At 42.6% G+C, this 72,089-nt stretch overlaps 1 long non-coding RNA gene and 1 gene segment (V, D, J or C); one reads left to right on the top strand and one right to left on the bottom strand.

Annotated features, from left to right (window-relative positions):
* Positions 1-14,318: 14,318 nt before the first annotated feature.
* Positions 14,319-58,316, bottom strand: LOC452780 (T cell receptor delta constant-like). The segment is given in 7 exon segments: positions 14,319-15,366; positions 16,576-16,695; positions 17,002-17,067; positions 17,631-17,909; positions 24,104-24,169; positions 57,795-58,091; positions 58,244-58,316. Coding segments are annotated over 6 exon segments (873 nt in total).
* On the top strand, positions 48,096-70,367 carry LOC104001968 (uncharacterized). 3 transcript variants are annotated; one of them, XR_673966.5, is made up of 5 exons: positions 48,096-48,189; positions 50,594-50,741; positions 51,760-51,931; positions 53,036-53,168; positions 61,899-70,367. It is a non-coding gene; the product is annotated as an uncharacterized LOC104001968 (long non-coding RNA). The 3 variants fall into 3 exon arrangements; XR_673968.5 differs by lacking the exon at positions 50,594-50,741; XR_001709023.4 differs by lacking the exons at positions 50,594-50,741; positions 51,760-51,931.
* Positions 70,368-72,089: the final 1,722 nt, after the last annotated feature.

Raw genomic sequence — 72,089 nt, 5'->3', positions numbered from 1 at the left:
GGGAAAGATGGGAATTATAAGTAAAAGTAGAATTGTGTGTGCTTTTCCTGATTATCATTTTTAGTATCTGCAGGACTGTAAATGTCCAGTCCAGTTTGGAAACGGAGCAGCTGACTCACCTGCTCTTTAGACTTTTGTTAACCAGTGAACACACAGGTTAGCGTGGAAATGCTTTTCTCTCTTATGCTGTTTTAGGCATAAGAAACTTTAGGAAGGTCGCATGGGGTTCACATAATACATACTAGGACATTCTGATTCTAGCCTTTCTAATGGGGACAATAATTTAGTCATGAAAGTAGTTTTATTTTAAGATACTCATTGAATAGTTGGTATCTTTTGGGAATTATGAGCAAAAGTTAAATCCCAAACAATAGTTTGAAATGAGCTTGCATTATCATAGAAAGCAGAGATTCCCTCATGGAACAAAATTTCAGCTACATTCAAGTTAATTGAAATTAGGTTTGTTTTGAGAATGGTGGAGCAATACTCAAAATATTCCCCCGAGTATTGCATTTGGATTAGGGAATCCTTCTCTAAGCTTAGTTGCCACCTTTTCAATGAGGGACTCAGAAGTGAGTGGGTATCTAAAGGGGCTTCTCTGGTGCAGAAAGCTCAGACAAGGCAGAGATGAAAATGTTCCATGAGGACCCAATTAGAAATGCAGCAGTTAACAGCACCCTGGGGCTTGTTTTCAGAAGTTCATGGTCTTTCTGACTAATTTGAATATTTGCTGTCAATCTTAACTTTTCCCTAAATATCAGCTTGTAGTCAGTGTCAGTACCAGAAAATCTTACACGGCTTTACCCAATTTAGCTTGGCTCCAAGATGTTGAGTTATGGGGATTAGACAATTCTTTTCCTAATTGCACCAACATGGAAGCTTTGGGAAGACAAGTCAGCTGACACGGAGTGCTGGCTCAGTTGTTTAATCAGCAGGCTACATCTCACTGTTTCCCTTTGGATTAGGTTGCATTGCATACTCCCAGCCATTGGTATGTATTTTAGTCTAATCTGTCCTTTTGTCCTTTCTAAATGCTTTCTGCCCCTACACACTAAAACTTCAATTCAGATTCCATTTGTCAGACACATATCTCCAACATTAACAAAAACACACTCAACATTCCCAAGTACTTAAAGGTGTTAAAGAAACAGTCCCAAAGGGGCTGCAGTCAGGGGCTGCCCACATTGTCATTTTCTCCAGAAAGACCCATGGTGAAAGATGCTAATAACTGGGCAGGAGATTCGGTTATCTTTCACTGAATTTCTAAGGATGGTGGCTTATGTTTGGAAACAAATAACATTCATTAAAACATACCTGGTCTAACACTCACAGTTATTCCTTTTCCAAATGTCAGCTTATTATTGGCTCCAGTATAACACAATGACACGAGGATCTACAAAAACTCAGTTGCCGAAACTCCCTTTGATATTTACTTAAGTGCTTACTTGTCATCCAAGAATCCCCCTGATAAAACCAGCTGTTTATAGTGTGGGACTGGTGGAAGAGTTTACGGACCACCTGGGGCCTTCCTTTCTCTTCACACTCATTGTCCCCTTATTGGAAATGTACCAACATCCCCTCACAGCACGCCGGCTGTGGTAAAATGGGAACAGGAACTGCCTCCCCCATTCTACAGAGGAGGAAAATAGAGGCTCAGAGAGTTAATCGATTTTCTCTTAGTCCCATGGAAAATCTCACCAATTATAATGAAGAATGAAGCCTTTGAACAGTCTGACTCCTTAACTCAGTGCTCCATTGGTACTGTCATTCTCAGCTATTAGATAAAATAGCACATGAGGGCAAACAGCAGAGACCTGCGTGTAGTAGGAATACACCAGCAGTTGTTTTGCACTGGAATCCATTAATGGGACTGCTGTGGTTTGGACCTGGGTTATAAAACAGAATGGAAAATTTGGAAATCAGGGTTCCAGGGAGAAATTTGGAAGCATTATTCAGACTTACATGGGTTTACTGTCAGTTTCGTTCCCTTTCCAAAGACCAGCTTTTCAGATCCACCCTGAGTTACACCCCCACAGACTGCTTTACAAATACTGCCAAGACCCTTCCACCACAGGCTGGGAGCCAGGGCTCCACCCACTCTCCCAGGGGAAGCATAAAATTATACAATTGTATAGCTATTCCCGAAAAGGGAGGGGACCTATAGAACAAATCTGATTACTTTTTTTACCTTACAGCCTGTTAGGTTGTTATCTTATTAATTAAGTAATTAGTTAATCTAACTGGTCAGCAGTTGCAGTTAATTTAAAAGAGCTCAGGCTTTGGGGCAGGTAGGCTTGAGTTTAAAACTCAGGACAAGTTTCCTAACTTGCTACACCTCAGTTTCCTCACTTTTAAAGTGGGGAAAACAGCAACTGCTTGATGATGTTGTAAGGATTAAGAATATGTAACTGGGTCACCGTGGTCCTGTTGATCAACCCCTGGCTTTACTTGCTGAGAGCGCAGTTCTTTAGCGATTATCTTAGCAACCTTAGAGACTAGAGCATCAGGGGCATTCCCTCTAGACATAATCCCCTCACTGAAAAGCTTTTAGCTCTGGAATCTGAGTGCCAAGAATTAAACTCCAGGTTCTCTTTCTTACTTCATCGGCTTGAACAAGTTATTCAACATCTCTGTGCTTCTATAGAAATATAAAATATAAATATATCTCTTCTATAAAATGAGGATAATAATAGCACCTAACTCACAGACCTGGTATAAGGATTAAATGTGATAAGAGAAAGAATGCAGCACATCAACTAGCATATAGAAACCAATGAGTAAATCATCATTATTATTTTCCTCCCAAGCAGGCAAACACATCACCAACGTTCCTCTTTTCACAATGACCTAAAAATGAGAAAGCCCTTGGGCACTTGTCTTCCTCTAACTGCTAAACTAGAAGGGCTGTGAAGGCACAGAAGAGCCACCAAGCAGTTTGGTGAAGGGGTTGCGTGATTTTGTGAGAGGTTAGAAAAAGCTGCATCCCACTGCACACGTGCACATCCATGAGCATTGTTTAGCCAAACAGGACTTGAATGTGGCAGAGATGGGGCAAGAAGCCATATCTCAATTCATTGGCATAAAATGGATACATTCAGGCAGAGGATTCGATGCTCCCCTCCACTTACCAGGATTCACTGTGAGCTGTGTTCCTTCCCCAAAGGTCAACCTAGAGCCACTGGTTTCTTAAACACTGTGCTGAGGGGCTTTGCAAAAACCTGTGGCATCAGCTTAACCAACCCAGCTTTGCAGAGCTTCCCAAGAACTAGAATTTTTCTCCAACTTCTAAGCTTTAGAGGAAGGATAAGTCATGGTATCTTTCTTTCCAGTAGCCTAGGGCTTCAGGCCTGACAGATATGTCCAGAGATATGATTTTCACTTCAAGACACCAGAAGGCTCAACAAGCCAATTGTGTATACGTATTCTATGGTCCAAAACAATCACACCGCTGATGCAATCTATCATAGAATATCAACCCCACTGGGAAAGAAATTAGCTCTACAGAACTTATAGGTAGTGTTCTATGGTCATAATCATTGTCTGAACACAAGACTAGCATTTTCATTTTGTTTTTTTCACCCCTCTCTCAGTCTGCAGATGGCTGCACCTTTCCCCTAATATCAAGTTCAATTATTGTTCCACTTTAGCTTGCTTGTTTTTTCAACAGGCGCAGAATGATTTTATCTCCCTTTGGAACTCAGGATTTCTTTTTGAGTTCATTAAGGCTTGGGTAAAGAATGTTTGGGATGCAAATGATGCTGCCGTGGCCAAGGACTATGATGTTTTTTTCTCCCTTGGGTCTGGGCTGGTGAGAACTATGAGCTGTCTTGGCTTTGCCCTGGACCTTGATATCAGGATCAGTTGTGTGACCTTGAGCAAGTTCACAACCTCTCTGAGTTTCACTGTCTTCATTTGCAAAATTAAAGAGGTGGGTGAGGAGATCTTTAATTACTTTCTGAGCTGAGAGTCTTTGATTTGATTATTTGGATCTAATTTATCCAGAAATGCTGTGCAAATGTCCCTGCCCTCCCCACTCACCACCAGGGCATCTAATCCTCTTATTTCCTAAACAAAATAAAATGAGCAAACAAAAGAAAAGTAGTTCTCTACTTTTTACATAGAGAAATAGAGTTTTCCAAGCCTACTATCTGATTTAACATTTCATCTTTTTAGAAGTTTGAAGTCAGAATTTTGCAATCGAATCCTCAGGGAGAAGTGTTCTTTCTTTGGAACTTCCAGATAATTAAAAAACCAAACCAAATAACCTGACACCTTTGGTTTAAAGATAGCTTCACTCTCACTCGCGTCCCCATTCCAAATGTAAATTTCCTGTTTCCTTCCTTCCCACAGGAGCTGCTGCCTTTACATAAACTACAGACTCTTGCTTACCCATAGGAAAGGTGATTTGATCTTTACAGCCTTTTCCCACCGGATAAGAGAATTCATTATCTGGCCAAGTGTTTCAGCCCTCTGATTGCCAGGTGTTAGGTATAAAGGGGTTCTGCTAAAGCTACCTCTGGAGTTGAAGTACTCACCCAGACTCACAATTAACTCAGTCCCCTTCCCAAAGTTGAGCATCTAGGTGATCTTCACACAGTGCCCAGGCCCTTTACCAAAAGACCCTGTTGGTGCTGTGCTGTAACTTCCTCCTCTCAGACCCTGGTCATGTCTCTAGCATGATTAGGGATGCAAGGGGGACCAGCATCGTGAACAGTCATCTGGGCTTGAACCTCTCCTATTCATACAGCCCGGGATTCAGGCTGTGAGGACAGCAGGACCAACCACGTCAGGATGGTCCCAGGTTCTCTGGCTACACAAGGAACTCATGTCCTGAAAACCTAGCAGGCTGCCTTTTGTTGTCCACCCTGCTCTACAGATTTATAAGAAGATAACGGCCTGCTGATTTATGGCTTGTTCTGACCTAGGCCAAGGAAGGAGACGCTGGTGGGCCACCAGGGATGCCAGGTTCCCTTTTTCATCACTGGAAAGACAAAAAGTACCACTTCTTTGTTGACTGCTGGGAGCCTAATTGCAGAAACATATAATTCTTAAAATACTTTTCCCCTGTAGATTTTACAGATCAGTTAAGAAAATATATAATTGGTGAGATAAACCTGCCCTACAAAAGAATAAAATACATGCTAAAGCCAATCATAAAAGAATATTTGATGGCCTGGTGTTTTAGGTTACCCATTGCTGTTGTGCACATTTTCTTCTGAAGCTAAGCTACTTACCCAGGGCTGCTGTGGTTAACCATGTCCCGGTCCCAGAGGTAAATCTGTTGTCATTTTTCATCCCATCTGTGGCCCATTGACAACCCCCCAGCTCCCTTAAGGCAACGATAATGTTTCCTCAGAAACTGACTCAGATGATCCATGGGAATAACTGTAGGCTCTTAATAAATATTTGTTAAATTGAATTGTATTAAACACTCATCTTTTGTTCCTGTTTGTTAAGGCACATTAGAATCTCTCACTGATAATTTTCAGATAGAAAAAAAAATTCTGCCAAATATTACTTGCTGAGTTTCATGATTCCTCTAGTGTTGGCTCCAAATGTCAATTTCCTATTAACCCGGTACCCACAGGAGTGAGCACCTTTACAAAAACCAGAGGTGTCAGCATGGTTGAAAGGGATGTGGCATCACCTTTGTTTACAGAGGCACCCCTCTGTTCCCCACAGGAGCCCCATTTTGCCTTGGAGAGGGCTGCCCTCTTTCTGTCTTTCAGAGCAGAGATAGGAGAGAGCAGAGTGCATTTCAGGGATGAAGATAATAAATAAGATAACAAAATGTTATCACACTAGACAGAGCCTTCTTCTTCTTCTTCTTCTTCTTTTTTTTTGGCCAAATCGATAGTGTCCCAAAGGCTGTTTTCAGCACTTTTCTCTCTCCCAGATGTAATAATAACTGGATTTCAAATGGCATATGGGCTTGGACCGCCAGGCTCTGATGAGTCACACATAGTAAACCAGGAAATTATGCTACCCCCCAATGAAGAAGCATGTTTTCCCTTTTCCTCTTGCTGGGCAATGAAGAGTTCAAGCAACATGCACAGGGGGATATGAACTAATAACTCTTGGGTCAGTTCTATAATTTTACACATTAGCATCCTAGAATGTGAGACTTGGAAGGAAATTTAACAGCTGCCTGGGCCAATGCCCTCATTTTAGAGATGAAAATGCTGAAGCTCTGCAGGATAAATTTGCTCAAGGTCATGTAGATAGGTAGAAGCAGAGCTGGGACTAGAACTCAGGACACCTGAGTTCCACTCCCGCCTTGTGTGACTCCCTTTATGTGACTCAGGAGAACAAGGACCTTCTCTGGGTGGTCTCTGTCCCCAGGGGCTCTGCTAGCTGGCTCAGGGCGTGATTATTCCTGCTAATTATACAAGGATGAGTCCACATATGAATAAATCACACCAGGGAAGTGTTTGGCCTTGACACATTGTTTATGATTTTAGAGAGAATTATAGAACCTTCTAATTTATTTAAAAATTTTATTTCTTAGGCTGCAGGCAACAGCAATTGATAGCAGGGGAAATGGTCCATGAGATCCCAGGGAAGCCATGGAAAAGACAGAAATGGAAAAATTTGCCCTTTACCAAAAGGACAATCCAATGGATAATTGGCTCTGATTATTCTTTCTCTGCAGGACTCATTTCAGGGAATGACATCGAGAGCAGGAATGGGAAATACAAAATGGTGTGGGGTTGCCTCCTGCTTCTGCTCCCGTGGTAAATATCGCTAATAGACACATCACTCTCTTCCTCTGAGTATAGATGTGGCCTCAGAATCCTTCTTACCAGCATGCTCCAGATAGTCTCTACCAATTGTTAGCTCTTGATAATGGAGATATAATCTGTTTGCCCTCCCTGCCCTGGGGAATAATAGGAGAAAAGACCCTGCAGATGGCTTTAGAAATCTGGTTAGCAAGAGTCAGGTCAGGTCCCACACAGCCCCATCATAAAAAGTATCACTGACCTGGTTGGACCAAGACTGTTCTTGCCACAGGCTGCTCCAGAGATGGCAACAACAACACCATAGAGTGTCCCTTCTTCCTCAGTTTTCCTTCAAACGCTGGCTTTGTGGAGGGCATTGGGCAAAAAACCATGGTAGGGTTCTTCACACTTGTTCTTGCCCATGGGGCTCTCAGCAAGGTCTTTCCCCAAAGCAGAGGCCCTGGGTCCCCATGGCGCTGTCCCAGCCTGGGGGTGAAGGTTGTCTGCAGGACCTTGTCCCTCCCTGGTGTGCTTCCTGCTATTCATCAGGCCAGGTCTGTCCCAGGGATCTCGGATGGAATTGCTACAGGAAGAAAGTGATGCAGAAATCCTTTCTCTAGCCCACTTACCCCCATTTCCACACGTTCAGATGTTTCTAGGCTTTTCCTTTTTAATCACATTTCTATTCTTTCATAAGAAAGAGATGCACTTGTCTCTATCCATCCAAAGAAATTTCCCTATGTCCTCTACTGTTGCATTAGGCTTTTTGTAGACAAGAAAATGTCCATTTATCCTCTTAGGGTGCTATCTCATATCCTTAAAGACAGTCCTCTTTGGGTGACTGGTGGAGGATAGTCCCTTTGGGCCAACAGAGAAGCAGCTGCCAGTCTCAGAGTTGAAAAGGGAATGGAGACAGAAGCAGCAGCTTTGACTTGAATTGTAAACAAAGAATGTTTTCCTTCCCTGATCTATCAACCTCCAGTATGACCTATTTATGGAGACGGGATAATTAGTAGCAGCAGAGGGCGCTACAAGGTCAAAAACAAAGCCGCCCACCTCAAAGGAAACAGGAGAGAAAAGTCCCTCTTCTGAGTGATATGAGTGATCAAGATCCAAGCTGTGGGACAAGGGTGACGTTCGCCAAATCTCTTGGCTCCCACCTTGTCTGAGAACCCCTCTTGAGTGGCAGTTTTGGGCTAATGAAAGGCAGCCCTGCTTCGCTGGTGGGTGGGTGGGGCCTGCAGGGCAAGTGGGGCCTGCAGCACCCTCAGCACCTTGGGAAGAGGCACAGGCTCCAGATGCCAATAGGAAGATGGGTTGGAGAAACTTAGGGCAATACGTCCTTAGTGGGCCACTGAATCTTGAGGCTTTCTCCTATTCCTCAGTGGTGGGGTCACTTGATCATGCGTTGTGGCCTCTCATGAACAAGCCTGTTACAACGTTTGGAAGACATAAGAACAAGGGGCTGGAATGCTCACTTCTCATGCTCCTAATGCTCTTAGGGACTTGGGGAGAGCACAGCTGGTTCATGTCTCAGAGGATCACAGGTCTCAGGGGATCACGGAGCTCTAGGACATGCTTGCAGCACTGAAAGCAAATTAAAGATGTCAGTCTTTTTTTTTTTTTTAACCATTGATTGATACAACATATCAACAATCTTTTGCTAGATTTTGCAACTTTAAAATTTAGATTTACTCAGCATCTTTTCCCTGAACAGCTTTGATGAGAGTAACACTCTTAGGAACTCTATTCATATGTCTATTTAATAAAAATGGCAACATTTAAATTAAATATGCAACAGCAACACCTGACATTCATAGATCATTTATCTGCTGGGTGTATTGCATGTGTGACCTCACTAAATTTTCCAGTAGTCCTGTGAGAAAAGCTATTACTATCTCCATTTTGCAGATGGAGCAATTGAGACTTGGAGAGTTAGGGCATGCTTAAGGTCACACAACTGGTAAAAGCCGGAGCTGATATGAACCCAAGCAGGCTGGCTCCAGGATCCCACTCTTAGCCGTTATACTGCACTGCTGTGCTCAGTGCCTGCCCTTCCTTGGGGGAGGGATGCCTTTCAAGGAATATTGCAAGGACACCAGGGCAAGAGAGTCTGATAATGCTACCCCAAGCAGGACTCAGGTTATGTCTGAACCTTCCATGTAAAGCATTATAGGAGAGGATGTGTCCTTCTGTGTGAAGGTCCATTAAACCCACTTCTCTGTGCTTGGGTATGGTCAGACGTGGCTGAGGTTGGGCAGTTAGAAGAGGAGGAGCAATTTAACTTGAAGATGGTTATGGTCTAGATCAGGAAGGGAGCAGTCAGCTCTCATATAAATATCAAGCCCAGACAACATCTTTAGAGCAGGGACAGACACTAAGAGACTGTGGGTGGGGAGTGAGCATAATCCTTGGACTTGGGAGAACCGGAAGCTCTGAAATGGACTTCCGCCAGCAGGGAGCTGGGTCTCGTGGACTGGACCCCTGCCGGCAGGCGGCAGTGCAGGCCTGGGCAGCCAATGCACCGGTAAGGCAGCCCCTGGGCCCTCAACATCCCTCTTCCACAGCCAGGGGCCCTGAAGGTGCTCATGGTGGGACTCTGGCCTGCCTGGTGCTTACTTTTGGTATTCTGCATGCCTAGCATTGCCAGATAAAACACAGGATGCCCAGTGGAATTTGAATTTCAGATAAACAATGAATACTTTTTTAGTATAAATGTGTTCCAAATATGGCATGTCCCAGCTACCCGTATTACTGAAATTTTTGTTGTTTATTTGAAATGCACATTTAACTGGGTGTCTTGTATTTTTATTTCCTAAATCTAGGTGAATGGTGAGTTTTTAAGTGAAGAAATTGCATTCCTTTTTTTTAACACAGATATTTACTGATTGTCTGTGATGCGGTCAACACAAGCCCAGGGGCTGGAGATATATCAGTGAAAAGATAAGCTCCCTGCCCTCATATAGTTTATATTATCGTGTGTGTGTGTGTGTGTGTGTGTGTGTGTGTGTGTGTAGGGGAGAGGGGAGAGGGGAGAGATATAAAATAAACATGTATGAATCTGATGATTTCAGATAGTGATGTGAGGGAAAATAAGAACAGAGATGTAATTGAGGTTGGTTATGGGTGGCATGGGTGACTAATTTAGTTGGAGCTGAGAACTGTGAAAAATTGGAGACAGAGTTTCAGGTAGCTAGAAAAGAGAGACATAGAAATGACGAGAAGGAAGGCCACTGCAGCTGAAGGGAAGAAAGAGAAGGAGCAGATGTGAGGTGAGGCTGGGGAGGAAGCAAGGGCCAGATCGTTTGCAGATGTTACAGGCCTGGGAAGGAGGTCCAGCTGTCATCATCTGATGTACATTTTATGAAGAACTGGAGAATGGATTGTCCAGGGACAAGAACAGAAGCAAGGGGGCCAGTTAGTGGGTTATTGAAGCAGTCCCTGTAAGAGATGATGGTGTTTATAGAAGGTGGTTGCAGTGGAGATGGAAGAAGTAGATGGATTGGAGATATATTTTCATGGTAGAACTGACAAGTCTTACTGATGAAGTGGATGTAGGGAAAAAGGGAAATGAAGGACCTTCTAGAAATACTCCTAGGAACACTCCTGCATTTTGGGGAGTTAGTCAGTGTTCTGTTTTTCACAGCAGTGCCTCCCAGCTGTTGTCATATTGATGGCTTACATGGAAAACTGTATTTGTAGGGCTCCTGACTGGGAGGGGCTGGCTCAGGGGCTCCAGCTACCCCAGGTACATGGGCACTCTGAACACTATCTCAGCAAGCTTATAACCCACTTATGGCAGTTCACCTGCCGGGAAGCTCTGTTCAGGATTTTCCAGCTGGAGCCAAGTGTGTGCTGCAGTGGGCCCAGTGAGAGATGGAAAGTCAAGCTGGTGAAGTGCAAGAAGCACTTAGGATCAGGACACTCCCTCAAGCATCTGAAATCAAAGATTTCTGGAATTCAGGTCTAGGACAGATTTTAGAAAGAATCTGGTCCAACCCCCTTTCCTTCCTCTTTATACAGAGGAGTAAGGGAGTTGTCCAAGGTACTCTTTCACTTATTCCATTTATTGAATAGAACAAAGTGTGTGGAGCCATGCTAGATGCTATGAGACAGTGTCACTCAAAGTACGACATGTGATTAATGGACTAGTACACCAGTCTGTGACCAGAGGATACAGAAATGGAGAGTGAACTACTTTTGTAGCAGTTGGATATCCAAGAACGCCATCATTAGTCTTGCAGTTTTCTTTCCTCCCTCACTTCCTCTCTCTCTCCCTTCCTTTGTTTTTCTTTTCTTTTCTTTTTTAAAAGTAATCCATTTTTCATTGTCATATGTATTAGTTCAAGATGGATTGGGGCCAAAATCATAATAGCAATAGCAGTTTCCTTGGCTGAGTGCATTTGCCTCTAGAAGTCACGGCTGAATCAGTCACATGACCGTCAGCGCTGCCAGTCTCCTCTTGTTTTCCTCCCGTCTTCTTTCATTAGAACCGTCAGATAGTCTCTGAGATCTTAGGAACCCTGTTTTGTTGTATATCCTCTGCCCTGATATGAAGAAAAGATGATTCTTACTGTGGGCTTTAGCTTTTTGTTTTTCTGTAAGTAGATTCATTTGTTTACATTCCACTTGCTCTATAACCCCATTTCTCCTTATCTGACTCTTGAAGGCTTTTTCTCTTGCACTCTTGGTTTTTGGTTATTTGCTGCCTTTGGCTTTATTTCTGTGTCCTTCTCTTGCTTCTGCTCATTGAGTTCTTCTGGGCTAGGCATGTGCTGTACTCACTGTCTGGGGGGTGCAGAATTCACTATTTCCTCATTGTCTTTTTCCCAGACAGGGGCATGCTGTGTGACAAAGTAACCCAGAGTTCCCCGGACCAGACGGTGGCGAGTGGCAGTGAGGTGGTACTGCTCTGCACTTACGACGCTGTATATTCAAATCCAGATTTATTCTGGTACCGGATAAGGCCAGATTATTCCTTTCAGTTTGTCTTTTATGGGGATAACAGCAGATCTCAAGTTGCAGATTTTACTCAAGGACGGTTTTCTGTGAAACACATTCTGACCCAGAAAGCCTTTCACTTGGTGATCTCTCCAGTAAGGACTGAAGACAGTGCCACTTACTACTGTGCCTTTAGCACTATGATGCAGGTGCCCAGGAAGTCATAACACAAACTCCTGGGGCACAGCTCAGCAGAGCTGCCTCTTAGGGCAGGTCATGTCTGGGACTTGGCATCCTTCTCTTAGCCATTTTGTGTTCCAGCCTGGCCTTTAGAAGTGACCTAAAGTGTCTTCTGAGAAATAAATGGCCTGGTCAGATCCAGGGGAGCACCCTGGCTTCAGAGAAGCAGAGTATCTCCCCACTTCTGACTCACTGGGCCCTTGCCACCTGAATGACTCCTGGTAGGCAAAGGAGAACTGCATGTTTACGGAGCACTGTCTTTGTGCCCCTGGTGCCCTGGTCGCCCCTGATACAGAATGGGGCTTGACAAGCCTGTGCTGCATTTTCTGTGAGGGTTTCAGAATGCAGGTTCAGGTACAGGTAAAGGGCCCATCTAAGGTGAGGCCGTCAGCAGTGTCTTTATTTTAGTCACCACCACCATTTATCCATTATTATGAATTGATCTGTTTTCATTTCAGAATTAAATTAGGGCCAGATGTGGTGGCTCATGCCAATAATCACAACACTTTGGGAGGCCGAGGCGGGCAGATCACTTGAGGCCAGGAGTTCAAGACCAGTTCAAGACATGGCGAAGACCCGTCTCTATAAAAATACAAGAATTAGCCGGGCGTGGTGGCTCGCGCCTGTAGTCCCAGCTACTCGGGAGGCTGAGGCACAAGAATCGCTTGAACCCAGGAGGCAGAGGTTGCAGTGAGCCGAGGTGGTGCCACTGCATTCCAGCCTGGGTGACAGAGCGAGATTCTGTCTCAAAAAAAAAAAAAAAAAAATTAAGTTAGACACAAAGTTATTTACTTAAAAGACTTTTCACCAATTTACTTTTTTTTCCCCGCATCTTTTTATATCCAGCCACCTTCTCCTTGATGTTCTTTGACACCTCCATTTTACTTATTTTATTTGGAGAACATTTTCTTTTTTTTCACTGCAGAGCACTGAGGCACTCCTGGAAAGTTGTGACTTCCAGAATTCCAGCTGCCAAGTCCCTGAGTTTGAAGCTCAGTGGTGTCTCCGGCAGAGAAAATTTCCTCTGGGGCAAACTGACTATGTGATGTTGAAATAGATACACACCCTCAGTCCCTGGGAATCAGTCCCTCCTTCCTCTTCTCTTGAATTATCTGCCTTAATAGAACTATTAGAATTATTAGATGTAATCTTAGAAATGGAAGAGGCCTTACACGTTATTTGATAGAAACTACACTGCAGTCCAGAGACATGGTGGACATTCTCAAAGTCGTATACCTGGATAATGACAGGCCCAGAGATGCAGCGTTACACTTCCAGGGCTCTCTTCTGCAGCTGTACCCTAGGTGGCTCTATCAGTGAGTGGTTTGGGCAGCAGTTTATGTGCTCTTCAGAAACAGTGGACAAGAGTAGCCACTATATGGAGCAATGGAAAGAACAGGGGATGAGGGAGCCAAAGACCTTGGGCATGTGGCTTGGCTTTCTGGGGCTTCTGTTCTAATGCCTACTGAGTGTGACACATGTCCGTCTCACAGTTCACATATCATGGCCCCAGATCAGAAGGCAGCCATAATCCCTCCTGGCTCTTGCCTTAAATCTTCTCTGGAGGATCCTTTTGGTGTGAGAAATTCATGGTCCTGTGATATGCCAGGATTTTTTTTGTTTCTGGCATAGTGGGCTAGAGGGTGGCTCATTTATATGCTAAATATGGGACAATCCTGAAGTTCATTCTAGCTGATACTCACTTTGACATCTTGTCCTCATTTGGGGATGCAGTGTGCTCTTATAGCAGGAACTTTGGGCTGAAAATCTTGAGACCTTGGTTCTGCTCCCAGCAATATCCCTGCCTCACTGAATGACTCTGGACATGATACATACTTTTTTGAGGAAAGGGCATTTTTGTTTTATCTGAAAAATGAGAATATGATCTTTTTATTCGTAACAACTTCAGAGGAAACACCCTAATATTACACAAGGTAACTCGTGAATGTTTTGGAAATCAGCATTCCTTACACATACAAGGCATAGTAGAAAAGATGGGGGAGTTTGCTGTTGGTGATGGCAAGGGGAGTTGTTGGCGACAGTCACTCTTTCACTTGTAACCTCATAAACCCCCACTTGATGCTCCCCATAGGTGCTGAGGAACCACAATAATGGGTTGCTAGGTCTCTGCACCTGAGCAGTGCTCCTGGAAAAGGCTGTGGCCCTCCTGGGTGGCAGTAGCAGAGGTCACTGGCCACACGGCAGGTGCTGCTGTTGCTCTTGCTGTAACAGCGGCATCAGCAGAGGCAGCAGGAAACCCGAGGCTGGGTCTCCAAGGCAGGGCCTCTGTAGGCTTGGGGCTCAGGAAACTGCAGTGTGATCCATAAGTTCAATTTGGCTTTTGGCTGACTAATAGTGAGCTCACAGAGCTGAGTTTCCCCCTGTGGTGATCTGCAAAGAGTAAAGCCAGAGGCGAGGTGCACACAATGCAGTTTAATAAATGCAATAGAGGCAGGGGCTGAGAAGAAAGGCAGAAAACCATCAATGCCAAAGTCCCAGGCCAGAGAATCAGTGTCCAATGGTTTCAAACACAGATTGGCAGGCAAAAGACAGTAAAAATGTTGTTTTTATAGGGAAAGATAGGGGTCTCATTTCTGTTCCTCCCTTCAAAAACACTTTCACAGTGAGTTGCTTGAAAGCAGACTTGTGTCTTCTTTGTACTCTCAGTATGGTGTCTGGAACTCAGAGGGAGCTAATTCATGCATGTTAAATCAATTAACAGAAAGCAGTGCCTTTCCTCTGTATTTTACTCTGATTTTTGCTAATAGATTGGAGAGTATTTAGATGAGATTTTGGAAACCTCATTGCCTGCTCATAAAGTATTAGCAAATTCAAATGTGTAATCTCATTTGTAAAGTACTAGGAGAGGCAGAAAGTGCTGAAACTTTGTCCTTCTCCACGCCATGCAGAATCTCTAGTGTGGCTCCTGAAGTGAACATAGAGGGTGGGACAAGCCGTGAGGACAGGAGGAAGAAGATGATGCTGGTTTGTAGCAAATCTAGTGCTCAGTTGAGCAGAGCCTTCCATGTTTAGATAAAAGGGCACCCGCTCTTCTTCTCCCAAGGCCTAGTTTCCTCATAAGAAATGAAGCTGTGAACCTGTTGGTTCTCATTTTCTACTTCAAAAGGTAAAGAAAGTCAAAAGGAACAAAACATCATTTTCAAAGTGTATCAGTTGTAGGAGTAAAAAAAGAGTCCTATATCTTTTTATATCCTTCTATCCCTTTATAAAACAGCATACAAAGCAGTTAGGACATAAACCCCCCTTCCCCAGGACTTTTGTCTTCCCATCAAGCTGGAGGATGAGCTGGGTTTGTTGTCTTTGAAGAAAAATTGGTTTGGCTGGCAGCCATTTTAACAAGGCTATGACAGGTCAACTTGAATCACAAAGAAGTCAGAAGCCAAGGAGATGCATTTTTGTAAGCCTTTGGTTTCTTCAGGAGTGTAGCTTCCTCATGCCAGTCAGCCTGCAGTGAAGAAAGTTGTTATAGAATAGACTGCCAGGGCTAGAAGGAATCGTAGGGGTCATGTAGTCTGGGGTTGGCCGGTACTTGCTGTACTGTACCATTGCAGACATCACTAATCTATTGTGGCTCACTTTCCATCTACACATGGCAATAGCTCAGCTAGTTCAGCTATCAGTGTTGGCACAAGTCATGAGACTCTTTTGTTCTCCTTTGGTTATTATTTTTTTTTAACTCATTTGTTTTGCAGATGCAAAAACCCAGGCCCAGAGAGATGAAGAAACCTGGCTAAGGTAACATGTAAGTTAGTGTCAAAATCAGGATAAAACCCAGATCTTCTGACTCTTAGTGTAGCCCTCTTTTTACCCAGCCACACTGCCTGTGTCCCTGGGACTGTTAGTAAAATAACAGGTGAGCTGGACCCCTTTTTTGAGATGACTGGGTATGTTTACTGTCTGGGTCAGATCAGTCAAGTACTCTGAGTCTAGGGTTGTTCCTAGAACAGGAGCTGGGGTTGATGAGCATTTGTGAGTATTGGAGAAGGAGTGAGGGGGAGGAGCCTCACACGCAAACCCAGGCCCTGGTTTCAATTTCGTGTATGAGATTACCTGAGAACGGAATGCAAGTAACAGGCAAATAATTGACATCTCAGACCTAACTGTGTATGCATCCTGAGTAGCTAATAGTGAGCTGTTCACTACTAATGCTGTGTGTAGGTTCATCCCAAAGACAGGCTGATCCACACATAGACAGGCTGGTCCTATGATTAAGGAGTGTGAGCTGGCATTCCCTTTATCAGGACAAAGATAGGTTCTGCTTCCTCTGGATATTCTTCAGGCAAAGCTTTACTTATGGCCTTGCAAATAACCCATGGTCTCTTGGTCAATGAACAAAATAGCAGTAAAGAGGATGAATTCTCCTTATTTATCTTCAGTTTTCTCCCTGGAGTGAAAGTGAGGGTTATTGTCTGGTATATTAGAAAAATAGTACATTATACTACCTAAGGGGTTTCAGTCTGACTCAAAATGAAAGGATAACAGGAAATGGGGTGCTGTTTTGCTGAGTAGCTGAGATAGCCTACCTTATTAATTCTAAGTATGTCTCTATTTTCCCTTTCCAATGCTTCTTGGTTTCTTACCATTTCTAAATCCCCTTTCCCCATGTGCAGCATGGTGTGGGTAGAGATAGGAATAAGAAGCAGCTAATTCTTACCTTACAAGAAAAATAACTTGGCAGTCAAGAGAAAATTGATGGCAACACTCTTTGCAAACAGCATTCGTAGCCCAAGCACTGTGAGGGACATCATGTTCACCTTCTCGGTATGAACTATGGCTGAAAAAGAGTGAAGAGGGTGGCTTCAGGGAGAAATTAAATTCCCTTCCAGAAATTGGGCCTGCAACACCGATATCAGCCTGCCCCAAGTCTGCCTAGTTCTTTCTGGCCTGCAAGCCCAGCATGGTGCCAGATAGCCGTCAGAGACCTTAGGCTGCTGCTGGCACCCAGCCACTCTGCAGAACCAACTGGGCTCAGCATGGTTTGTGTTTTCTTTTGAAATCTGATACATTTTGGTCCCAGTGGACAATTACAGAGTTTGCTTTAACCCTTGATTCTGAAGTTGGCCCTTTGATTTGAACTAACCTTTGAGTTTATGGCAGCTCTTTGAAGGTTGCTTTATGTTTTCAGTTTCCTTTGGTTTTAGGTGATCTGGAACAAACAGCAGTGGTCAGGGTTACATTGGGAATGAAGAGGCTCACAGGATTGTAGGCTTTTAAAACTGGAGGAGACTTTGGGTGAGTGAACTGAGGACCAGAGGATGTGACTTGGTGAAGGTCACATAGCTAATTATACAACATGCTTCCCATTCTAGCCTTTTTCATTGTACCATGAGGTCAACATCCAGGCACACCAATATGCAGGAAGAACTAGGATTCTTAGCCCCACGATAGGCCACATTGCCCTTTGTTGGAATTTAGCACTGGATTAGAATGCACGTGGACTTTCAATCCCAGAGTCTAGTATGAAGGGGACAGTGGTAGGTAAAGAGGAGAGATGAGGATGAAATAAGATGGGCTTTATTTTAGATTCCATCTTAGGGATGACAAGCATTTCCCTCCCCTGCCAATGGCAGGCTATAGTTGGGCCTAAGTCTTATTTCCAGCATGATGCTATACTGAGAATGATTTGTCCACAGTTACATCTCTAACTTCCCTTTCACCCAATTCTTGTTCCCCATAATCTCCAGCTCCTTGAAGCTAGAAATGGCCTACCTGTAGAATCTGTCTTCACGTCAAAGTCAGTGGAGTGCACAGTTTTCTTGTCGTGTTGAACTGAACATGTCACTGAATTTGAATCTTCGTATTTACCAAGCTTGACAGCATTGTACTTCCCACTGGGAGAGATGACAATAGCAGGATCAAACTCTGTTATCTTCTTGGATGACTCGAGATTTATTCTTATATCCTTGGGGTAGAATTCCTTCACCAGACAAGCGACATTTGTTCCATTTTTCATGACAAAAACGGATGGTGTGGTATGAGGCTGACTTCCTGCAAATATAATCAACTTATTAGGTGAGATGATTATTCACAACTTTGTGGGGGTTAAACAGTGGTGATTACCTCGATTACCCTGGAGCCAAACACTACAATCCAGACCTCCATGCATCCTGTTAGTGACCTGGGCTTATTACCACCTCTGTGAAAGGACAGGCAAGGGGAGCAGAAATGAAAGGCAGTAAGTTTGACTTCCAGTTAGGAGCTGCTAGGAGATAGGGCTGGAAGCACAGATGGAAAATGACAACTACAAAGAAGTTTCTGGATCATCTGGGTTTCGATTATCTGTGGCTTTTTTCTTTTTCTTTTTCTTTTTCTTTTTCTTTTTTTTTGAGATAGAGTTTCACTCTTGTTGCCCAGGCTGGAGTGCAATGGTGCAATCTCGGCTCACTGCAACCTCCGCCTCCCGGGTTCAAGTGATTCTCCGCCTCAGCCTCCCGAGTAGCTGGGATTACAGGCATGCACCACCATGCCCAGCTAATTTTTTGTATTTTTAGTAGAGATGGGGTTTCTCCATGTTGGTCAGGCTGGTCTCGAACTCCCGACCTCAGGTGATCCGCCCACCTTGGCCTCCCAAAGTGCTGGAATTACAGGCGTGAACCACCGCATCCAGCCGATTATCTGTGTTTTATTAATCAATCCTCTGGACAATCTAGGTCAGGCTGAATATCTCTCTGCACCAGTTGGTTTTTTGTAAATGCATGGGCCCTTGGATGGTAGATCAGGGCAGGTGCTCATACTATGCATTCTGTCACTTAAAGAATCGAGGGTCTGAGAAGGACTGCATAACTGGCTCAGAGGTTCTGAGGATGGCAGTGTTGGGGTCCCGGAAGGGCGCCATCCCTTCCAGATCTGCTGGAAAGGGTGGAAAGGGATCTGCTGAAGGTAGGTGGTACATGTTTCTGCCTTTAGGTGAATACTCATTCTTCTGTAGGGGACTGACTACTGTATAGTTTCCTTTGAGTCTTTAATCAGAGGATAACAATGATCATTTTCAGGAAGTCCTTAAAGAAATAAAACCAATTGAAGCCCGTTCATTCTTGTTTTAATCTAAGAGGAACTGTGGAATGTTGGTCCCAGGATTGGGTTCCCTCCTGGCCTTCTCTTCTTTTGTGCCTCACTTTGGACTACCACCCTGTACATGCATACTTTTCTTTCCTTAAGACCACAAGTCTTGAAGCTTTGAGAGAGGTAGTGATGATTCTTTCACACAGTGCCTCACTGAAGTTTTTGAATTGTGATAAATGTTGTGTCCATGGGGACTTAAATTCTTAGGCTATCTTCAAATAACTGTTAAAGAAAGAGCCCTGTTAATAGCTGAAATCAAGAAACACAACCAACCTGTGAATGATGATCTAGATACATTTTTCAATCCTAAATTTAATGCTGACTTTTAATATTAATTGCTCCTGTAAATTTGGCCCTTAGTATTTGGAACTTAGGTAAATTTTGCTTCTTGATATCAAATGAAAAATACGTTGAATTCCAGTGTACTTTTACCTACTATGGTCTATAATCAAGACATTAGGTGTTGCTGAACAGAAAGTTGGTAATGAATGTGTAAATGGAAAATAAGTAATTTTCCTTTTCCTTTTTTTTTTTTTTTTTTTTTTTTGAGACAGGGTCTTTTTCACCCAGGTTGGAGTGAAGTGGCCCAATATCAACTCATTGCAACCTCTGCCTCCTGGCTCAGACTCTCCTCCAGCCTCAGTCTTCCAAGTAGCTGGGACCACAGGTGCACACCACCACACCTGGCTAATTTTTTGTATAAAAATAAATAATTTTTCTAATGCTTTATCCTGAATCTGAATTTGGGCTTCAGCTGTGAGGTTCACAGCAGTAGAGCTACTGCCAGATCAACTGGTTATATCTGGTTGAGAGGGAGCGATTGCTAGTCAGGAAGTTTCTGCTGATCACAGCTTTGTAAATGGACCAAAGTTGATCATGGTTTTCCTAGAAAATCAACTATTCAGAGAAACCCCCCATCACTACCATCATCATTCTCCCCGTTTCCTCTGCTGAGAAGCTCAACTAAAAGACTGATTCTGTTTCAGTCACTCAGGGCAGGAAACTTATTCCTAAGAATCTGGTTCCTTATGTTTTTGGCTTTAGTTCTAGACAATTGAAAGGATTAGAAATTTTTCAAAGGGCTTTCTTGGAACCTGCTTTCAACCTGCTTGAGAAAACTTCCCCTGTTTGGTTTCCTTGCATAGCTGAAGCCAACTGATAACAGAAAGTGATAACTCTAGCGTTAACGGTTGGAAACCACATGCATTGCTCACTCACCTCCCTTCATAAGTGCAACACTTCTTGCTCACTATCTTGACTTTGGTTTGAGATGTATTCTGGCTGACTTTCAAGGGAGTTACAAGTTACAAAAGAAACTTGTCCATAAAATAAACACCCTATCTCCTTGTTTATTTAAGAGTATCTCTTAATCCTAGTCTGATTTAGTTGGATAATTAAGGCTTGCTAGAATTTTAAAATCTAAATTCATCAGGCAGTTGTCAAATCATCACTTTGGGCTGGGGAGATTGGGTTTGAGTAATTTGAATAATACAATATAACTGAAAAGACAGTTGTCTGAAGAAGGTCATGCACTTATGATATTGTGCTCTGACTCTATTAGTCGGCATTTCAGATAGAGCATAATACATTGATTTGATAAAACATTTTTCTGAATCCCTCTTTCTACATTAATGTTTATATTTTCAAAACGATTGTTTGAAAGAAAGTGTCTTATAGAATCCATTGTTTGGCATCTTGGTAACCAAAGAAATGGGTGTCTGACTGAATTAAACCTTTTTAAAAACTGGAATGCACTCAATATAGTTGCCATATGCATCCTAGTCTATTTTGTATTTGACTTAAACCCAAACGTGAAGCTGTATGAAATTGTAGTCCAAAATTTAGATTAAAGATTTAATCGTTTATCTTTGAAGGACTTGTAGTCTTTTTTTCTTAGTCCACAAATATAATTACATTGCAACATGTGTTTCAAGTGTTATTTCTTTGGAAAATTGCTTTATTGTCAGACTTTCTCTTTTTATGAACACCAATACATTGCTAAGTTTATGTGTTGGTAAACAATACCAAAAAAGTGTATACCATTCCTGAACAGTCTTTCTTAATTTATAAACTTAGAAGTCACCTATGTTTTAGATTCTCATAGCTAGTCCTACTGATTCCCTAAGAATTGCAACAACTGTAATAAATGTCACTCAGAATTTCAAGACTTTCTGCCAATATGGGATTTAACTTAAACCCTGAAATAAAAGTTTGTTCTACCTAATTACTCTGACCATGCTAACTACCTTTCTCCAGAATCTTCCAAGCTGTAGGACACTTGTTTTCAGTTTGCAAGGAGGCATGCATACTAGTTAGCTTAGCCAAAGGGATGTGCAGAGATGAAGCAGCTTCCTGAGGAATTGGGGCTGAAGTATCCCTCCCACTGTCTCCCTTGCACCTGAATGCTCCAACTCTTAGTGTAGTTCTTCTAGATTTCTTTGTGTTTTTTGGGCTGCTCTGAAGATTTCAGAAATAAATGGGAGCTATTGTTTTAATATAGAATATACATATTAAAATAAATAGAGTTACAGAGCTACTTAAGTGACTCAGTCTAGTGTGTTCACTCTGGCCTATTTCACATCTGTAATACTCTGTCTCCTTGTTATAATTTCATTTACTAGTTATAATTTATAATGCAAACTGGATTGCAGCCCCAGTGCCAGGACTCAAATTATCCCAGAAATATAGGAAAAAGATCAACTCACGGGGCTCCATGAAGAGTTTGATGCCAGTTCTGAAAAACATCTGTCGGGTGTCCCAGGAGCACATTATGACAGTGCCTCACAGGTAACTAGCCTGGAGCTGGCCCTGGGGCCTGAGCTGTAACATCTGTGCCCTGCCTCCCCAGCCTCAGATCTCAGCCTAGAGACCCCACAGCTCAGAGAACTACAAAGCTGCTCTTGATGAGACCAAGGGGCTGAGTACACAGAGTCTCAGTTCCCTTTGAAGCTAATAATAGTTGAACTGCTTGATAGAGATGTGAGGGTGAAATCCCCATCCAAGAGATACTAGGGCAGGGCTGAGACAGAGCAAGAGAAGAGGCTGGCAGGTGACAAATAGCTGCCTTCATGATGGAAAATCTAACTCCCAGTTTTTTGAGAGGGGCATCCAAGAAGAACACAATAGCTTGAGGGTAGGGATGGGGCACTTAACTTGACCTTTCTTACAACAAATGTTATGTTGAGGAGAGGAGGGTTATAGAAACAGTTTCCATTCTTACTATACTCTGGTTCCATTCTCTTGGGTCACAAGTACAGAATTTTGATTAGAAACCTAATTTCCCCCATCACTCAGACTGAGTCTCACAATAATAACGAACCTGCTTTCTAATTCCCTGAGCTTGGCGAAAGCCTTTCTAAGGACCTGAGGGTTGAACAAGAAATTGGTCACTGCTCGGGGAGCTCACTGGTGCTGTGTATCACGGACACCGTTCAGAGAAGCCAGTGCTTGCTTTGCATTGCTTATTTTTGTTTTATAATTTCTCCTGACTCTGGATCCAGATATAAGTTTCAGGAGTATATAGTCATGATGTGCAATGTAACGTAAAGACCATGTGAATTACTCTGCCTCATCACCAAAAATCAAGATCCTTGGGCTGGAGCCAGGCAAAAGAGAATGACAGTTGTGTAGGGCCATTATTCACTGTCAAAGCTTTAAGGACTTGGGGTTTGATTTGAAAATTTTCACATCCCCTACCTGAGCTTCACATCATCATATTACATTTCGCCACTGCAGGAGAAGAAAACCAGAGAAGCGAATGGAGTGTCATCGGGGAGCATGGTCAGCATCCTGGCAGAGGGGCTAAGCATCAGTTTCATCAATTTCCTTCTTCCCTAAGACTTCCAAAGGCACAGCCTCAAAGATTTGATTCTAACACTGCAGATAATTCCAAATTTCAAGTGGAAATGATTTTAGGGGAAAATGAAACAGTATTTTTTGCTCAGATGCAATTTGCTAAACATCAATCAGACTACAATCAGCTATGACATGATTCTGTTTCTCTCCTTTTTAGTGCTCTAGTCTGTCTCCCCTCAAAGATAAGAAAACTCACCAATTTCTACCATTTCCCTGGAGGCAACAGGCAGTGGAGAATCCCTATAAGTTTATATTATTCTCTGAGAGGCAGAGACCATGTTGACAGCACCAGTCACTTTTTGGACTTTTGGTCAGATAGCCTAGCCACATTCATGTACCATTCCCTACTTATTTATTTCCTCTGAATAAACAAAATCAGTACCTAATCATGTAAGAGGTAATGTCTCTCAATGGACTTGGCATTTTGGAAGGTGTCTGAAGGCTATTCTCTGGACTGGTCTTAGTGATTGACTGTTGGCAGCTACCCAAACTACCAGAATATAGCCCCTGGATTTCCAAACACTGGAGTAGGCTACCAGTAGACAATGTCTCCAGTAGGGGACCACGACTTCTCTATTGTCCTGGAGTTGGTGGCTGTGTTTCTACATTGGATACAGGCTCCTGAACCATTGTGCAAAGTCCCCAGTTTCAGGGCTAACAGGAGAGGTGAGCACATAACTGCTCTCAGCAGACCCAGGCCAGGATGTGACCTCGAGAACCATTTAATCTGAAACAGTTATGTTGGTTTAATGCAAGTTCTCAGAAAAAAGTGACAAGGGCAAGATTGGCTTCTTATCCAGAGAGAGAGAGAGAGAGAGAGAGAGAGAGAGAGAGAGAGAAAGATCCTCTTTTTAAAACTCCTTCTTTTGTAATACTTTTTTCTTTCTAAACTTCCCTCTTCCTACACTGTGACCATGACTTTTATCCCTCATAAATACTGGAGAGACCCTCCTCAACCACAGCTTGCCTTTTTCCTGGTTCTAGGGAGCCCAAAACTAAAAGCCTGACCTAGGGCTTTTTTTCAGTAGTTGTAAAAAACTTATGAATACCAAGCCTCAGAATGGAGTTTCCAAGCATATACGGAATATTTTCTTAAGAGAAATCTAATGCATTTGCTCCCAAATTTTACCCCTACTGTTTGCAACAAACAATGGGTTTCTAATTTGGAACTCTTTACTTCCCAAGAAGCCCCATTCATTCAGGACTACACTACAACAATCCTAAAGAAATATACACACTGAGCTGTAGTAAAATGCATAACTTACCTGGGTCCACGATGAGTTGTGTTCCCTTTCCAAAGAAGAGTTGTGCTGTCAAAGCACTACCGCAGGCATCATTACAAAAAACCTTGCTACCTATTTGCTCCCTGTCAGTCTAATTCATGTGTTTGGAAGTGGGTGGGTGGAGCAGAATGGGTGTAGCTGGAGACAGAGCTTTGCAAGGGTTTCTGAGATCTGAGCATTATATTTTGGCAGCTTTTTTGATGTCTGCTATCTTCTGAGTTTTGACACTTAGGCAAGTCCTTAGATTTTCTGCTATTATCTCCTCAACCTCCCATCTCTTACTCCCAGATCTTGCTTCAGGATAACATTTTCACATATTTTGCTGAGAATTGCCAAATGGACGTTGTAGGCAGAAACGTAACTATAAGCCTCAACTAAATCAATCACAACAAGACTGTGCCTCAGTGAGAGGTGGAAGGACACAATGGTTGGAGCAAGAGCCATTGATGCAAAAGACTTGGGGTTTATCCAAAGGACTATAATAATCACAGATGACTATGATTTGTATAAATACTTTCCTACTTAAACAGCTGGTGTTTATACTACTTCAACAAAGTTATTGAAATAAACTCTATGAGGTGATATTTTTAGATCCATCTCACAGACAAAGGCACTGTAAAGGTGGTTAAGTGAGTGGCTGAGTTGGGCTTCACTCGGTTTCCAGTTTCCAGCCCCTGAACCAGAGTAATAGATGGTAGGACCGAAAGGGGCCTCAAGGCATCATTTTTCCAAACCTCTGTGGTCACACAAGGGCTAATTAAGGGATGCATAGGGAGAGTTTTCACTCCCTTTCCAGTGCTTTTTTTTTTTTTCCATTAAATCACAGAATTCCCATTGGGTAATAGGACAGTCACACCATTGGGCTTCCTTGCTTTTCCTCCCAATTGTTCATAAGAATTGGTCTGGGGATAATCAGGATCATAGTGGGCAAGGGCTGGAAGACAGCTTGGAAATCCTTCATCTAACTATAGGGAAACTATAGTTCAGTGCAGTTAAGTCACAGAGTTTGTCAGCTAATGCATTGTCAGTTAATGCATTGGACAGATTGGAACTTGGCTTCTGATTTACTGGTTCAGCGTGCTCCTCATTTCACCTTGTGTCCACCCCCCGAAGTGCTGTCGTGTGAGTCTGATCACAGTGGTGGCCTAGATCTGTACATGGTGGATGCATAGATGTTGAGGCGGCCAGCTTTCTGGAGCCAGGTAGAGGGAATAGAAACTCTCTAGGAAGGACAATGGATCAAGACAGCTCACTGAAGCACAGATGCCATCCTGGATTTTATCGGAAACTCAGTTCCTGTTCCTCAAGCCATCCCTTGCTATATTACCTACCGGAGCACTGCTTCCTAACCTGGTGACTTAGAAAAATATTTAACAAATGTAATTGCCAAACATAGTGGTCATAAGAAGGAAAAGTACGTTACTTACGTTGTTGTACCTCCAGATAGGTTCCTTTGCCAAAGATCAGGGGTCTGGCACAGCTGACATACCTAATCCAAAAACTACCTTGCTTTTCCCTTTACGGCAACCCTAGCCCCAGTTGCCAAGTCACGTGATATTCATCCCATGCGATTTTCTGTCCCATCTGGCCTAGCCTCTTCTCCTCAGTCTTAGAGGTTGTCCTTCAGGATGGAACAAGAGGTGACTCTAGCATCAGATAGAAATCCAAGCTTTTGCCCGTATTACAATCTGACAGAATTTGTGCTCAAATAAGAGAGAATGAATATAGACTGGAAAGATGTTTTTTGGTTTGATCAAGAGGAAAGAAGGGTGGAACGTTGGTCGTAGAGTAGCGGTTCTCCACCTTTGGGCTACACTTAGGTGAGGCAGGGACCTAGCAGGTTATATATACCATGCATTCCAACCTTTTAGGGGAAATTTATTTCATATCTGAGAGTTTTGCATCATTGCCAAGTATTGTGCAGCAGCCAGACTGCTTAGTACAAAATAGAATTAAGTTTTTCTATCCATTTTAATAACACATTCATGCATATCAAATTTTAGCAAGCTTCAATGACACTTTCACACTTAGAAGTGACAGTTAAATTAATTTCTGTCATACGTGAACATCAGAATCTATGAGATTGCCTGTATGTCACCCATAAAAACCAAGGAGGGAATATGGATTTTTCGGATCAGTTTACAATCCTTAAAAGACTGTAGATGATAGTTGGAGAATCACTAACATGAAGGGTGGTTCCTAGTCGTTGTAAAGTAGAAAGATGTCAGAAGATCCAAAACCTAGTTTTGACTCTGTCCCTTTCCAAGTGTGTAATCTTGGCCAAGTTCCTTAAACTCACTGAGCTTTATCTGGCTTCTCTACGAAGTGAGGATAACATCTTCCGTATTATAGGTTATAAGATTAGATACAGCATCTGTGAACTAGAGAGACTCGATGTAATTATTAGAATGTTTATTAGGGCTAAACTCAGAGAAGATACATTTTACTTGAAGCGTGGGGAATGTAATTGCACTAAGAACAGAGCTCCCAAGCAGGAAGGATTGTTGGGACAGGTTGCTGAAAAAGAACAGAAGCTATTTTTTGGTGTTATGTGATATGAAGAGGGTGCCTACCTCTCAGGGCCGTGGGTTAGGACTGGTATTCAGGTTTCTGTCTCTCTAGATCTTTTCTCTAGGTTACGTGTGACTTCCATTCTACTCCCCAATCTTCCCTTTCGAATCCAAAAGCAGTAGTCCTTACAGTGGCCTGCAAGCCACCCTCTCCCCAACCCATCACCAATCTGACCTCATTTTCACATTCTCTCCCCATCACTCCCTCCCCCCCTCCAGCCACACACCCCAGGCAGCCCTGTGTCCCCTCTGCCTGGAAGTGTTCTCCCTCCAGAGGTCTGCATGGCTCACTTTACCACCTCCTCGGGTCTCTGCTCCACTGTCACCTTTCCAGTGAGACCTTCTGTGACTCTTCTGTTTAAAACTGCATGCTGCTCCCTCCCACTAGTCCTCTTTATTCTCCTTCCCGGCTTTTTCTTCTCAGGGCTTATTACCACCCTAACGCACTGTATATTTTATTTATTTATTTAGTTTACCATCTGTCTTTTGCCATTAGAAAATAAGCTCCAATATGGCAGAAATTCATGCCTGCTTTGTTCATGTCGATTCCCTGGCACCCAGAACAGTGCCTGGCACTTCGTGGCAGCGACCTGTGATGGGTTGCAGAGCCAGGACTCAGGCTTGGCTCTGTAAGTTACCAGCTTCCCTTCATTTTTCTTTTCTTTTGCTTTATACCATAGCTGACTTTTTCTCTGATTCATTCATTCCTTTATTTATTCATTCACTCATTCAACAAATGTTTGTTTAGTGCTTTCAGTGTACTCATAGATGCAGTAAGAAACAACTCAATGTCCTTTCTCTCACAGAGCAAGGGAAACAGACAGTAAACGAGCATATAAAGATTCAGGTAGACATGAGGGCTATAAATAAAGCAGGGAAAGGGGTCTTCAGAGTGACATGAGGTGGTAGGGAAAGGATTCACTGGAAATGACATTTGAGTGGAGACCTGGAGGAGGGGAGGGAGAAAACTGTGTGAGTCCCTGGGAGAAAATGGCTCCAGGTGGAAGGACTTGCAGGTGCAAACGCTCTGTTCTGGGAGATGCTGACTGGGAGTGAGAGGGAGTGCCAGATGCCAGGCCAAGGGCTAGTGGGCCTGGAGGAATGGGAAGGTCATCTCTTGGAATCTGGGAAACATTTTGATGAGGCCAGAATTATGTGGACTCCTTTTCTTGAGGGAAAGAGTGATGCTCTGATCATCGTCTGGACCTTTCTGTATTTAGGGACCCTGGGTCTCCAGGGGTGTAATGTGAGAGATGGGCCTCACATGGCTCCTCCTGGGGAAGGGGAATGCTGCTTTGGGTAACTGGTTTTGGCGGGGGTTCAGAAGTTCTTCCTTGGTGAGAGAAGTGATGGGGATGGCACTGGAAGGGAAGTGGCATAACTGTTGTTTCTGATTCAGCTTGAAAAGGAGCTCATTAGAGACCTGAGGCAGAGGCTGGGCCAGGCAGGAAAAACCTCCACACATGCCCTAGTCTAGCTGCAGCCCCGATGGAAGAGCAGAGTTCTTAAGAGCACAGATTCTGGCATCAAGCAGGTGATTCAAATGATGACTTTACTAAGCTGTGTGATCTTGAGGAACCCCTTTGAGATTCAGTTTCCTGATCCATAAAAGGCAAGTCATGGTACCTCAATTCCACATGATCGTAGTGAGGACTGAGTGAAATGATAATCATTAAAGGACTTAGCCCAGTGGCCTAATAAATGGTAGGCACTCAAAAAGTGGTAGTTACATAATTGTGATGTACAATAATAGATCGCATTCAAAGTCCATCATATGGCCCACTTCCACGCAGATGTTCCCAACCACCATGCCTCTTTTCCCCACTGCTGCTGTTGTTACCATAGAAGTACACGTTTACATTACTTTATTCCATGCTGTTTTGTCCTGTTTCTCTGTTCTGTTTTATGAAGCTAAGTGGTCTCTCCAGGTTTACTCTATCCAGAGGACTAAAGTGTGGGATCTACAGCTGTGGGTTTGTATAGACCTGTTCTGTTAGTTTTGTGCTACCCAGGAGCTCCGTAAGTAAGAACTTGAAAGAAGCTCCCAAGGAAAAAAAAGCATCAAAAGGCTTCTGAGAAGATAAAGGCCCTGGGTTTGCAGTGCAGTCTCTTTAATCCAATGTTGGTAGCTTAAAAATAGAAGTTGCCATTCAAAGATATTCTAGGTTGTGCCCCCTCTGGATACCCCTTACTTTTTCACTTCAAAGGCTGATGAAATGCACCAATATGAAGTTCAGCATTTCCCAAACTTCAATTAAGCACATCTCCCCCGCTTTTTTGGTCATAGTCATCTGTCATAATTTGCTTAATAATTTAAAAAAATTTACTCACTTTTTAACTTAAAATATAATTAAAAGGAAACTTGAAATCACATGGGTTTGATAGCCTAGTTGTACTATTCTGATAGCCATTAAAAGATAGATCCATGCAAATAAAAAGAACGTCTCTCCATCTGAAAATATGTGCTATGCACTCCACAGTTAGGGAAATATGGACCAAGTAAATGGGTAAACAGAGGAACTTAATTCATCCCTTACTTGGCAAACAAAGGGAAATTAGGATAATCAGTCTTTAGCTTTGTTGGAATTGTGGATAAATTTATTTTAGTGAAAATTTTAAGGAAATAAGGTCTAAAGGCAAAGGCCCAAATTAGTTAAAATTTCAAAATCTTACTAAGATTTTGATTTTTTAAAAAAGTCTGAACATCTCTGCACTGACTCTACTAGCACAACTTTGGGTGTCTTTCTCCCTGACGGCAGGGCCCCTGCCCCTTTTCTCCCTGCAGTGTGTGAGGTCTTGGGTTGCTCATGCCTGTCCTTCCCCTTCCTCAGCCTCCTTGCCTGCATATGCCTGGAACTGCTTTGTCCCCAGTTGGTCTCTGAGAAGAGCCCACCATCACCACCCTATCTCTCTAGAGCCTTCTTTTACCTTGAAAAACCTGAGCTGAGTGCCAAAGTCCCAGCCAGGGCAGGGCATGCTGTTTCTTTTCCAACAGCTGGTTGGGCAGATTTGGGACCACTGACCCCTATTGCTAGACTTCCCTAGGACCTTCGAAATGGGTTTTTGTATTGGTTTATTACATTTTCTTACTTAAGATTAATATGTACTATCTAACTGGAATCTGCTGCCAGGTGGAGACCACTGTCTTATTTTATTTTATTTTTTAGCAAGACACGGTCGAATTCAAATGTCATTGAAAGGACACCAAAGATGCCTTCTGTGTTGAGCACAATCCTTCAACAACCTTAGCATTGATTCTTGCATAACTGTTAATAAGTGACTGGTACCATATACTCTTTGCAAAAACGATGAACACTGGTGAGTGGTAGGGAACTCTCCTGGCTGTGTCCTGGAGACTTCAAAGCATTTCTTAGTTGGAAGCACTACACATTCACTTTGTCCTGCTTGGAATCTGGTCTCAGTGGGAACCAGAATGTCCCATATTTCTCACTAGTAACCTAGTTTTCATTTGCAGCTCAAACAATTAGAGACAAATATCTGAAACAGGTTATTTTCTTCTAAAGAGAAATATCTCAACACCAGGGACTACTTGCGCTCGCCTCACCCTCCATGCCCAGGAGACGGATTCAGTTCTGAGCTCTTCCAGGAGGATGTGTTTGGCATAAGGGAGGTCAGAACGTTTGGAATCACGTTGGTAAAACCACCTGGACTCAAGTCAGCTTCATTCTGTGTCCATTCTGACTCTGCTCAGGGAGTTGGGCCAATGACTCTGTGGTTTCTACAGCCTGACCCAAATTCGATGGACTGGGCAGAGTTCTCTGTTTCCTCTGAGCCAGATGGGTCCCTTCATATGCCCCAAACTCTTTTTTTACAGACACCTTCTGCTCCTCTCCTATGGAAAGGATTAACCATATTTCACCTCTTCCCAGGAGTCCTCCTAAATGCTAGCTATTTCACCCATTTCCCATTTCAGGATTATTTCTGCCTCCTTAGATGGAGGATGCCTTAACCTTAAACTTCAGATAAGTAAATGAGTTACTTACTTGGTTCCACAGTCACACGGGTTCCTTTTCCAAAGATGAGTTTATCGGTGTCACAGCACTTGAGGACGTTCCAAAAACCTCAGCGCTGCTCCCACCTACCTTCTTCCCATTAGCTTTAGGACTGGAGGATCTTTAAGGCTCAGCTCCATGAAAGATGGCATTTGTTGCTTACCCAGCCGGTTCATAGATGGTTAATCATCTGCAGGTAGGGACAGGTTTGCTTTCGGAAGGCTGTTGTCTGAGGAGTATGGAGGAGCATATTTCCTATGGCGGACCTTTCCAGCACAGTACACTTGATGCAGTGCTCTGAACTGTTGCTTTCTATTGTTTTACATTGCTCTCACTTCCTAGACCCATACTCAGCTCTCTGTGTTGGAAAGCTGGCACTGTCAAAGGGGTGGGTCTTGGCTCCATGACTACTCCAGGGTTAAGGCCTTTACAGACACCAGTGCTGCTTTAAAGGCAGATAATGTGTGGCACAGCAAGAGGAGAAAGGGTGGCATGAAGCACTGGGTGATTTACAGAGCAGTCAGCTTTAGAATGAGCAACTGTGGCTGGTGATTGCCTACAAACAAATCAATCTCTCTTCAAATCCATCCTCCCAAACTGCAAAGCAAAGCACTTGGGTAAATCTCTCTAGAGGTTTCAATTTAGAAATTCCGTATGAGGTGGCTCATATAACTCTCTTTTGCAATAGAATCAACATGAAAACAAGACAAGAATAGTTTTTAAGAAAGGTCTTTTTGTATTCCCCAAATGTGCTGTAAGAAAATGTAGAAATGCCAGTTTCACCCAAGGAAGAACAGCAGTGAGTGAGAGGTCAGCAGCTGTGGTCATCTCCCTGGTCCAGTCAACTTCCTGCTATCCCTTCCAGGCCCCAAAGCAGGGAGGGAAGCTGCTTGCTGTGTTTGTCTCCTGAGGCATGGGACCCAGGATGAGGATATCCCAGGGAAATGGCTCTTTTGCCCCTGCAGTTTTTGTACAGGTCTCTGTAGGTTTTGTAGCACTGTGCGTATCCCCCAGTCACAGTGCTACAGAGCTTTACAAAAACTTCCCCTCGGTTTCACACTATATGGCCCCTGAGAATCCCCAGAACCAGATGTTTTCTCCAAGTCAAGCTCCAGCAAGATCAAAGGGTCCTGACAGTTAGGTCAGGCCAAGCTGGCTCAGGTGCTTCTGTCTGGGGCTCTTCTGCCCCACTGGCTAGATCTGCCTTGGGGTTTCTGACTAGAACGGACTTTTAGAAATAATCACATCCATTCCCATCTGTGCTTTCTGGCCAGTCTGCCCTCAAACGGTTTCCCACTGAGGAGTTTGTCGGGTACTTAAACGTCTCATGGAGATTCTACATGCTGTGGGTTAGGCAGAAAAGGCTTGTGGTCAGTGTAATTTCTCCTGTCACCTGCTAAGCTTCAGAATCACCTCTTCCTGCTTTACGCTTGAATAGTGTTATACAGTTTACAAAGGGTTTTCATGTAAATTAAAAATTGTGTCCTCTCCATTGACCTCCTCCCAGTTGCTAAATTCAGGCCAGTAGCCCATATGGTGCTTTGTGCGATTTAGAAAAGGCAGCCCTGCTGGGTGAATGTAGAGATAGCCCCTTGGGTTCAAGCTTGGCGAACAGATTGCACTTTTGTGTGGTTTATAAAAGGCCTTCCCTTTCCGGAAGATGCAACCCCACATCAGGGCCTTGGCTGGCAGCAGAGCACGCATTGAATTTTAGCCCCACTTCTCCTCTCTGCCAGATGCCCTTGTGAAGGCACAACCTGAGCAATCAGAGGCAGCAGCTCTGGCCAAATTCAACGGATGATTTTCAGTTTTAATCTTGTTTGACTTCAGAGTTTTGACCCAGTCATTGCCTTCTCAAAACCTCTCCTCAGGGCTCACAAGACACTGGTCTTGTTTGCCTTTGATCTCTGTTCTAGTGCTGTCAAAACAAAGCAATATGATAGGTGATAGGCTCATCGAAAGTGACCTTATTCAACTTTAACCATGAAAGAAGAGTATGAATTTTGTTGTTGTTGCTATTTATCAACAGGGAGCAGGAATTTAAAAAGGTTACTCTTCACACTTTCCCTGGAGTTTTATCCAAATCCATGGTTTGATTTAATTATGACTATTTTACCTATGACCTTTGTAATGACTTTCCACCCTACATACAGCTGCATGCCTGCCCCATAATCTCCAAGGAACGTTATCTCTCTATATAAAGTCTAACATTCTTTTGCTGATTAAAAAAAAGCAAATAGGAAAAGAGAAAAATAAGAAATGTTATGGCTTCAATAACAGACGATGTAATGGGTTGGCATACAGCAAAAGGCCTCATGGGGAGAACCAGGTGAGAATAAAGAACTGTCACTTGGACTCTTGAGTGTAGCTGGCCTTAGGTACTAGTCTTTGAAATGGCAAGAGGTAGCTGATTGATGAAATAAGCTTCTGACTCACCCATATGAGACTCATTGAGCTCCTTCTAGTGCTGGTGACTTTCCCAAGAAGCAGCCGTCAGAAACTGGTGTGAATAGAATTAGTTAGAGGAAACAGAAGTTGGGAATCCTGATGAGAATGCAGCTTCCCAACTCTTCACTTCCTCCCTGTAATAGAAGTGTACCTCCAGGTTCTTTGCCATGGGACTTTGCAGGGCTTCCTACTACAGGCTCTATTGACATTGGGGCTTCATTATGTTTTGATTCATAGAATATGAGTGGAAGTGACAGTGTGCCAGTTCTAAGCTGAGGCTTCAAGACACGTCACATAATGGGTTTCCACCAGCACTCTCTTTTTTTTTTTTTTTTTTTTTTTTTGAGACGGAGTCTTGCTCTGTTGCCCAGGCTGGAATGCAGTGGTGCGATCTCATCTCACTGCAACCTTTGTCTCCCAGGTTCAAACGATTCTCCTGCCTCAGCCTCCTAAGCTAAGTTGTTGCTAATTATAAAATCTTTTTTTTTTTTTTGACAGAGTCTCACTCTGTCGCCCAGACTGGAGTGCAGTGGTGCGATCTCAGATCACTGCAACCTCTACCTCCTGGGTTCAAGTGATTCTACTGCTTCAGCCTCACAAGTAGCTGGGATTATAGCCACTCCCACCACACCCAGATAATTTTTGTATTTTTAGTAGAGACGGGGTTTCACCATGTTGGTCAGGCTGGTCTCGAACGCCCGACCTCAAGTGATCTGCCCACCTTGGCCTCCCAAAGTGCTGGGATTACAGGTATGTGCCACCGTGCCCAGCCTGCTAATTAGAAAATCTAAGCTTCCAGGAAAAATTAGAGTTTTAGGAAATTTATGTTTGTCACTGTGAAGTAGATAGCTCACCAATATTTAAAAATTTTTCCTGACTTAAAGAGACCAGTGATGATGTTAGCTACTGTAATATTTTGGTATTGAATAATAAAATGTGTGCTAACAGGTGGAAGCTGCTTAACAGCGAACCAATTTTCTCAGGTGACTAATGGATGGGTTAAGAAGCATGCATGGGTGAACGTTCTATCCAAATTTCAGGATAAACCAATGTTTTAATGTAACAGAATATGATAAGTTCACTAACATGGTATCAGATTTCACATTGCAACTAACCTTCAAAGTAACTACCTCTTGTCAAATAATTATGGTGCAATATAAAGAATATCATGTCCACAATATTTTGAACAAGCTATTAAAATACTCCTTTGTTTTCATACTACGTATCTATGTGAGGCCAGATTTTTCTCATATATTTCAACCAAACCAACATACTGCAATAGGTAGAGTGCATAAGCAGACATGAGAATCCAACTGTCTTCTGATATGCCAGCTCTTCTCTGACAGATATCTGAAGACTGTGATCACTATGATACCTCCCTTCCTTTGGTCTACAGTCTCCCATATGTTTTAGCTATTCCTCCCAGGACATGGTTTGAAGTCTGTTAAACAACCTGGTATCCTTTTTAAAACACGCCGTAGTCTGTCTACAACTCTCAAACCGTGTGTGTTAATACCAGAAGCAGGGGGTAGAGATAAATAACACTAGCTCAAAGTTCACAATCCCAAATATTCTAAGCCTGGAGGATGCCCCTGTTTAATCCCTGTTTCATTTCTTGGCTTAATATCCCATATATTTGCTCCCAAGCATGAGACCTCAACCTAGCCAGGACTGAACTGTACCACAGTCAACTCAGCCTCCAACACTGTCCCTTTCCTCTGAAAATGAGTTTGTCTGGCAAAAAGAATATGACACAGGCTCCTTCCAGGAATAGTTGAACTTCAGGATTCATCCACCTTGTGCCTGCTCTTCCCCATTCCTGCAGAAGAGCATCTCACATAACGATTAAAATCTACACAGAGAAAGAAAGGACCAGATTGCCCAGACTATCCTACGGCCACTCCAGGGAAGGGTATCCACTGAGAGGCTGAAACAGTCTCAAACCATAAATGCCAGAATGAAAGACCAAAGAAGACATTCGCCTAGTGTACCAAAAAGATCACTGCACTGGGATAGAGATACCCAATTTCTTGTAAGTTCTTTTGAAATTGGGTGACTTGGCCAAGTTGTGAAACCTCTCTGGATCTTTCTAGACTCTCTCATCTGAAAACCTAGGAGAGTGAATACATGATCTTTGAAACATCTCCCAGCTGTGGCATTCGAGGATTCCTCTCCAGAGGTGCAATTGATCTTAGTGGAAGAGAACATGACTTGAATACTCCAAATATGTAGACAATGTGAAACTCATTTCTATACGGCTTTAGAATATAGTATATGGTATGGAGTAAATCACAACAAATAAAACTTACCAACAATGTTTAACTCAGGCTAATATTAAAAACCAATGTGTTTTAAGTAGTGGTGCCATATACCACTAAACAAATGTTAAGGTAGTATTCCATAAGGCAGTCTGGTGCCAGGCACTGAGCCAGAGCCTGGGAGTTGGGAAGATCTGGCCATGGCTCTGTCACTTACTAGCTTATCTTCCCTGAACCTGAAATACCTCATCCTTAAAATGGGTTCAGAAGGCACTTTCTGAGCACTCACTGGGTCAGGCTCTGTGCTGGTACATGGTATACAGGGATGAACAAGACAGATCACTTCTCTCAAGGGTCCCAACCTAATGAAGAAGAAAGAAAAAGGGTTTTGAGTGCGAAAATAGAGATAAGTACTGGATGCTATGAAAATTCTGAAAAGGGTGAGCACTTAACCCAGATCATTGGGGTAGTCATTTAGGAATTCGCAGGGAAGCAAACAACTGAGCTAAGACCCTGAAAATGCGGAGGGGCTACGGATCAATTGGGGGATAGAAGAAGGAAAGGGCATCTCAAGCAAAGAAATATGAAAGAACACAGAGCATTCAGGAAGTAAGTAGTTCAATGCAACTGCATTTAAGGGAGCAAGTAAGCTAAGGTCTTGTGTTTTATACTGTTTTGTCCTGAGGATAATAGGAAACCACCAAAAATTTTAGGTATGCCATTTCATAATTGCTAGAGACATAGAGTTAAAAGCATATGAAGGTAGAATCCTCTCAAGACCCACCATCTGTATTAATCAGCTATTTTTGTTGTAATTGTGATCTATAACAACCCCAAAATTTCAATTGCTTACAGCAACAAACATGTATCACTTTTGCTCACTGGTCTGCAGGCCACCTGGACTTGGCTTCAAGATGTGAGTTGGATTTAGGTCTGTTTTATGTGTCTTCATTCTAGATGTCAGGGTGAAGCGGCAATGACTCCCTGGATATACACCTTTCATCTCAAAGGACAGAGGCTAAAGAGTACTGGTGGAGGCCAGGCGCAGTGTCTCATGCCTGTAATCTCAGTACTTTGGGAGGCCAAGGTGGGCAGATCACAAGGTCAGGAGTTCGAGACCAGCCTGACCAACATGGTGAACCCCTGTCTCTACTAAAAGTACAAAAATTAGCTGGGCGTGGTGGCGAGCACCTGTAATCCCAGCTACTTGAGAGGCTGAAGCAGTAGAATCACTTGAACCCGGGAGGTGGAGGTTGCAGTGATCTGAGATTGCACCACTGCACTCCCCCCTGGGTGACAGAGTGAGACTCTGTCAAAAAAAAAAAAAAAAGATTTTATAATTAGCAACAACTATAAGTTGTTTATTTTAATATGACAGGCTCTGTTCATTTGTTTTTAAGAAAATGCCTGGCAAATCTACAAGTCTGAATAACCATAGTTGCCTGTCAATTGTTCTTTCAAGCAAAAATGTGTGTTTCATGGAAAAAGTAGCTAGTTCAGCTTGCAACTCAAACAACCGCACAAGTGTTTCCTCTTAGATAACAATCATAATTTGGAATGTAACAGAAGTGCTTTATGTGTACTTATCATTTTGTCACATAGAATACTAAAAAGACATGTACTCGAAAGTTGAGATTTAATAAAATTAATAATTGTTATTGCTTTGTCAGTATTATGGGTTGAATAGTTTTCCACCAAATTCATGTTGAAACCCTAAATCCCATAACCTCAGAATGTGACTATATTTGCAGAAAGGGCCTTTTGAGAAGTTATTAAGTTAAAATGAGGTCATTAAAGTTGGCCCTAATTCAATCTGACTGATGTCCTTATAAGAGGAGGAAATTTGGACACACTGTGAGAAGAGACACCAGTGTTCCCCACACAAAGAGGAAAGACCATCCTTTCTGGAGGGCACAGCAGGAAGCCTGCTGTCTGCCTGGAGATGGAGGAGGGGTCCTTAGAAGAAACCAACTCTGCCAGCACTTTGATCTTGGACTTCTATCCTGTAGAACTATGAGAAAATAAATTTCTGTTGTTTAAGTTGCCTAGTCTGTGGTATTTTGTTATGGCAGCCCTAGCAAGGTAATACAGTCAGTATCATTTTTAAGTGAAACTAACTTTTTTCCCCTGAAAATATGTGGCAGTGAAGAATATCATGATTATTAATACAGATTTGATGCCCCCGCCTTGATTCATGCTAAGGCACCAGCAGTTTTATCCATCATTGTTTTTCCACCATCAGTGTAAATATCAACACAACGAAAAAGGCAAGTAATGTTTTGCTGTTATTATGAAAAAAATTCTGACCTCATGGACTCCCTGAAAAGATCTTGAGGTGCTCAGAAGTCCGTGGGCAATACTTTGAAAATCCTTGTCCTAATTCCATGTTGTTTGTGCTACCAAAGTTGCAATAGCAGCAGTAAATACCAAGCTCTCTCCACTGCTTCACCACTCTCTACCTGCCTACTAATGACTGGTAAATCAATTGTATCATATGCTTTGAGTGATGGATGAGTGAGTGGTTAGAAGTCATTTGGAGCAATAGCCTCCCATTTCTGTAAAAATGATTAAATGGACCCACACATTTTGGCTGGACTCTCTAGAGTCAAGGACCATGGATATGTATGTCATCTGCCTCTGATTTCTTCTTGGTGGTACTCTGGAAGTCAGATGCTGGATCTATGATGATGGTGGGAAGGCTCAGTGATGACCTGAGAGTCTGTGTATATTTTCTTCAGTACCCATACTATATTTCTGTGGCAATATGTTAGCCCTCCCATTAAAAATAATAAATGCTTACTTGTTTAAGTGACAGATACTTGAAACTGTAACCTGATGTATTTTGCAAAACCGTAAAGAAGAAGAATGGACCAACATGACTTGCAGAGTTAATGGGTCAAATAATACACTTAGCAACTGGACAAGAATTAAAAGAGACCAGGATTTTTAACTGAGATCCATATTAGGCTCTAAGAATGTATTAAACTTGGTCAGGTTACCTTATTTGAGGGGTCTGGACACACTTTGGATTTTGTCAAAACCTTCTCTTAGCTTCTCTCTGATGCCCACCCACCTGAAGGAGAAGTAACTTGAAAATCATCTGATTGGGGTTCATTGGTACAACTGTGGAAGTCTGGAACTGTCCCATCCCCACTTCTAACACAAGGGGAAGACTTGATCTTGAGTTATTATCATTATCTCAAATCTTGAAAGTCAGTGATTTTAAGATATCTCAGTTATGCCTCTGTCTTGAAAAAGAATAAAAGGAATCTAAAATGTGCACCATCATTATTAGTGGTTTTCTTGTTCATTTTACTCATATAGTTAGTGACAGAATTCATTGTTGTCTTAGAAATGTGTTATATAAATACAAGATTTTAATTTGTTCGAACGCTTACAGAACTAGGGAATTCTTCGAGCAGAGCAGTATTCCTTAAGAAAATATGCTAATTTTTAAGGAAGATATTGTATTTCATATTTTCATTGTTTAAATTTGCTGTAGACTTGTTGGCCATTTAGAAATGAAAACTTTATTATTTATTTTTTTGAGACAGGTTCTCACTCCATTATCCAGGCTGGAGTGCAGAGGCATGCTCATGGCTCACTGGGAGCCTTGACCTCCCAGGTTCAGGTGATCCTCCCACCTCAGCCTCTCTAGTAGCTGGGACTGCAGGCATGCCCACTTCGCCTGGTGACATTTTCGTATTCTTTTGTAGAGACAGAGTTTTGCTATGTTGCCCAGGCTGGTTTAGAACTCTTGGGCTCAAGCAATCACCTGCCCTGGCTCCCCAAAGTGCTGGGATTATAGGAGTGAACCACCATGCCCACCCACAAAATGAAGACTTTAAAAAAGGATTTTACTATAAAATTTTTGAAACAATCCAAAAAGAAGAGATTAATAAAATAAGTATCTATAGAATGATCACTTAGATTTAACAATTGTTAACATTTGTCATATTTTCTATTTGTTTTGCTCGAGTATTTAAAAAAATTACAGATAAAATGACAATTCACTTCAGTATATATTACAAAAAAGGATATTTTTCTACTCAACCACAATACCATTTTCCACCTAACAAGGTTAACAGAAATTCCCGAAAATAACTTAATAGCCAACCCATAGTCAAGTTTTCCTAGGTTTCCTCCAAATGCTCCAAATGTCTTTTATAGATTATTTTTTCCTTTTTCTTTCTTTCTTTCTTTTTTTTTTTTTTTTTCAGACACAGGGTCTTAAACTCCTGGGCTCAAGTGGTCCTCCAGTCTCTGCCTCCCAAAGTGCTGGGATTACAGGCGTGAGCCACCATGCCTGGCCTCTGTTACAGATTTTTTTTTTTTTTAAACAAGGATCCATTCAAAGACTGTGCATTTCATTGTTGTTAAATCTTTAAAATCTCTTTAATCTTTAATAGTTCTCCTTCCACTGCTTCCCCTCTACTGCACTTTTTTCCTGCCTTTTCATGACATTGATTATTGGTGGGACTGAACCTGTTGTCCAGTGGAATGTCTCACCTGCTGGATTTGTCTAGATGTTTCTTTGTAGAATCTTTTAATTTGCTTTTCTAGCTTCCTGTCTCCTGTTAGAACTAAAAGTTTGATTAGTTTTAGTTTATTTATTTATTTTATGTCAGAAATACTGTGTAGGTAATGTTATGCCCTGTGTATTGCATCATGTCAAGATGGACATAATGGCTTGATAAAGATAAGTGATCATTAGAATAAGATGGCTACAGACATCTTCACAAAGTTACACATTCCCATTATAGCCAGCAAGTAATATGAGACTTTAAAATGTTTTAAAACTTTTTTTTTCTTTTGGCTTGAAATTTTTTTTTTGCATGATTTCTTTGTGTGAAGCAGGAAGCTAGTCATATTTTTTCTTTCTGTAACTGTGAATGCCTACACAGTTTTGTCTGCTATGCAAAAAGAAATGTTGTAAACTCATCAATGTTGAAAAAGTAATACCTAAAGAATATTCACTTTTAGAAAGCAAGTAATCTAAGAATGTTATGTTCCATTTCTGCACTAAAAATGAGAATTTCATTCAAGGTGTTATTTCTGTGAATTGTTTCTATTCCCTGAAAATGGGCTTCTTTGATTTTATTTGATTTATTCTGTCCTTGAAGCCATAAATTCAGTTACTTTGTACAACCTAGGGATGAGGCCTAGGCATAGTTTTCTTCACCTGTGCATTGTTTTTGCTCTCCTAGACTTAAAAAGAGCAACTGGACGTGGTATGCTGATTGGTGATTGTAATTCAAGAGAAGGGACTAATCCCCATGCTCTTGAATCAAACTCATATAGGGTCAAGAGAAGAGTGAAGGAGAACACAGGCCTTCTAAGCTGTCAGATCTATGGTATTAACACTGGTTGATTTGAAGTGAACAGAAAAATGGTTTAGTTCCAAGGAGATATATTTCAAGAATACATAGTTCACTTGGGTGGAGATAGGTTATGTCTTTGCTCTGGGGTGAAGGGACTGCTTGGTGGCATTAGTTGGAGAGGGAGATTCTTTCATTCTCCATAATATTCCTAGTCGCACTAAGTCTGTCACTATCTGTAGACACCAGCTCAGGATTCATCTCCTCCAAAAGCCTTTCTCTGCTGACTTTATCCAACAAAAACTGTCCCTCCCGGCATCTGTTTACCTACTTGTGACTTTCTAGTAACTAGGGTCTTATTTGGAGGAGTGCACTTTTCATCACATCACTGGGCTATTTGGCCTATGCTACCTACTAACAACCTTCATGCCACTGCTACTCCCTTATTCGACAGTTTTCTCATCAGAACAAGGCACATGACCTGTTAGATTTGGGAATTCAACGTCAGAATTTCACCTTGGGGATCTGCTTCCAGATGGTCCTTAGACCATTGGTCTAAGGTCTTTGGTCATTGGTCTTTCTAAAGACCAGTGGTCTTTAGAAACACATTATTTTAAAAAGTTGGGACTTTGCAAGCATGCTGTATTCCAATGAAATGAATTCAATTCACAACAAACACTTTTTTGAACACTTGCTTTGTACTGGACATTAAGTTCTTTAAAGGAAGGGATTATGTAAGTTAGTTAGATTAGGGTTCAACTTCTTGGTTCATCATATAGCTAGTGTGTAGCCTACTATACAGGTACTCAGTCACAATTAGTCCCAATTCCTTTACTCTTCCATTATATTCTTTTTTACAGTGCCATGGGTATATTTAGTAAACATTGAAATGTGTGGTTGGAATTGTTCATCACTGACGTTTTTGGTGATATTTGTTTATGTTCTGAAGCTATTGCAGTAGACCAACATGGAGTAAACAGAAAATAATTGGGACACAGGGGCAATAAAACTCATATATTATTTTCCCATGACACTCAGAGGACTCTTCCCAATGCTGAGACATACATAGCGGGTCACAGCCGGGTGTTTTTGGACAAAGGCTTAATGCACTCCAACCTGTGTGGTAGGAAGGCACAATGAAACACATCAGTATAAAAACCCTCTTCTTCCTTTTTCCCTTTCCTTGGCACTTTGCCATCACCACCCGCTGCCATCCACAATACCCCTGAAACTCCTTTCACCAATGCTGTTTTTGTGGTTAAATGCTGTAAAACTCAGGCACAAAATTATTATAATCACACAAGTCAATAAGTAAAACACCATCAACCTAAAAAACAGATGGGTGAAGGACAAATGAAGAAAGTTAATCATTGATTATCAGACTTGAAAAAGGGTTTTAACCCTCTAGTAATAAAACCGGAAAGTATTAACAAACCATTTTTTGGATGGATATTTAATTAAAGCTTTTGCTTAAAACGGTGACATTCCCAATTTGGGCAAGATGTTGGTAAAAATATAAATTGTTTGATTTTTATTGGAAGCCATTTGGTTAATGTCAAAAGAGTAAAAATATTCGTTTGAGTGACTATTTCCACTTTGGGGAATTTACTGTGAAAAAATACTATATCTATTTGAACATGGAGTAAGGTTCATGATCCTCAGAGAAGAAGAAATCCCTTATATTTGATTCCTTACAATAATTATGAAAAACAATATTACCATACTTTCACTTAATTATTTGGCTTTGAACAGTTAAGTACAGTTTAGTGAGGACACATTGGAATGATCTCAATCAATGCTAGCTCATGGATGCTTATGGCAGTCAGCTGATAGAATTAGTTAAAAAGATGACTAAGTAGTTTAACAGAAACATAGTAACTATTTTTTGGGTCTTCCAGTGCCTTCAAGACTGCAAGTGTTTGATATTGTTTAAACAAATCTATCAAAGTAAATGTTTTGTTGTGGAGATCATGAATATTCACTTACAGGATAAATGGCAAAACAATGATTCTAATATTATGTGAGTATGTATTGTGTCACAAAGTAGGTATTAATAATGTGCTATCATTGAAACAATTTAAAATTATGTTTCTAAATCTAATGTGCTTCTAAATTTTCAATTTAGCAAAGTGAGTTTCATATACTCTGGAAAAATATTTGAGGATAAAAATGTGGCTCTAGTGGTGACAAATACATTGATTTGAAATGCCTATGAAGAATTTAAAGTTATTTTATGAATTATTAAAAGGAAATAGCAGTATTCAAAATTGATATATTATTTTATATAATATGTAATTTTAAAATATGTATGTTTAACTGTATTAATACATTAAAACATCTAAAGTAGAATTGGCTAATTTCTCTATAGCCCTAAAGTTTTATATATTCAAGTTGGACAAAATTCTTAATTTTGAATCTTCTAATTAAGAAAATAGGAGCTTACTTTATTATATGTTTATATATATTTATACAAGTATAATTGTATATTTGTATATATACCATTTGTATATCTGCTGTGGTTGCTGCAGTGTTTAGCTTATGGCTATTATTGCTATTAAAATACAATGCTCACCTGTGACCCTCCCTGCCAACCTCAGAAAAGCTAAAGCCTTCCTCCGTTTTCATTACTTAAACTTTAGAATGCATTGATTTCAGGTCATATACTGAAATATTCTTGAGATTGAGTTTTGATGGAAATAGAATGAGGGCATATAAGGAATGGGATGTGGAAGAGGGTCCAAATCATCATATACATATATGAAGACTTTAAATAATGAAAAAGTTGTAAGTACAGGTGTGTTCATCATAATAATTTTCATAGTAGGAAAAATTTAGAAGTTGCCTAAATGCTCAACCATGAAGAGGACTGATTGAGTAAACTATAATGTAGCTCTAGATACAATATTAACATAGCTTATTAAAATTATTGATTAGGAAAAATATCCAATAGCATGGAAAATTGAATATGTAATGATACAAATGTGTATGTGGAGTATGATTACATATACAGAGTATATGTAATATATGTATATGTAATATACATATATGGAGTATATGTAATACACGATTACATACACAGAGTATATATAATCATATACATACAGTATATAATGAATTCTAGGAGGGAAAGAGCTCACTGAGTTTAGCTCCCAACCAATGTAGACAACCTTCCCAGTGTAGTCATCCACCGAACTCATCCACTGACAAGGATGCTTGTTTCACTGTTGAATGGCTATCAGCTCTTACAAAGCTATTCCTGCTATTGAAATGAAATTTCTTTCCAGGCATCTTTTTTCCTTTATTGGGCCTAATTCTGCTGCAATGCCTTTCCCCATGGTCAGGCTAATGTTCTCTCTGGTTGTCTGCTCCAGCTGGACTTCTCCCTGGACAGGGGAAAAGAAGTGCCCACTGTGGGAGGCTCCAGACTCTCTGTGTATGATCCACACTGAACCTCCAAACAAAGAGAGAACAAACCTCTGTCTTTCATTTTGGGCAGTGTTCCTCAGGCTTGGAAAATTCTGCTGTGGTTGCTGCAGTGTTTAGCTTATGGCTATTATCTTTATGAAAATACAATGCTTAGCGACCCTCCCTGCCAATCTCAGAGAAGCTAAAGCCTTCCTCTGTTTTCATGACTCAAACATTAGTACGGATTGATTTCAGGTCATTTCTTGAGATTGAGGTTTGATGGAAATAGAATGAGAACATATGAGGAATGGGATGTGGAGGAGGGCCCAAGAAAATGGCCCAGACAGATGAGGATGGGGACCCACAGATGACCTACTTCACTGTTTACAATGGGCGGACAGCTGGCAGCTTCCCGAACTATTGCCAAGACTCTGCATCATTCCAGCCACAGCGAAGCACAGTGTGTGTGTGTGTGTGTGTGTGTGTGTGTATTCTGCACTAGCACCCCTTGAATTCTCATATTTTCTTTCAGAGCTCCGAAGCAAATACACATTCTAATACTAACGCTGACATTTTCTGAGGAAGTCAGGTTAATATGAATTCACATGATAAATATTCTGCATCCACATCATTATTTTTCTCCTTGCAAAAATGTTTCTCTCCTTGCACTTTGTCCTCTTCCTTCCTATCTTTCTTAGCCTTACTCAGTAGGCAGTGCACATCAGGGACCATTTTCTTGGGGGAAAAAAGTTAAAAAGTCTGCACACTTAGGGGTGGCCAGGGTACCATCTGGTACAAATAGTTGCAGTACAAGGACATTCTTGCAAGGCCTGGCACAGACTAGTGATGATATCCTGATAAGCAGAATCCCCATTCACATTGCTCTACATGCAGAGAGGGGCCTATCCAGGGTATGACCATGATATGGGAGTCACAGTTGGGCAAGGACAGGGTATAGGAAGGTATTATGTCAAAGCTACAGGTAGAGCTGCAGATTTTCCTAGTGTACACGTAAAGTTGTAATGCCAACCTTCCAATAATTCCTTTAACTCTGTCTTAGCCTTCTTATGGCTTAGTAGTAATCTCTTAATTTCCAACATAGTGAATTAAATCCCTGGAGATGCTCTGGAGAAAGTCTCCTAGTCTTTCTCTTTGACAGTTGTTAAATGATTGATGGGATCACACGTATGGGAATATCTAAGAAGCTGATTCTCACGCTGTGTTCTGGTGGAGGCTTCCTGGGTAGTTGGTTGTTGTGACCCACATCTGTTGTAAATTGGCTCAAAGCCTGCAGGTTTTGTTTTCTGAATTGGAAAGGAACTCAAATGTGGGGTGTTAAGGGTACAGGGGACCACAGGATGTGGACATTCTGGTTCTCTGGTGCCTCATAAGGAAGATGCATCTGTTAGATCAAGCAGCTGGTGAGAAGACCAAGTCAGCAGTGGGCACGGGCAGTTTCCCAGCACTCAGGCCCCATCTGTCCCACCACTCTCCACTTTTTTCTTAGAATATGAGCTTCTCCAGGTTTATTAGCCAAGCCGTATAGTTAGATCTGACTGCGGGTGTCAGGGTGATGGTGTAACTACTGCTGAACAAGGAGATCCTTCCTCCATATGTGATGGAGACCAAATGTCTTTGGGTGTGGAAGACAAAGAGTCATGGCAGAATTATCCTAACGCTTCCTCGCAAGCAATTTATCCAGAGAGAGTCATAGTAGGAAGAAAGCTTTTCCATTGTTTTTCCATTAAAATAGAGGTTAGTAAATCTTGGTACAAAATTGTCTCCCCTCTACACAGTCAATTGGCATTGATAGCTGAGTTAATTACTGTATCTAGGAGACAGTCTCAATTTTTATCATTGAATTCTGTGTATGCAGAAGCAATGCATAGGAACTGGGGAAATATATTCAAATGGAAATATAGAGTGATTTAAGACTTGCTTTATACATAGTCTTTGGCATCTTTGTGTTGGAGAGGGGAAGGTTTTCATCTGGAGTCACATTCACTTATGCCATTTTGGGCCTCCACACTAACACAAGAGTGTGTTGGCTTGTACTTGGTTACTTCTGAGTAGATGAGGCTTGCCATAAACCCACTGGAGAATGAGGTATGATATTAGGAAGACAAAAGTAGACTACAGAGTTGGAGTCATCTAAGGTGACAGTGCTTTTTCTTCCATTGAAGGTGTATGATCTGGATATCTCCCATTTATAGCCCACAGAACTGCTACATTGGAGTCTTTGCCCAGGAGCCTCAGAGGACTCAAATATCCTGAAGAATCTAAGATTCAGTTCTGAGCCTTTACAGGAGCAATATGTTGATAGCTCAACCTTTTCCAGTAACAAGTCACAGTGATGAAGTAGCTGGACCTGGATTTATGCAGGAACTCCTGAGTCTTTTGGAGCCAGACACTTTTAAGGGTCATAACATCAGTGGAGTTCAGGCTCAGTCTCAAAATGCTGCTCTGAGAAAAATGCTCACAAACGTCGCAAGGTGGTGCTAAATTTCAGACACACATGAGTTTGGGGTGGGACAGAGAAGCAAGCAACAGCAACAACAAAAAAACCCTCCAAAACAGAGTAAGGAGACCCGTTTAACATCACTTTCCTGTTGAGATATAAATGGTCTTAGAATCATCATTGTTGGAGGTGTAAGGCTCAGGGTGGGAGAGAGTGGGAGGAGAACTAAGAGGTGGGAAATTTGAAGAGAATCAATACTCTGAGTAGATATCAAAGTATGATTTTAAAAAATATAGGCTCAAGGATTAAGAACAGACTGAGATATTTATAAATAAATGCTGCAGAAAACACCAAGTGAATGACTGGGTATGGAACAATAATATTGAGATCTTTTTTTTTTTTTTTGAGACTGAGCCTCACTTAGTTGTCCAGGCTGGTCTTGAACCCCTGGCTCAAGCAATCCTCCCACCTCAGCCTTCTGAGTAGATTGAGAGTGTCTTTTACTGATGTCCTGTTCCAAGGCAGTGCAGGCTTGAGCTCTTTGCTCCTGACAGCTGCCTGGGATAACAGAGAAATGAAGGAGGAAATCTCTTTATAAAGGTTTCCAAAGAAATTTAAAAAATTAACTTGTACATTGACTTTGTAATGGAAGTGAGAACATACAGGAAAGCCCTTTGGGGAGTTAGCTTTAGAAGGGAAATACCGGGAAATACAAGTAAGACAAGGCACTTACAGAAAAAGTAGAAATTCCATGTTCAATAAATGGTCAAATTTAACATAGCTCTGAATATAAAATTTTCCATTAGAATATTGGTAACAACATTGCAGTAAACTTGAGTCTGGGTACCCCGCACTGAGTAAAAATGGTAGATTCTATTTTGTGTGAGTTCAGTCAAAGAGACATGGGGGACAATTAGTCCGGTCTCTGCTTCTGTTGTTTAGCAGAGCCTCCAGCCCGGAAGCACACTGAGATGTCTTGTGTTTTTCAGATCTTTAATTTTTGAATGCTGTACTGTACCCAAGGACCTCACTTTTTTTCACTGTGCATATGCATGATGTGGGACATCCCATATTGGAGACACAGATGACTTATTGAAAGCCCTGCCTAAGACTTAATTAATATCAGCATTTCAAGTAGCTTGCAAGATTGGATTCTGTGGCTATATACTATAGGAATATAGACTTCCTGGTCTTTTTCTTACTGCCTCCAAATATAACCAGATAATCCTCTGTCTGGTTTCTTGGGAGCCACTTCTATCTTACTTTCTTGCAGGAACATTCTAAAGGGTTCCTTCAGAAAACTTGGGAAAGTGTAAGACTAAAGACAAACCACAGCCTGAAGCCTAGGCTGCTGACTTGAGCACAGATGGGAGAATGTTAACAGCCAAGAAATATGAGGTCTTTGGCTCTTTTCCCAGAACTGCCAGGCTAAGACCTTGGCAGAGACTCAACAGGAAACTGAACTCTATTTGCATATCCTTTTATACATGGGAGATTAAAAGCTTCAACCTTGAGTGATCACAGTTTTTGAGAATCATGATGAGGCATTAAAGAAGAGGAGGAGTGTCTCAAGGGAGGTGAGCTGGAGGTGATGCAAGGTAGGTGTGAGGTTAGCCACGACTTTCAATCCCCTTTGATTAATCAGGAGTGTATTTCGTTTAGTTCCTTTTTTCGATTTTATCCTTACTGGGTCACATAAAGGAATCAGCTGCAGGAATCCATACTCCTGTATCTCAGGAATCTTTCAAATTTGATCTCCTATGTCCCACAGCTTGTTAGCGCTGAAGGAAACTTAGAGACAATCTAATGTGAACTCTTTACTGTACAGATGAGAATCTGAGGTGCAAAGAGTTTAACTGACTTGTCTACAGTCACACACAAAGTGAAGAGTAAGAGTTCTGACACCTGAATGAATTTTTTTCTTTCCAGCAGACTGCTAGCTCTTTTTAGCAGGTGGAAGTTTCCTCAGATCTCAGAAAGCTTCTTTCCAATGTGTGATTTGGCGCAGATATCCTGAACTATCTTTCCCCATCAGAACATGCATTTCTGGCAAGACAGTGGCTCTCATTCCCTGGCTTTCCCCCCCAGTTTCCCTAGATCAGGTCCCTATAATTCTTTAGTGGAAGAAGCCAAAGAACAGGAATTAGGCTATTTATCCTTGGAATTCATTTAGAAAAACTTGGTTTTTCTTGGCCAAGCACTACAGTGAAAACTAACTTCATGTAGACAGCATGGGCCAAATGAGGATGGACAGCTGACTCATCACAGGTCAGTAATTAATATTATAGGTTCCCTTTTAAGGATGGGAGAAGATCTCTATTCCTAAATGGATGCATGAATTAAATGTGTCCTAGAGCATCCATAAAGCTGGGTAAGGCTGCACTTTCTGAAGACTGAGACTCCTTTGTGCAACTCTTGTCTCAGACATCTGAACCAAGTTTGTTGGAGAAGGTTTGATGTAAAAAATTCATTCATGCAGGGCGTGAGGTCTCATGCCTGTAATCCTGGCACTCTGGGGGGCTGAGGCAGGGGCATCACTTGAGCTCAAGAATTTAAGACCAGCCTGAGTAATATAGGAAGACCTTGTCTCTACAAAAAATTAAAAAATGACCCAGGCATGGTGCTGCACACCTGTAGTCCCAGCTACTTAGGAGGCTGAGGCGAGAGGATCACTTCAGCCCGGGAGGTTGAGGCTGCAATGAGCCATGGTCATGCCTCTGCACTCCGACCTGGGCAATAGAGCGAGACCCGGTCTCAAAAAAAAAAAAATTACTCTCCCTGTTACTATTGGTGAAGCTGACATTGACCTGTGTCACCTTCATCTCTGCAAATGAAGGGCAATGAGGGCATCATCTCTTGTTGGGGAGCTAGAACCTCCCAGTGATGGTCTTGCCTTTGGGACCTTCACTATCATTAGCGCAGGGAAAGAATTTAGAGAGGTTGTGTGGGAAGAACATTCCTGAGGAGGTATTTTTATAAAAAATGTGCTGATAGGCACTTTAGATTTCTTGGTTTGGAAAAATGCTAGTGGTCATTGGCCATGTTCTCTCCCATTCTAGCTTTTCTGTCTTTTCTGTCTCCTTCTGTCTGGAGTAGAGGGTGAAACCACTCTACTGCAGACCATCGGGTGCTGAAAGGAATGGAGTTAGTATTATTGAGCACCTCTGCTTTGTAGTCACTCAGGTACTTACTAGCAATTATTTAATTTGATCATTATAATAACTCTATGCAATTATTATCCTTATTTTATGGATGAGGGAATAGAGGGTTAGAAAAGTTAAAGTAACATTTTTCAAGGTCACAGAACTATGAAGTGAGGGGTTGTGATTCTATTTTTCTCTGATTCCAGAGCCTATGCTTTTTTGACTACTAAAAGAACTTACTTATAAAAACTCATATGTGTCCGGGCACGGTGGCTCACATCTGTAATCGTAGCACTTTGGAAGGCCAAGGCAGGTGGATCACCTGAGGTCAGGAGTTCGAGACCAGCCTGGCCAACGTGGTGAAACCTCGTCTCTACTAAAAATACAAAAAATAGCTGAGCGTGGTCGTGCATGCCTGTAATCCCAGCTACTCGGGAGGCTGAGGCAGGAGAATCACTTGAACCTGGGAGGCGGAGGTTGCAGTGAGCTGAGATTGCGCCATTGCACTCCAGCCTGGGCAACAAGAGTGATACTCCGTCTCAAGGAAGAAAAAAAACCAACAAAAACTTATATGCAGTTTATAGCCCAAATTTGTAAACTTGTCCATTTTAAGGTAGGTGAAAGGATCTTGCCAAAGTTAGGGGCAATTTGCAATTCATTGTTTTTAAATTTGACACACATTAATATTTTTGTGAATGATTAAGGCTATTTATTTTTGTATATCGCTTTATCTACCTGGACTGCACTGCCACCTACAAGGTGGCAGGAGGTAGTTGTCTGGAATGTGGAGAACACTCCACTGCCATTTTTCTTTCACTTTGGCATGATCACATGGTTTACCCTTTCTGTCTTTTCTTAGCCCTTGACTTCTAGGATATTGGAGGAAAGAGACAGAAGTACAGTATATCACTTTACCTGTCTGCACTACATGTGTGATGTTGGAAAAGTCACTTAATTTCTTCATTCATCAGTTTCTACGTCTTCAACCAAAGAGGTGGAGCCTGATGGTAATTGGTTTCTCATTGCTCTGACACTCTGAGTGTGCATATGTGGGGGTGGACATCCTCCATACAGAAAGCAAAATGATGGTTTTGATGCTGAGAAATGGACTAGCTATGAACTCAAAGATTTTACATTGATTCTTACTACAGAGGTGGGTTATTGTTATTGTACCAGTTCTCTAATTTCAACGTACAGAGGCAGCTACACTGGCCTTCGTGGTTTTTTTCTGTGTCCTTATTTATGAACTTGGTGCATAAAACCCTTCTTCATTTCCTTAGACGACTGAGGCAGTTAATCCTTTATTGATCACTCACGATTATAACACAGGTGTTATGCAAACACAGTGAGGTCTTTATGCCCGAGGAGGCCTTCGCTGTGACAGAGCTTCTGACAACACACGCTCAGGCTGTGTCTCCTTCGTACTGTCCCTGGGGCTGCTGACTTCCCTTCTCACTGCCTCTAAGTAAAACTTCTCACTCCTGTCAGGTGGCAGGTAAAGACAGAAACTGACTCTAGGGCCTACCTTAGGCCGTGTGATCCCAGCACACTCAGAGGTCCTGGAGGGTGAATCCCTAAAGCTGAGCTAGGGATGGTAAAGGCACTCCAGCCTTCTCCATAGTGGCTCCACAGTCCTCAGGTTTCTCTATGATTGGCTTTTTGGAGAAGCCAGAAAAGAAAAACCAAGAACCCCACTGAGGTGAACACATGATTGATTTCAGCTTCACAACTGAGTGAGACAGTTTTTGGGAGGCACATCAACCTGCAGGTATAGATGAGGCTGCAGGTTCTTTTCCGGGGCTGCTAGAGTGGAGTCATCTGGGGACCAGTGAGAGAAATGCATCACTCACTTTGTATTCTTATCCCTGTGGTTGGGGAAGAAACACTCACCAGTTCACAGAATGTGGTCATGTGACTAGGGAGAGAATCAAGGCAAAGGGCTCAAAATGCCATGCCCCATTTTCCGTTTGTCAATAATCAGTGCTGTCATCTTCCTGTTCATGTTGTAAGTTTTGATCTTTTCAGGACTGCTTCCTTGCCAAACCCTCGCGTCCACTCCCCAACACACGTTGTGCTAATTAATGGCATTTCATCGCTTGATTTTGAAAAATGAAAGTGTGAACTACTTGTGAAAGAGCTCTTAGCAAGATAAGAAAGAAAAAATGACTCCTTATCTCCCTAACCTACAGAAAAGCTGGTATGATTATGTCTTAAGAATGTGCATGAAAATGTTATTTCTAACAGAGGGAGTCCAGCAAACATCCACACTCCAAATATTGGGCTCCCTGCCTACACGCAGGCCTTTGCTGAAATGTCACCTTCTCATTGTATCCCTTCTTGACAACCTGATTTAAAATTGTAATTTCTGCAAGCCTGCTGACAACACTCTCTCTCTCCCCGCCTGTTTTACTCCTCTCCATGGCAATTATCTCCATCTGACATATATTTTACTTATTTTATTTTGTGTTTATTTCCACTGAAATATAAGCTCCTGAGATTCTGAGAGCTGTGCTTCCATTGTGTCTAGAAAAGCGTCTGGCACATACGAGGTACTTAATGAATTGTTACTGAGCGAATGCTGCTATATTCTATGAAAGCAACTTTAATTTCCAAAAGACTGTACTTTGGGTTTTTTTTTCTTAATAATTTGTTGCCCTAGTAATATATTTAGACTGACATTTCTTTTTCTGAAAGTTATAAATACTCATGCAATTTTGTCCTTAAGCCAGAAAGATAATTTAAACTTTCCCTATTCTCCCATATGCATGCAGGTAAAAAGAAAACTTATGACTGTTAGATTTCTTATTTAAACATGGAGTTTGAGAACCTGGCTTTATTTAAATTAATACAAGCAATTGCATGTTGGCTTGACTTCCTTTGCCCTGTCACTGGGTCTTTTTTCTATCAAGTCGAGCATGCTGGGTGGCACACTGTTCCACTGGCTGACTGTTGCCTTGGAGCCTTGTAGCATCCAGGGCACGCCTTCAGAGAATCCCTGCAGTGTTTCATGCACTGGAATGTACGCTGTTACCACTCATAAACCTATGTGTTTGTGGATGTGTAAATTGCTAAAAAGCCCAAAAAGACCCAGTGGATTCTGTATTCTTGAAGAATACCAAAATCATTTGGTGGCAGTGGTGATAAAGTGAGAGGGAGTTAGGAATCGCTCCTTTGTTTAGGAAACTGTGTTATCGTGGCTTTTCATTGTGAAATAGCATGCCCCAGCCAGTCTGTTTGGAGAGAAGGGTTGCGAAATTCCTTTGTGAAATAAAACAGAAGTGTTTTGCTTTTTCTTTGACAGCCTCAGACTCAGGGCTGGGGCCCTTGGGACTCAAAAGAGAAAAGGTGGAGAAAAGAGAAAGCCTACTATTTTCTTCATTTTGCCCCTGCTAACATCCAATGCACTTAGGAGCCTCGATGTCTGCTCTCCAAGAGTAAGTTATTTGGTGTTCCAGAGTACTCTATAATCAACTCTTGTTACGGTCAGTAGCATTTTTTTAGTGGGTAGATGAGGCTTGGAGAGAACATCTCAGAGGGCAGAGTCCGCACCAGCCTTGTGCACCACTGTGTCCCTGGCATCCAGCTCAGTGCAGGGTACGTAGCACTCACTCATATGTATTTCATTCCCTCATTCATTTAATACATTTATTGAGTGTCTGTTATGGGCCAAAGTTATTCTAAGTGCTGGAGTTAAAGCAGTGAACAAAGCAGACAAAAACTCATCTCTGCCATCAAGGACCTTGTATTCCAGTGGAGAGCCAGACAACAAAATATAAACAAGTAAAATATGTAGCATGCCAAATAGTGATAAATGCTGTGGAGAAAAATTAAGCAGATATGAGAGATGGTATTTACTGAAAGAATGAATAAAGTGCTCTGACAAAAATAAAGCTGTATAATCCTATCATTTCAATTAATATTTTAGGGTAATGTGTTGAATTGAAGAGTAGGAAAGGAGCTTTGATTCTGAGTTTGTTCACCTTGTCATTATGGAAAATTTATCATTGAATACGTATTGTTTAAGATACTGCAGTGGACTAAGACCCTAACTAAAGCAGAGACATTTAGTTAGAAATTAATTTCTATTCTTTACACGGTGGCTCCTGCACCTTAATCCACTGCAGTGTTTTCTGGTACCCGTGTGCTCACTTTTGAATGCAGAGAATTGTGGTTGTCAGATCTCAAGCCCCATTGCTGCCTCTGTATAAGTGATAAGTCGATGACAATGGAAGAGACAAACTTGCACACTTTGCTTGACAGCAAAGATATATGTGGGTGGTAAAGTCACCAACTCTATGGACCTGACAGAAACCCAGGGAATTTTTCTAGCTCTCATTATGCCGGCCTTGGACCCCTATGGTTTCCACTCCAGGCAAGCCCCTGAAAAGGAGAGGAAAAGGCAGTGAATCCATGAGCACCCCGAGGATCTAAGGGAGTCCAACAAGAGACTACCTTTGACAAGCATCAGAAGGAGGGAATATGTGGGCCAGTCTCTCATGTTTCTCATGGTGTACCCTGGGAGAAAAGCTGCTGACCTAGGGGTGGTGCTCAGGAGTGTGAGTGGCAATGGGCTGGGGAGTAGCTGTCTTCCTTCAGTCAGGGGAGTGAGCCATCTCGGGAGAACAGCCTGGAAGCCGAAATTACAATTGGTGTTTTAAAGCAGGGGAGAGGAGGCAGGGGGAAGGAGTTGAAGACCTCACTTACTATCCCTTCTTCTGGAAACTGGCCAAGGAGTCAAGAGCAATGTTTGCATGAGCAAAGATGACCAGACTTCACATACCTGTTCCCAGCCATCCTTTACTTGAGATGTTGCTATAGGTAAGGTATTTCTTTAGGAAATTCCGCATCTCCCGGCCCAGTATCCCAGCCAGGACAATCAGGCTTCAAGTCAGATCCGGACCCTGGCTCTGCTTCTGTAAGCAAGCTGTCCAGCCTCTCTGAGGCTCAGTATCCTCACTTGCAAAACAGAAAGGATGATAATGACCTCACTGAGTTGTCATAGGATAAGTGAGTCCGTACCTGTAAAGTGGCTGCATTTTGTTGGTGCTCAGTAATTTAGTTCACATTCTTCTTAATTATTCTTCCTTGCAGTTTGCTTTTTCTTATAATAAGTAACATTTATTAAATAGCTACTATATGCTATGCAATTTATTTACTTTCTATAATTATATATTTTATAACACAGTGAAGGTAGAACTCTTATTATCCCCATTTCACAGATGAAGAGATGCAGATGATTTTAGAAGACAGTGTGAAGCTTGTGTCAGGATCACAAAATCTCAGAATTAGAAAACACTTGAGAGGTCATTTGGGACCATTGTTCTGTTGTCCCGGTTTTTTGACAGATGGTTGGAACAGGTTTGGTGGTGAGGGCACAGCCCCTGTTGTCCCTTGGTTCTGACACATCCTGAAGGTGGCTTTCTCTATGGGTCCCCCATCTCCCCAAATTACATGCTGTGTCCTCTGGTGCAGCATCAAGAGTCTGAAATCTGTCACCCTCCCTTACTAGCTATGCTACTTTGGGCAAGTATTTTACGTTTTCTGTGCCTTGGGGTTCTCATTTGTAAAATGAGGACAAGAATAGAAAGTAAATACTAAGGTTGTTGTGAAGATTAATCATATAACACATGTTAAGTGCTTAGAATGCTGCCTGGCACACAGTAAGCACTCAACAGATATTAGTTACTAATACGGAAGACATACAGTCTTATGGATTTGTCCAGATATTTTTTCCCCTCCTTCTCCTTAGAGACACTCTTCCCAGTCTCTGTTAGAGGGAGTCACTGGGGGTCTTACTAGGAATCCATCTTGCAGGCATTATAAAACCATGGCTCCACAACTTTGACATCTGCATAACCAGTTTTCCAGATGTCATTCTTTTTCCAAATCATGATTTCAAACTGGGAGAATAATTGTGTCCTCTCCATGTTGGAGATGCACTCCACCTTCTTGCCTATCATTTGTTCAAAGAAGGAGAATTAGATCTGAGTGGCTGGCAGTGGGCTTGATGAATCATGACAGGCCCTCTGTTTAAATACATCTGGGGAAGACTGGGTCCAAACCCCTTCCAAGATCATGGAGCTCAGAGTGCTGTATCTGGATGGGGATTTGGGAACCCGATTTTGTCCAAGGGCAGAGCCAATATCCAGGGCCTTGCAGACCATTCAACCAAAGAAGCTGCCCAATGGGGTGGGGCAGAAAGGTAGAAGGCAGGTTCCAGGCCTATGTTGGGATCATGCATCAGGTCAGAGTGAGTGAGTTTGGGATGAAGAGTAGAGAAGAGAGATTTTCTGAAGGTTTAGAATATAGCTGTTTGGGGAGATAAATGATAAGAGCTCATGGGGGCAGTCATGACTAAAATGCATGGAACAACGACACATTATAACATATATATATATAACATGTATTATATATATGAAAGGTCAGGCAGAATCATGAGAGGAGAGAGGATTGGGAAGACACTTGGCAAAAGAGTGAAAAGCCCTGACTGAAACCAAATAAGGTGTGGCAAGCCCTGTCAGCCTCTTTGTACTTCTGTGGAAGATATTTGACTAGAGGGTATTTGACTAGAGGGGTTTGTTGAAGAACATTTTGTGTAGACGTTGCCTGAAGTAGTCCAAAGAAGCCTAAAAAACCCATTTTGGGTTTAAACAAATATTTTTACAAGTGTATTGAGGTATACTTGATGTGAAATAAACTGTACACATTTAGAGTGCCTAATCTGATGAATTTGATATGCCTGTACATCTGTGAAACTATCACCGCAATCAAGTCACTGACCATGTCTATCACCACAAGTTCTTATGAGGTTATTTAACAACGTAAGTGGTAGATTTTCTAGATGAGGACAGAAGGAAGGCTGATTTCTGCCACAGGTTCAGCCTTGGAGTAGAGAGCCCCGTCAATCATCTAAATCTGGAAAAACACATTGTTCAAGATAAAAGAGCAGTGTTAAATTGAGCTGTCCAAAGAAGGATAAGGAAGTGCCAGTGGAAGCAATTTTTCAACGTTTTGTTTCTAGCACATGTGGAAGTAAAGAGATAGAGAAGAAAGGGAGAGCAAAACACCATATCCAGCTTGGGCCCAGGAGTGCGAGGCTGCAGTGAGCTATGATCACGCCACTGCACTCTAGCCTGGGGGACACAGCAAGACCCCGTCTCATGAAGAAAACAAAACAAAGCAAAACAAAATATCCAGTCAGTAATCATCAAAACAATAGAGCATGCTAGAGATGCAGCCTTTCCTTCCATGTTGGGCAAAATGACAGGTAGTGTACATATTTGATCTGAAGGAGGGAGAGGAGCCTCCCCCCATTGCCAGTCCTTTTCCTCTAGAACATGTAAATTCAGAGGCATGTGGCTGGGGAAAAACTGGATGTCACCCATAGTTGTAAATTGTAAGGTGCCTCCTTAATCTATGCTATACTCTAAGCACTGTGGCTCTGTGGTCATACCTTTTATGAGCCTCCAAGAAAACTGTCACAGTAGATGCTACAGTTCATTCCTTTGGCTCCATCTCTCCTCTCTTCTGTCCCACTGGGGGCTGCCTATCTGAGCACCATGGGAGGGCACGGGCAAGCTGAGTGGCTGAGCCTGAAAGAAAGGTAGGAACACTAGCTTTCTCTGGTTCCTATTTCCTAAATTATTTATTCAAGAGAAAATCATGATCTTGTTGGAACTGCTGCTCTACATGGATGGCAATTTTTTTTTTTTTTTTTTTTTCTTTGAGATGGACTCTTGCTCTGTCTCCCAGGCTGGAGTGCAGTGGCACGACCTCGGCTCACTGCAAGCTCCGCCTCCCATGTTCACGCCATTCTCCTGCCTCAGCCTCCTGAGTAGCTCGGGCTACAGGTGCCCACCACCACGCCCAGCTAATTTTTTTTTTTTTTTAATATTTTTAGTAGAGACGGGGTTTCACCGTGTTAGCCAGGATGGTCTCGATCTCCTGACCTCGTGATCCACCTACCTCGGCCTCCCAAAGTGCTGGGATTACAGGCGTGAGCCACCGCGCCTGGTCAGTGGTTTTTGAGCTGCTCAGAAGTAGAGCTGCAGCAGGGTGGGTGTCACAGGCACAGTAGTAAGACCCTTCATCTCTCTCTGATGGTGCAAGGATCTTAAGTACAGCCAGGTTCTTTGCAATATCAATGTCACCTTGGAAATTGTCCTTGAAACCAGGGCCATAGATGTCCTTTTCTCGGTATATGAAAGTCATTGTGTTACCTTGGGTCTTCCTGTACCAGTTGATATAGTAGTTACCGATCGCTTCTCCTTTCATGGAGCAACTGAGGGTGGCAGGGACCCCCATTGACACAGTCACTGTTTGGTGTTCAGGCACCAACTCAATGGCTGACATGACTCCTGAGAGAAAAGACACAAGAGAGGGGCTCAGTGAGGGCTGGGGGCTGAGGTCATTGAGTAAGGAGCACAGTCCATGAGTACAAGGTCCTGGGAGCTTTGATGTTTCTTTGCTGCTGAGTCTTGCTTGGCCCAAGTTCTGGGGTCTGCCTTACCTGCCCAGAAGAGGGAGAGATGGATGAGGGAGGAGATCCTCTGCATGGCTCACTCAGGGGCAGCTCTGCCTCTCAACCACCTTCTGCCTGGTCCCTCCTCTGAACCAACACACTTGTGAAACACTTGTGACTGAGGAAGTCAGTCCCTATCAGCAGCTGTTTCATTCCCCAGAGAAATCTAGCTGATCACAGGAGGCTCGCAGGGCCTGCTGCCTGCTAATGGGATGACAGTGCCACCTTCAAGACCAATAGTACGGTTCAGGTAAGTTAGGCCAACTGAGAGGAGATTAAGGCAGCTTATTTAATTGGTGACAAGGTTTCTGCTTCCTGCCCTAGACGTTAAATTTGATATTGTTGTTCCAGTTTCAGGTTAGTTGTACATGTTAGACACTATGTGGTGATGTTCATAGTTCATACCAAGAAGAATTATTGGCATTTACAGCTGTAATCAAAAGAACCACCAAATGAGGAGATCAATAGTATGTGCACAAAGACTGAAGATGTTGTAATGATTGTTGTGTTCACTGCAAACTCCCTCTGGGCAAAGTTGGATAAGGGTGATTTACCCATGTGTTAAAGAGCAATCCAATGAAACATCGTCTTCCAAATGTGAGCCAGAGTTTCCTGATCTTTATTGAGCTCATCTAGCTTCTTTTCTGAAGGGTTCTTAGGTTACCTGTGTTAAATTACACAAAGCAAAATATTGTAAAAAACTTAGAAACCACCACTACATCCCAACTTATGACGGGCTAGATTTACGTGGACTTCAAAAGAGGGGAGGTTAGGATTTTTGGGACCTCCACTTTTGAGTTTAAAGGTCAATCTTTGAAATTTTGAAATCAAACAGGTAAATTAATAATGGGAACTAGAGAGTGCAGCAGAAGCTGGGAGGACAGTCACTTGGTAAGCAAAAAGGCAAGCGCAAAGGTGGCTTCCATATTGGAGGGTGGATGCAGGACTTACATTCCCAGGTTAGTAGAGGAAAGACTCAAAGCTTTCTTAAGTTCCCCAGTGTGACTGGGAACAGACTGCCCCGAAAAAAATTCAGATAGGAGCAGCTCAAGTTTCTTGACCCCATAGTAGTTGCTCTCCCCACCCACCTCTGCCTCGCCTCACTTTGCACAACTGTCCATCCTGCCTACTGCTCTTAGAGGACTATTAGCAAGTACTCAAGGTGGTCACATTCTTTGATGTTATACATTATATCATCAGCAACCCTGTCCCCCAGCAGAACATAATGCTGTCTGCTGTCTATAGCTCTTTGAAAGTTGCCAAGGTCAATCTGTTTGGACTTAAATACTTGACCTTTTTCTGTCAGGCTGCTTAGTTCTTGGCACATCCTATAAAACCTAGTCATTCTTACTATATGCCAGGCCCTGAGGATTCAGGGTCTGCCGTTGATGAATGGCAGACACAGTGTTTTCTTTCATGGAGCTTATGTTCTAGCATGAGAGCCAGTCATCACTTAATAATTTGCATAATTTATCTCTCCATTGCAGCTATAAGTATTCTGCAGAAGCAGAAGGACTATGGGAGCATGTTACAGAGGCCAGGTTTGGTCAGGAGGTCAGGGAAGGCTTCCCTGAAGAGGAAGTGGCATTGCAGTTGAGACTGAGTCTGTTTGCCTCTGCACATCCACTCTACTTCTTACTCTAAGAGCCTGACCTTAATTGGCAGCATCCACCGGCTCTCCATCCCATTTGGTTTGGCCAATGGAGACACCTTCAGGAGACTGGAGGGAAGGAGGAGAGTGCCTTCCTTCACTGGAAGCTATAGCTCCTCTTCCACAGCTGCAGGTTTCAGTAAAGGCTCCTCCCCTACATGCTTCAGGCCTGGCATGGCAGCGGTTCTTTGTTGCCAGCCCTGGGTGTTTCACCACCTTCTTTTTGGTTTCCCATAACCCTTCTGTATTAATTTCCTGTAGCTGCCTTAACAAAGTACCACAAACTGGGTAGTTAAAACAATATAAACGTATTGTTTCATAGTTCTGGAAGCTGAAAGTTTGAAATCAAGGTGTCAGCAGGGCCATGCACCCTCTGAAACCTGTAGGGGAATCCTTCCTCACCTCTTCCTAGATTTTGGTGTTTTGCTGGAAACTCTGATGGTCTTTGGCTTGGCTCGCACCTGCATCACTCCAGTCTCCGCCTGCACTGTCTCATGGTTTTCTCTCCCTGCGTGTCTTTGTCTTCACTTGGCTGTCGTATAGAATGCCAGTCATATTGCATTAGGGGCTCACCATACTCCAGTATGAACTCATTTAAGGTAACTACATCCGCAGTGACCCTATTTCCAAATAAGGTCACATTCTAAGGTACTGAGAGTTAATGTGTCCCTTGGGGGACACATTTCAATCCATAACACCTGTCCACAGCTTTGTAAAAGTCCCTTTCATTAAACTCTCTCTAATCACTCCGAGAGTGCCCTGTCTCCTGCTTGGACCCTGCCTGAAACAGGTATGGGGCATGGGTAGGGAAATAACATTCTATGTAACAAATGAGGACATGTATTAAAAAAGCCTTGAGGCAGAAAGAAGTATAGAGGGTTTAAAGCTGTATTAATATCAAAAGAGTAGTTAGCAGGGCTCAAATAAGCCTGTCTTTCTAGAAAATTATTGTTGAACTATCTCAAATTATTCAGGAAGTCATTTTGAAAAGTCCCAAGAATGTGTATTATGTTTATGACTGTGATTTATATCTTCCACCGGTTAGAGGGAATTTTACGAATTTATTGTTAATGGCCAAAAACAACCTTCCTCTAGGCCTGACTAAGAGAGAAAGCTGGTATGAACAATAAATCAAAGCCAGAGGTAGAAGACAGTACAGGAGAGGACAGGTGATGATGCGGCGGGAGCTTGGGGCAGAGTGTGGCTAGTGCTTCACCAGGTCAGGAGCAGTCAGCTTGGCCTGGGCCTGTGGCAGGACAAGATGGAACTTCAACAAGAACACGGCCTGTCTCAGGGTGCCCAGGTGGAAGGCAGAAACATCCACCAGGGCTCTGCCCTCGGACCCAACCCTCCTCCGGCCCTGTGCAGGCTGTGTTCTTTGTGCTCAGTCATTCCTTCGTGTCAAGGCCAGCAATTAGGCCACAGCTTCCTTGGTCCTGCCAAGGGGATGTCTGTCCCTCCATGTGATTTCTAGAAAAAACTAATTTTTTTATACTCCGTAAAATGGGAGAAGATAACTCATAGGATTTCTGTGAGAAATAAATGAAATTATACTTGCAAACACTTGGCTCATTGCTTAACGATGTTAATTTTCTCTTTGTCATACAAATAATGATACCTGAGACTTGAACAGTTAGTAGGAGAGGCAAGAGTGTTTTTGGGGGCTTTATCCATTCTCTCCCATAATCTCCATCTCTCCAGAATGGAAGGTTTCCCATTCTTTGATGTCTTTCCCAATCTTATGTGCTATGAAAATACAGCCTCAAGGCAAGTTCCTGAGGCATCTTCCAACCAGGTTGCTGTCCTTAGCCTTTCCTCTGCAGAAACTCGGAAGCTGCTATTGCATATTGTGTTGTATGATTTGTAAATGCTGCCTCACGCGTGTGATTTGGTCTGTACTTATCTCTGGTGTAATCCCCCAAAAGCACCCGTTGAACCCATACTGGTCTTCAAAAATTCTTATTGAAGTGAAATAATTTCTTCTGCCCACAGGATGTCTGATCTGAAAGCATGTTGTGGTCCGCTACACACAAGAGCAAAAGAAGAGCAGAAAGGAGCTCAGTGCCAAGACCATAGCCACAGGAAGAAAACCAGCTCTTAGGGCTGCAGCTCTAAAGACAGGCCAGGTCATTACAGGAACGTCTGCTCCCTTAGCCTTGCCAGACAGAAGAGGGTTAAGAAAGGAACTGCTGACCCTGATATGCAAACTGCCACGAGTGCTTCCTGCCTTTCTATCAGCGTCAGATGGCTAGCGATGGATGGCTGTAAGGTTGATGTAATTAATATTTTATTTTCAGCGCCACGGTGCTGGTTGGGTGCACCAGACAAATCAACCAACAGATTAAAGAGTGATGGAGAAAGCTGTGTTTTGGGCCTCATTTGGGAACAGAATGGAAGAGTTGAGGGTGGAAGGGACCTCAGCAAGTCTTCTGATCCATGTTTCAGCCTTCATTTCCCCATAACCTCAAGGAGAGAGTTGCTTTTCCTGTTCTTCAAATGAGTTCCTTGAATTCACACTCTATTTCTTTGAATTTGCACAGACTGTTGAGGAACAGGCGGCAGGGTCACTCTACCTCTGCTCAGACAAGCCTGGAAAAGAAAAATTTTACATAGAAGACTGAGCTGGAAGAGGCCTGGGAACTTGGGAATTCCCACTTCCACACTGCCCACTCTAGTTCTCAAGAGGCAGCTATGCTGCAGTACAGACCACTGAATTTAGATTCAGGAATCTGGGTTTACATCTCACTCCTCCTCTTACTTGCAAGTCACTTACCACACCAGGCCTCGGTTTCTTGGACAATAAAATGGGGATAACGTTGCCCCATGTGGTTGTTGGTGGTCATGAAATTATGCACACGAGCACGCCTTGTAATCTAGGTTAGACCTGCACTAACCTAGATTAGCTGACCAGGGTGGAAGGTGGGAGGGGCAGGCTTCAGTGTGTGACTTACCTAGAGGCCAAGGGGAGTCACCATGGATAGGGCAGCACTTGTAAGTCCCCTGCTCTCTCAATGTGGCTCTGAGAATCTCCAGGAAGAATTGGCTGGTTGAATTCTCAACTCTACCAAGAAAGGTGTGCTGGAGACCAGGGTCATAGACGTCTCCTTGTTGATGTATGAAAATCAGGAAGCCGTCTCGGGTCCTCTTTACCAGGACATAGTGTAATTATTCATCTTCTTCCTTGTCAGTTGGCACTGGAAAATTTTGCTTCTTCTAAAAGGAACAAATGTCTCTAGCTCTTGTTCCTCCAACAAGGTGTCTGGCTTGATTCCTAAAGTAAATAAATAAACAAATAGATTGATAGATAATAAATGCATCAAGGTAAAAGGAAGACAGAGAAATTAAAAAGCCACATCAGAGTATCAAGGACTGGGGTACCAGCGTGGGGACCACCCTCCTTTTCCGTATTCCCACAAACTCTCCCTGGGACATCTTCATCAGAGGAGTCATTCATTCATTCATTCGTTCGTTCATGCATCTATTTGGCAAGCATCCTCTGGCTTGTATGGTGTTCTCAGTGCTGGGCTGGCTCTGTGGGGAGGACAGGGATTTGGTCTCCCAGGGGTTTGCCAGACCCAGGGAACTACAGGGCCTGTGGTTCTGAGGCTCCAGGGCTGCTCTCAGCTGAGCTGTAGGAGGACACGAGGGCAGATCTCCCCCAAAGCTTCCCTGGAGGACTGAAGCATTCTGCTTCTGGGACAGTCTGTTGGCCCTTTCTTCCACATCTCAACTTTCAGTGTCTCAGCGACTGGCCTATGTACTCTTGGGCTTGCTTGAGGACCTTGAGGAAATGAGTCTAAATCAGCAAATGCCCTGTCCTCAGAGAACAGCCTCGTTAGCTGTGCATGCAGTCTGCGCCCTTTCTCTTTTTGCTGCACATGGCAGCGTCTTCCCCCTACAATGAGGCCAATAGCTTGGCAGCGGTGATGTTGATATTTAGCTTCAGACTGCTGTTAATGCTTCTTTCCCTCATATTTGTGGATGGTTTTCTTTTATTTTTTATTGTAATATACTTATTTTGGATCTTAAATTTATACAGCAATGCAGCTCCTTCCAAGGAAGAAGCCAAAGTGCCAATCTTCCATAAGACAAGAGCCTGTAGCCACGGCACAGGATCTAACAAAAAATATTACTGCGTTAAAAGTAATTTTTAGCAGCAGTTAAGTGCCTGCTGTCGTACTCTGTCCATATCAAGTGCCCTGCAAATGTTGATGCTGAATTAAAGAAAACACAAAACAAAACAAACATAATGGGAAGAGGGAGTAAGTAGAGTGGGCAATGAAAATTAAATGAGAAAAAACAAAGTTAAAGCATGAAAAAAGGTTTAATGGAGTATTATAGAATTATCTACTGAAAGGACAAAGTAGAGCAAACTAAAAATAAAAAGGCAATAGAACAGCTTAGATAAGAGGAATGTAGAGGCAGAGAAAGGCTGGAGAGGTAATTAGGACAATTACCTCCATGCAATGGTTTTCAATCTTGGCCCCACACTGGGACCACCGGGGGAGTTTTAAGAACTACTGAAGCCTTGGTGCCACCCCCACGGAGTCTGATTTCATTAGTCTGGGGTGGGTTTTGGGCAACAGGATTTTAATAACTTCCTTAGATAATTCTGATGTGCAGCCAGGGTTGAAAGCCTCTGTGTAACAAAAAGAAGAATTGTAGGACAGTAAAGGCTTATACACTGCTGTACTGAGGGGACAAGGAAGAGGTGTCACCTGTGACCATAGGGCCTGCTGTGGCATTGGGGTCGGCCAGTCTTCTGCTCCTTGTCCTTTCTCTATGACCAGCGCGGACCCCCAACACCTTTGCTGCCTGGTGATTGCTCACTTCTTACAAACTTAGGTCAGCACCAACCATCTCCCTGTTCCCTTGATCTCTTTCAACAGTGCTGGGCACTTAGTGGGTGCTTAGTAAATATTTGCTAGGTGCTATCATACCTGGCGTTCTGGGTCCTTCTGTGCTAGTTGAAATGGGCTAAGTCTGTGTTCTTGGTTTCTCCTCCTAATCCTGCCCTGACCTTTCAGATAGAAATTTTGTCCTATCCAGCTCCCTTCTGAGAGGTAGAATTCAGCCGGGGAGCCCACTAGCTGGGTTTCCTTACATTGGGACATCACTGTGTGTGTGTGTGAGATGGAACCCAGCCTGTAGCGCCCTGGACTCATAGAGTAATGGGTTCTTGCTATATTTCAACTTTGCATTCTTTTTCCCTCCCTCCCTCCCTCCCTCCCTCCCTTCCTTTCTTCCTTCCTTCCTTCCTCTGTTTTTGTCTTACAATTCCCAGGCTCATGGCAGACCATAGTAATCCAAGGAGACCTACCATTAGGAGTGAAAATGTGTCCAGTTCCCTGAAATGGCAACTTGTTTTTGGAGGGAGAGAGATTGCTTTCTGCTCTCCTGGAATTGCAGATTTCACAGTGAAGATTTGCTGCCCCAGGGAGAGCAGTGGGTGGAATGTAAAGTTATTGCTGTCTCTGGAAATCCTCTTTGATTTGTTCTGCTCGCTGGAAGACAGTGGGGGTGTGCTGGTCCTCAGGTAGAACTTGGAGAAGCCACGGCACAGGTTTTCATGCTAATAATAGACTAATCCTGTGTTTTTGTTTGTAGAAGCCCATTTATAAAAAATAAAACAATGGTAATTATGTACTTCCATTCAACAATATCCCAATAAAGAGGTAAAACTGGAAAAACCTGGATTGGGAGCAGATGGAAAATTAGTTTAAATGGGCCTGAACAGGAGCCCCTCCCTCTTTGTAGTAGTCTCTGCACACAGGAAAAAACATTTCCCACTTTCCTCCTCTGAAATGGAGCAAAGCATTTTGCTCAAGATTCTTGGTTGGGAGTAGGCTGAGGGGATAGCTCAGTGTTAGAGAGAATATAAATGCTGTTTTCTTCTCCTTTGGTGGTGGGACTTATGGAAATGTAGAGTGTTTAGTGTCTATAGAGAGCTTAAATTTTGTGGCTGGAAGCATACTTCCGTGGAATTAAGATTTTATTATATAGATCTTACATTCCTTCAGTTGGCCGATTACCCCTGGGGCACCACAGGGTGGTGACAAGGGTGGGCCCTCCCAGAACCCTAGGGAAACTCCCTGCTTCATCTCCTATGGGGAAGCAAATAACTACCCTTCATCCTTCAATCCAAGGGAGAGGAGAAAGCTGTAGGAGCATCTCTGGGAGTGAGACCCTCCCCCACTCCACCTCCAATGGGAGACAGTGAGATGACCCTATCTACTGGGGTGGGTCTATGATGCCAGAGGAGGGGAGAAGACAGATGGATGGGGACTTGTCCTCTTTCCCTTGGGAGAGGGGTGGTGGGCCCGGCCCTCCGTGCCAGGGGCTCCCATAGTCATTGACAAAAACTTGCATCACGCAACAGTTCCACAGGTACATCCCAATTCTTGAGCTAATATACCTACTACCTTTTGCTTAGTTTTATTACAGATTGGGAGGAAAAAGGAATGAGGCTGAAAGATTGCCAGAACATGGAGTCAGAGCTAACGAGGAAACAATGGAGGAGGAACATGGAATTACTGCAGGATACTTTTGGGAAGGCAGCTGTGTAGGTTTAAAAAAAAAGTGGCTCAGAATGTAGCTTTGGGGGCTAGAAAAGAGTTCCTAAACCATCAAGTGGGAAAGTGAGTACAGTATTTGAGGGGGATCTTAGACTTACAGCAGCTTGGGCCACTATAAACCAGTGTCCTGGTCATGTCCCGGGAACCTCACCCACTGTGCGTCTGCTGCTGTCCCATTGCCATAACCGGCACACCTCAGATATTCTTGCTGGTTATGTGGGGTTTATATTGAGTTTGGTAGTGTGTGGGGACTGGTAAAAGGGCAAGGACTAGAGTAAATACACTTTCTTTATGACATTCACCACAGCTAGAGAAGCCGCAGTTCAGAGTGGCTGTTCTATAATCACCACTGTAGCGCTGTGTTAAAGCCTAGCTTAGAATGCGAGTGCTGTTATAGTCATCATGTATATGACAAGTTAAAGGGCTCTTAACATTGAGCTATGGAACGAATGTTTAGTATGAGTGAATGAAAAGATTATTGAATAGAAATACAAGCTATCCAATTGGCAGGGCTCTAATCGCAAAGTAGTCTGAGCCTGAGTTAGCACATGTGCATAACTGAGTAGTGACTGTGGGAACTTGCGAAGTTACCAAAGGAGGGCAAAGAAAATACTACGTGCAGCACGATTCCTCTTGCATGGTGAACCATCTCAGCATCTATCCCACTGGAATAACATTGTGAGTGGGATCACGGTGCATGACAAAGCATACGGTATCAATCTAGCCCATCAGCAGTGTCCAGGCTGTGGTGAGAAACCAGAGATGTAGTCTAACAAAAGATGCATAGGGAATGGCACATGCCAAGGAGATGGACTAGAAGAACCCAGGGAAAGAGAATTTTTGGAAGAGTCCACTGACAGCCATCTCTCTGTCAGAATACCTTTTTTAACGAGGTGCCAGCTCACGTCCCAGATTGGTGACCCAGAGGCTGAGCTGAGAGTCACGGCTGTAGCCTGCTCAGATAACTGTTGCCTTTATTGAAACCTGCTGTGCTCGCATTGACTCACAACATGGTTGGGGACTCAGCTGGACAGCATACCAAATGCCAAGCAGAAATTCCTAATGCCACCATCTGCCCAGAGGACTCCTTGTTAATAAATATTATGGCACAAACTAGATGTTTATCCAGGGAAATGCAATAGGGAAGCAACACTAGCAGAAAGGGAAAATACAGTCTAAAATGCCATGGCAGTTGGAAAATGTTTGTTTTCATGAAAGAGATGCAATTCAGTCAATTTCCCTCTGATTTTGACAGGTTAAACTCTAAGTTTCACGTGTGTGGAGGCTAAGTCAAAAAATGTTTCAGGGCAAACAAGATGAGAAAAAGCAGCCTCTGTGTATACACAAGAGGGAGCTATGCAAAGGAACCAACGTCCACACTATAGTCAGGGCCTCCCTGTGTGGCAATCAGGAACCCGGACTCAGACGGATCATCCAGCACGAAAAGCTCTTGGCTTTTCTCTAGTTGATACTTAGGTTCTATCAGTCCTCTTTTCTTCTAAGGGCATATGAAACCGTGGCTGATTTTGTCTGGTAAAGGAGGCCTTGGGAGAGGCTTAGAAAATAATGGGATTAAAATGCAGAGGAAGGACCAGAAGTGCAGCTGCCACATGCTATTATTAGAACGGATGGTGAAACACCTTTCTGCAATCCAGGGGGCCTTCCTCTTCTGACCTCCCCTTTGGCCCTGAATCTAATCCTCTAAATGCTGAGGAGGCAGCATTATGTGGTTGAATTGTACTCTTGTTGGGTGGGAGCACTTTAGGCAAGCCCTTTGACACCTTCTTTTTGTCTTTTTATTTTAAAGTAGGGAATAGAGCCAAGTGAAGGCTATTGTGAAGAGTAAGTCATCCATGGCTGTAACACACCAGCATCGCCAGATGGGGTGCGGGAATGTAGGCAATTTATAAAATCTTTGCAGCAGCTGCTGTGACCACAAGGGATGATACTGCCTTGATTTAGCATTTTTAAACTTAAGTATTCACCTCATGTTAATGTATGTAGCTGTGTTCTCTCATTTGAGGTTGTTCATTTGGAAATACAGAAGGATGAGGCATTATTCCTTTAAATAAAATATTCCCTTTCATTACATCTGTGTCTCAATGATCCCTAAAGCAGAAATTCAGTTCAAACATTAAATTCAATAATCATATATTAAACAGTTACTCTGCAATGCACTACGGAAACTGAAGATGAAACAGACCAAGGATCCCTGCCTCGAGGGGTTTATAAGTTAGGAAGAGGATGAAGGAAGTGTGCAAACAATCATGGCAAAAGAGAAAACACGTGAAATAACTCAAGAGTGGTAAGTGCTAAGGTGGTTCAATTGGGGGAAGATTATATCCTCAGAGGAGAGTTTTGCACTGGAGATATACATTTGGGAGTCATGGGCACATATGTGAAATTAATGCTACGAGGGTGAATGAGATCATCTAGGGAGAGATAGAGAAGAGAAGATAGACCCAGGCAAGGACCCTGGCTGCTTTAGTATTTAGAAGCTGTAGAGTGGAGGAAGAGCCAGCAAGGGGGACTGAGAAGGAGAAGCCAGTGATGAAGAGGAAAATCAGCCAAGAGTGGCATCTCAGAAGCTAAGTGTGGAAAGCATTTCAAGGAGGAATGGGTGGCCAACGGTGTAGCTAACCACTGGGAGGTTGTATGATCACTGGCTATTTACTCATATGCCTGTCTTCTGTCTGTCTCCTCTTGTTTTAAACTGGTAAGTCCACAGGGCAGGGTGCATGTCTGTTTTGCTCATACCATGTACTCAATGCCTGGCACAGTACTTGGCACCTAGTAGGACTCAAGATACATTTGTTGCAGAAAGAAAGGAAGGAACAAAAGACAGTCTGAAGTGTTTATACTTAATTCAGTAGACAAAGAGTAGTATCTGAATAGCATTTTCAGGTTTCTGACATTGAGTTTGATCTTAGCAAAAAATGCAAGCCTTCTTTTTGAGGCCTGTACAGACCCATTGGCCTTATGCATAGCTCCTCTCAATGTCATTAGGTATCCTTCAGTCTGGATGCACAGAAATGAGGAAACAGCAGGAATCTATCTGACTGAATCCTGCGTAATCCTTTAGGACAGTATTTGCCTATAGAATTTCGTGAGTCTTAATGGCTGTGCCATTACAAAAAGAATTCTGTGATTCCAAGCCCACGTTAAATAGGTATCTTTACAGCAGGGGTTCTCAGAGCATTTAATATGGTAATAAGAGTTGTAAATATTAAGAGGAGGCTATTAATATGTAGCATTTGCCAAAATTATCTGATGGTGGAATTCTTTTAAATTGTGCAACCACTGTTAACATCTTGAGGGATGGTGACATTCTGAAGAATAATTGGGCAAATGTTGCTCCAGAAGAATTCTAAGAAGAAAAAAAATCATTTTAAATTCCTTTTTAGTTGACAGCAGGAGAAACTCCCCAGGATGGAGACAAATTACATGGGTGGAGTTAAAGGGTATGGTGGGTTATAATTATTATTCTGAAGTATTTGATCCTTCTTTCCATGAGAAAGGGTTATTGCTTCCTACCCATTGCTATGTGTCTTGCAGTGCCTTCTGCGGGAAAGGTGTGAGTCCCTGACTAGTTGATCTTGTGCTTGACCATGGAAGGGCTTTGGCCGATGAATGTGAGTGGACATAATGTCTGCTGTGTCTGAGCAGAAGTTTTAAGAAGTATCTGGAGTTTCTGCTAGCATTTCTCTTGTTCTTTTTCTTCTGTCATAAAAACAGTGTGGAGGGGCGTGGTGGCTCATGCCTATAATCTCAGTACTTTGGGTGGTTAAGGCAGCTAGACTGCTTGAGCCCAGGAGTTCGAGACTGGCCTGGGCAACATGGCAAAACCCCATCTCTACAAAATAAAATAAAATAAAATAAAAAATTAGCCAGGTATGGTGGCATGCACACCTGTAGTCCCAGCTACTTGGGAGGCTGAGGTGGGAGAATCGCTTGAGCCCAGGAGGTTGAGGCTGCAGTGAGCTGAGATCGCACCATTGCACTTTAGCCTCTCGGCAACAGAGTGAGATCCTGTCAGAAAAAAAAAGTGTGTCCCAAATAGTGGCTTATCTTTCATCTTGGGCTCTGGAATGGGAAGACACAGGGAGCAGAGCTCAGCAGCCAATTGGTAGTAAAAGTGGGAACAAAAAGTAAATGTTCATTGCTGTAAGCCACTGAGGTCCTGGCACCGTTCGTTACCATAGCAGAGCTGACTAATACAAAGAGGAAAATACGGAAGGGTGAGATGACTATGGCAGCTGTTTTATTCCAGAGCTCTCAGAAGAGACACAACTTCAGAGGAGAAGCAGAAAGGCTCAGTTTACAGCTGAATCTTTTGTACAGGGCAAAAGTTTTACTCTTGCTCTGATTAAAAACAACTCCATAAATGAAAATGGTTCAATCTAGCCCAGATAAAGATTTATAGATCCAGTGCAGCTACAAGGCGCTGGGATATCTGAGGAGAAATCTCAATATTTCACACCAAATGAAATCAAAGAACACATCAAAGTGAAAGTTCACAGCCAGCCCCACTGGCGTGGTTGCTGCTCTGCAGGGCATTTTGCTAGTCTCTCTGGGTTTCCTCACATTGGCAGGATGAGGATAGGTCAGTGCACCAGTGGTACCAAATTCTGGGAAAGCCCAGAGGTTTGGGACATCTCTTTAATAAGAACAGAAAGTTATTAATAAAAGGAGTGATCATCATTCAAGGAAATAATATTCTCCTTTTCCTCTCCCCTTCCTCTTTACTTTTCTTAATTCTTTATCTTCCCAACCCATACCACTACCATTTTGGCTTCTCTGTTCTGCGGTGTGTACAATAGCAGCATTTTGGAAGTATCTAGTTTTACTTGGCAGGGAATTAACTACATTCTGTGGTTATAGAACCCCTATGAAAGCTTTGATATAAATTTACTTTCCCACAAAAAGAAACTGATTGTGTCTAGTCTGGGGTTTTGTGTTTTTCCATAAAATTTCAGTTTATTTAGTTTCATTTTTTTAATTTAAAATTTTTAAATTTACTTTAAGTTCCAGGATACACGTGCAGACTGTGCAGGTTTGTTACATAGGTATGCATGTGCCATGGTGGTTTGCAGCATATTTTTGGCTGTTTTTCAATATTTTATGTTTTCTTTTTATTTTAATAGAGATGGGGTCTTGCTTTGTCGCCCAGGCTGGTCTTGAACTCCTGGGCCCAAGCAATCCTCCCATATTGGCATCTCAAAGTGTTGGGATTAAAAACAAACAAACAAACAAACAAACAAACAAAGAAAAAAAGTGTTGGGATTACAGGCATGAGCCAGCACGCTGGGCCTGTTTTCAGTTATTTATTTTCACTGCAAGCATCAGAGACCAAGGTGAGTGTGTTTGTGTGTAACTGTTGAGGATGCTCATCTTCCCTCCTAGGTCATCTTAAGCAACCTGCAAGCACACCTTACCTCGGGGAAACAAGTGCCTTTTCTGTTATGAGCCCGTGTCACCTCCTCTGAGAAGCCCTCCCCATCTCTAGGCCATCACTTCCTTCTCTGTGTTCTGTTTGCTCCTTTCTCTGTCAGTAAGTTTCTATTTTCATGTCTGTTTCTTCCACTAGGAAGAGCACCTTGAGGACAGG

Source organism: Pan troglodytes, chromosome 15 (genome assembly GCF_028858775.2).
Source record: "Pan troglodytes isolate AG18354 chromosome 15, NHGRI_mPanTro3-v2.0_pri, whole genome shotgun sequence".
Classification (NCBI taxonomy): domain Eukaryota; kingdom Metazoa; phylum Chordata; class Mammalia; order Primates; family Hominidae; genus Pan; species Pan troglodytes.
Note: the sequence above shows the minus strand (reverse complement) of the source record. Positions and strands in the feature narration are given on the sequence as shown.